Source organism: Meles meles, chromosome 18 (genome assembly GCF_922984935.1).
Source record: "Meles meles chromosome 18, mMelMel3.1 paternal haplotype, whole genome shotgun sequence".
NCBI classification, from domain to species: Eukaryota; Metazoa; Chordata; class Mammalia; order Carnivora; family Mustelidae; genus Meles; species Meles meles.
The window spans coordinates 57,905,131-57,973,417 of record NC_060083.1 but is presented as its reverse complement, the minus strand read 5'-3'; the positions used below and the strand labels follow the sequence as shown (position 1 = coordinate 57,973,417).

The following is a 68,287-nucleotide window of genomic DNA, read 5'->3' as shown; positions in this document are numbered from 1 at the left end:
CTTAAAAATATCTCTCCAAAAACAGGACATTAAAACTCAGTACATAAAGAAACTCTGGAAGATAAAGCTGACATCTTAGAACTGTAAACCTTGACCGACTTTTAAATAATAATGCTTCAGTGTGACACCTGGATGGCTCATTCCGTTGAACATCTGCCTTCAGCTCATGACCTCAGGGCCCTGCGGCCAATCCCCACATCAGCCTCCCTGCTTAGTGGGAATTCTGCTTCTCCCTCTCATTCTCTCTCTGACCCTCCCTCTGCTCACTCTCTCTCTCGCTCTCTCTCAAAATAATAATAAAATAATGCTTTAAGGGGGTGATTAAATTTTTAAAAATTTTAAAAATAAAGCTCCTTTAAAACACCAAGTTTTGGGGCACCTGGGTGGCTCAGCAGGTTGAAGCCTCTGCCTTCGGCTCAGGTCATGATCCCAGGGTCCTGGGATCAAGCCCCGCATCGGGCTCTCTGCTCAGCGGGGAGCCTGCTTCTCTCTCTCTCTCTGCCTGCCTCTCTGCCTACTTGTGATCTCTGTCAAATAAATAAATTTAAAAAAAATAAATAAAACACCAAGTTTTGGTGATCGGAAAGGTAAAGTAATTTTCTTATAAATTTGAGGATCTAAAAAGTAATTCGTTACATTTACTAAGACAAATCTGAGATGGCCCACATCAAGCACATGTGTCCTTCAGAGTGACACTGGGCATCTCAGGCATGAAAAGACACAGCCCCACTGCCCTTCAGGGCTGGGATCATCTAGATGAAAAAAAAAAATTCTTTGGAGTAAGTGTGTAAATGGAATGCAACTAGGTCATACTGAATAGGATCCTTTTGGTTTATCGCTCTGGCATCGGGACTGTGAAGAGTTCAGGGAGGAATCTCATTCTTGAAGGCAGCCTCTCGCAACACAAGCTTCTCATCCTACTTTTTATCTCAGTGATATCGAGGAGACTTTTTGTAATTAAGGAGAGTTATGATTCAATTGGTCTGTAAGCCTGAGTCTGAAAATGCACAGGAGTTGGTTGCCCAGTAGGAAGACTGATGGGAAAACATAGGGAAAACACAGGAGCCTGGGTTCTAGACTGTGACCTTCCAGGAACAGAGATGCTATGGACAAGTCACCACAGCCCAGCAGGGGGCCAGAAGAGACCTCAAGCTAAGCCAGTCTCTTGCTTCTCAAGGAGATAAATCAGTCCAGCCAGTTACTTGCTCTTATCAGGGGACCGAGGTCCCTTTATAATTACTATTTTTTTAAGATTATTAAAGGCAGCATCTTCACAAGTCAGAGCTATAGGAAGCATCAGCAACTTGATGGTTATAGGGCAAGCATGGTCCCTTGGGATCAACAGGCCTCAGTGGGCACTTTGTGGGACACGGAGTCAACCTGAGGAAGACAACCTACAGCCCTCCTTGCCCATCAATATCCTGTCCAGACACACTGCCACTCAGACTAGAGGAGGAAGAACTTCTGGCCCCAGACCTGTCAATTCTCACCTTATTGCCAAAAACTGGTAAAAATATATACATACATACATAAATGGATGCAATGAACCATCACACACACACACACACACACACACACAATATGTGTGGTGGTTTTTTGGGGAGCATGGGGGAAGAACTCCATAGGACTCCCAACTTGCAGGTAGAGAGCACCTGCTCTCTGGTGCAGTCTGGTTGGCCAAGGGAGTCCAAGGTGTGAGTGTGTTTTTTTGGTGGCCTTGCCCTCATGAGAACCCCCAGTGTAGCCTTTCAATTCAACTACCTTTCCTTTCTCCATTCATTCACCAAATATTCACCAAGAGCCTCTGGAGCACCAGGCTTGTTTCTAGGTGCTGGGGATACAGCTGTCAGCAAAACATGGGCCATCTATTCTAATGGGTACTTTCAAAAAATAAATTAAAAATATTAGTTTATGAGAAATGTCATGAAGAAGGATGGATGAGAGTTCAGAGGATGGGGTGACAGAAGACAGGGACAGTCTCTTGGGTGAGAGCCTCAGGCAGGTGAAGGAGGGAAGGTGGAAGGTCTGGACAAAGGCAAAGCTCAGGGTAGAGAGGGTCCGGAGAAGTCAGTGGGGCAGGATTCTGGGGGGTCAGGTAGATGTGGATAGGCAGGGCAGGCAAAAGAATCCAGTAAAGAATTATGCACCCGATGGAGTGAGGTTTGTTCCAGGGAGGTAAGACTGGTTCAACTTTGAAAATGAATCACTGTAACCCATCACACCAAACTAAGGAAGAAAAATCATAGGATCATATCAAATGACACCAAAAAAGCATATTCCAAACTGTAGTATGCACTCATGATCAAAAAGAAACTCATAAAAATAAGAGTAGAAGGAATTTCCTCAACTTGATGAAGATCATCTAAAAGAAAAAATATAGCTAACATTATTGTTAGTGATCAAAAACTGAGTTTTCCCCGTAAGATCCTGAGCAAGGCAGAGATGCCCACTCTCACCATGTAGTCATCTTAGCCATGGCAATTATGGCCATTGCAGTAGGTCAGGTAAGGAAATAAGGGCATGGAGAATGGAGAAGAAGAATAAAGCTGACCCTGTTTGCAGATGACATAATTGTCTATGTAGAAAATCTCAAGCAATCTACCACACCTCATAGAACTAAGAGGTGAGTTCAGCAGGTCATGGGATACAAGATGAACACACATCAGTCAATCACATGTCCATATACTAACAAGTGAACATATGGACACCTGAATTAAAAATGCATTCCATTGGGTGCCTGGGTGGCTCAGTGGGTTAAAGCCTCCGCCTTCGACTCAGGTCATGATCTCAGGGTCCTGGGATCGAGCCCCGCATCAGGCTCTCTGCTCAGCAGGGAGCCTGCTTCCTTCCCTCTCTCTCTCTGCCTGCCCCTCTGTCTACTTGTGATCTCTGTCAAATAAATAAATATTTTTAAAAAATACATTCCATTTACACACTTGCTCCAAAGAAAATGAAATGCTCAGGTATAAGTGTAACAAAATATGTCCTGGATATGGATGCCCAAAGTGACAAAATGCTGATGTTGGGAATCAAAGAAAATTTATGTAAATAGAAGGCAATTATTGTATTAGTAGTTTCAGAGGTAGGAGTTAGTGAGTCGTCAGTCTTACATCACACCCAGGGCTCATTACATCACATGCCCTCCGTAATGTCCATCACCCAGTTACCCCATCCCTCGTGCCTCACCTCCAGCAATGCTGTTTGTTTCCTATGCTTAAAAGTCTCCTATGTTTTGCACAAAAGGCATTTCTAGTTCTCAACCTCCAGCATGAGGATGAAGGTAACACTCAGAGCACACTCGTGGCAGTTCTTCAAGCCACCAAAAGATGGCGATAGTGGTCATCTGCATATCTGGGCAACCCCTCTTCAAGGACTTAAAAATAAGAAGGGAGTTGGGAGAAATTGGAAGGGGAGACGAACCATGAGAGACTGTGGACTTTGAGGAACTAACTGAGGGTTTTGGAGGGGAGTGAAATGGGAGGTTGGGTGAGCCTGGTGGTGGGTATTATGGAGGGCATGTATTGCATGAAGCACTGGGTCTGGTGCATAAAGAATGAACTCTGGAAAATTCTGGAACACTGAAAAGAAATTTTAAAAAATTTTAAAAAATTCTCCTCTAAGAGGATTGCTTCTCAGCTGCTGAGTCTCCCGGGATGATTCAAATACTCTGATCCTGGCCACCCCAGGGGTTAGAACTAGACCCACTGTATCCTGATGACCTTTCCTCCTTCAGCTCAGTTCTACAGCTTGCTTCCCTCCCCAAGCCCCATCCTGCTCATCAGCCTGACCTGTGTCTCCCTTGGGCTCAACTAGAGGTGGACCCAGACATTCACAGTCCAGAGCTCAAGATGCAAGCAGGGGTCTGGAGCCGAAAGTGTGGTTCAGACTAGAATAAGTCAGGACCCTCACCACCTGTGCCCAGGGGAGGGGATAGAACCAGGCAGAAAGACAGGACACCTCTGACTCTAGCCCAGGGCTTCAGCTTTATTGAGAAGCAGTGCCCCATGGCTCTTCTGGAATTCGTACTTCCTGGAAGAGGTCAGTAGACCCAGCGCCCTCTTCTGACCATGGTCAGCTGACATGGAACTTGGTATGGTGACATCTGGCGATGCTTCCCCTTATTGCCCAGGAGTGAGAGAAGCAGCTCTTTCAATGACTCCCTGGGATCTGTGCCAGCAAGGTCTAAGGAAAGGTGACTGAGGGGATGGGAAACAAGGAGACATGGTACCAGGACCAAGAAGATGGGCAGAAAAGGGCAGGAGGTTGGGGTGGGAGGGTCCATCTTGCACAGCAAGGAGAAGTCTGCTCTTTGGCTCTGGCCTGGCCTCCGGTTAACAGCCTCGATTGTCGTCTTTAACATATTGTCTAAATTGAACTATCAATACAATCACAGGGCTGCCCTGACTTAAATGTTCATCCTGCTATTTCTACATGTGTCTTATTCCAACAACCACAAGTGAATTAACTTGTACTTCAGTAATCATTTTTCTAGACCAATTAATTATGCCTATGAGCACTTGCATGTCCAAAAGTTGATTCATGCACACGCACACGAGCCGTGGGCACACAGCATAGGGACTTCTCCCGGGGTCCTAGAGATAAGCCTGTGCCTGTGGGGACACTGTCAGAGACTGGGGACACCTGAGGCTCCAGGTGCAGGCAGGCTGTGGAACTCTTCATCCTCCAGGTTGACACTGGGGCCTCAGCAAAGCACTTAAATCTTCCCACTCTCAAATAGCCCAGAATGTTTGTAACCCTACTTGGACATCCCTATTTTTTCAGACGCTGAGAGCTTCACAAAACAAAAGTCTCCCAGGCGTCTCTGAGCCTCACAGAGACCCTAAAGCCAAAGAGGAATAAAGCAGATACTTCTGATTCCAGACCAAGGAAAGGCACTAACATTTGCCTGTAACTTGGTCTTTCCTTCATCACTATTTCCCTCGCAAAACGCAGACCCAGTTCACGTGGGGATGGTCCCCATGCTCTTCCATGCTCAGCCTGCTGACATCCTGGGTGTTTTCTCTGTGTCTCTCTGTAGCAGCCCCTTGAAACACCTGCATTCCACCAACTCTAGGAGATGTCCTGGGAGGCCACACTGCAGATGAGAAGAACCAGGTTTTGGATCTTCCTGTTGAGTCCTCACATGGATCTTCCTGAATGAGGTCCTCGTGTGCAGGCTTGGGGTTGAAGAAGTCAGTTGCCACAGGGTCAGATACACACGTGTGTCCGTGAGGGTTCTCTGGACAAACAGAACCAGTAGGAGAAGCATGCCTGTGAAGAGTTCATTAACGGAAGAGGCTCCCACGGTGATGGGAGCTGAGGAGCACCCAGGAGAGCGGGTGGTGAAATCCATTCTGAGTTCAAGGGCCTGCGAGCCCGGAGTACAGAGGGTGGGAAGAGATGGACGTCCCAGCTGAAGCCATCAGGCAGCAAAGGGCGAATTCCTCCTTCCTCTGCTGGTCATCCACTTCTACTCAGACCCTCAACAGATTGGACTGGATGAGGCCCACCCACCCCAGAGAGGGCACCTACCTCACTGAGTCCACGGATTCAAATGCTCCTCTCCTCCAGAAACGTGCTCCCAGACACACCCAAGATCATCTTCCATCTGAGCAGTCCGTGGACAGTTAACCCATACCGTGAATCATCACACCGCAGACTCAAACCTGAAGTCAAATTTCTGTTGTAATTGCTCTGTGCACCTGGTGGGTCTTCCAACTTCTCAACTCAGCCACGAGCTGCAGAAACTCAAGTTTTTACAAAAGGAAGATGCAATGGGAAGTGAAAGAGAGAAGGAAGAAGAAGGTGGTGGGTTGAGACGACTGAAGAAACCCTGAGTCCCTGTCAAGTTTCTCAATATGTGTTACAATGGCCACCAGCTGCCTGACAAACCCTCTCATTATGCTTCCTGCTTCTCCCTCTTGCTAGCTTGTGGCCACTGTGTCTCTCTGCCAGAGTCATGGTCTGAGTGAAAGACACTTGAGGAGTTGTGCCAGAGGAATCTGGGTTCAAATCCTGCCATCATCACTTATAATAAACTTCTGGTCATTTTGTTGACTGAGGTATTGGCAAGGTAACTGAGGTGTGGGAGATTATGTAAACTCTTCGTTATGTGAAAAAAGACCAATAAAGAGAAAATCTCCCCTCAGACATCAAGCAAAGTTTCAGAGGTCTACTTTCATGGTTTGGATTCTGCTTTTTAAATTTTTATTCAGTGTTACACGAGAACAGGAAATTGCACATATCCTATATACACAGCTTACTGATGTTTCAGGAAATGATATCCATTCACAGCCTCCACTCAGACCAGATCTCCACATCCCTTGGCAGGGGTCCTCTATATTGTGTCAGGGTGGGTGTGTGGTCCCCAGATATGGCAGAAGCAATGGTACACGACCTCCAAGGATAAATCATAAATATGTTGTGCCTTGCTCTTCTTGGATCACTCTCTCTGGGAGAAGCTGGATGTCACCTCATGAAGACACCGAAGCAGTTGTATTGGGTGAGGAGCTAAGGACTCCTGCTAACCCCAAGTGGACATGTCATCTCTGAAGCAGATCCTTCAGGCCAGTCCAGCCTTCCAATGAGTATAGCCTGGTCAACATCTTGACCACAATGTTGTGAAAGAGACACGCTAAGCCACAGCCACCCAGATAAGCCACTCTCAGATTTGTGGCTCTCAGCAAGTGTGAGATAATAAATACTGCTTTCAGCCACTAAGTTCTCGGGGAATTTGTTAGACCACCATAGATATTGCATCTCGTTGGACAGTTGTCTGGGGCCATGTCTGCAGCCAATTCTGTGTTCATTCATTCACTCAATCACTCTTTCACTCATTCTGTGAACAGTTATCAGAAGCCGACCATTGGTCACAAGGTGCAACTGGCCACTGAGCCATTGTGTGAAGAATGGAGCAGACCCCGAATGCTGCGATGATATGAGGTCTCTCCCAGTGGTGCAGATGCATGGAGACCACCAAAAGTAAATATATGACAAGATTCAGTGTACTATGCAGAAAACAGATAGGGGTTGGTGATTGAGACAATATGGTGACTGTAGGAAGAGTGACTGGGGAGACCTTTCTAAGGGAGTACATCCAAGGTAAAATCTAAAGACTAAGAAGGAAGAAGCAGTGAGAGGAGGTGGGCAGAGGATCCAAGGAGAGGGACAAAGAGATGCTAAGGGGAAGGATGGGCTCCATGGCTAGAGCATTAGGCACATTGGGGAAGGGGAGCAAGATAGAAATGCAGAAACCAGCAGTCACTGGGCCACTCAGACAATGTAAGCCAAGCAAGGAGAGGGGGTTTCATCTGAAGGACTTGGGACCAAGGGTGTACTGGCTACTTCTGTGTTTTGCTGCAGAGTTCTCTTGCTGATGAGTGGAACAGAGGGAGGACAAAGCATGAAGGGACTCAGAAGGACAAGCATGTCACCATTGTACTGAGAGGAGAGAGGATTGCTGTAATGTCAGGAGGAAGAGAGGATATGGGCAGATGGAGATGCTAGAAGAAATATTAATGGGGAGGGGCAGAGAGAGGAATCCCGGAATACAGGGTCTGGTTGCAATAACTCTGGGAATACTGTGTCCTTAGATCAGGAAGAGATTGTGTGGAGGAGGAGCAGATCTGGGCAGAGACTGTTTAGGGGGAAATTGATTGACCTGGTTGTTCATGACAAGTTTGAGGAGTTGGCATAACCCGGGCAAGTGTCAGACTCTGCACTGTGACCCACCTCCTTACCATTTCCAGCATAAACTCACCCCAAATCCATAATGTCATGAGAATAAGCCACTCTGAGTTAGGACAGACCCACCTCCCCACCTCCTGGTAAGGACCATCCCCCAACTCTGCACCTTGAAGAGGCCCATGGTCACCATGTGAACCCAAAAGGGACACCATCAGCCAGTGCTTTGTCAGACCACCCTCTTGTTACACAACGGCCCTTTGTGCCATTGGATGGAGAGGAGAAGCCCAGTCTCAGCTTCACATGTCCCCAACGCCCCATCAGCTCCTTCAATCTCTGGACCTTCTTGTCTGTTGTCAGTCCTCTGCCCTGCGAGTCACAGTAGAGTGAACTTTGCAAGGAAGAAAGAATCCAAACTGAGGTGTTCAGGGGATTGGTGACGGCTGTTCCACGTCCATTCTTAAGATCAGGCAAACACATAGGAGGGAAGCAAGCCTGGGGGATTAGTATCCTGGTTCAGAATGCAGAACTCAAATGGAACCTTTGAAAGCATCAGAGGTCACAGTTCCAATTTGTGTGGCCAGAGGAGAGCAGGCATCCCATGGGGACTGTGGGTGCTTGGAGCTGTAGGCTGTGGGATCCTAATACAGCTGAGGTCACGACTGATGCCTGAGATGATGGGAAGTTGAGGGCGCCACCCTGAACATGATCCATCCTGACCACAAGAAGTGTCATGTCACAGGGTGGGGACATTCCCTTGAGGAGGAAATGCTCTAGTGTTGCTCCATTGTGTGGGGCGAGCGTGGACAGTGAGAGGAGCAGATGTTGGCTGTGAAAGGGGTCGGCAATCCCAATCCAGTCCTGGACCAGGAGCTGTCTTGTCATCGGGATTGAGTGGATCCGGGGCACCAGGTCCAGGACTCTGCCTCAGCCCTTTCTGCTTCTGTCCCCAGGCTTCCTGCACCCCAACCAGCTGAGTCAATGTGGAAGAAGATTGTGAGAACAAGCACAAGCAGGACGAGGAAGCAAAGAGGCCCCAGAAAGCAGAAGTAGGCTCTGCAGAGAGGACCCCCCATGAGGAGGCTTGAAATTGTCCCCCACCAGGAGCCTGGCATTGCTGTGGGTGACGTCTGTGCTGCGGACATGACCCCAAGGGACAGGAGGCCGTGGCTGGCTGCAGCGCTGCTCCTTCTGCAGGTCCCAGGTGAGTGGGGCTGAGCTGGGCAGGGAAGTCTGCCCTGGGTGGGAGGGTGGGAGGCAGGGGGATGGGGGTGGGGGACAGGGGAGGGGAGGAGGATGTGGGAAGGAAGAGGGAGAGCAGAGAAGATTCTCAGATTGGCCAGCACTGCCTCAGCAACAATCAGGAGGATTCAGTGCATAAAGCAGGTGAGTCGTGTCCACTGTGCCAGAAAGAACAGAACTGACAAGAGGGGGGCCAGTGACCAGCATTACTGTAGTGTCCCAGTCAGAAATGACGTCTCCATGCATCACACACACAGAGACACATCAGGGACACACTCTCCTTGTGCCACTCCATGAAAAGGAGCTACATTCCCTCTTTCTGATCTCAGGAAGACCTGTCTCCTGCCAAGGTCTCCTCCAGACCCTGAGGGCCCTTCAGGGACTCAACAGTCAACTTGACCTTAGATCCCCATGACCCAGGCCCCTCTGGTAAAGGGTCACCTTCGGCTGTGTTTTCCAGGTTGTTGGTCTCTGCATGGTCCCCCCTCCGTGACGGGCCCCGTGGGGGGATCCCTGAGCGTGCAATGTCAGTATGAGGAGGAATTCAGAGAGACTCCCAAATACTGGTGCAAGAGCCCATGTAGGTGGAGGACGCTAAAGACCGAAGGGGCAGACAGAGAAGTGAGGAAGGACCATGTGTCCAACAGGGACCATCCTGCAAACCTCACCTTCACAGTGACCTTGGAGAACCTCACAGAGGATGATGCCGGGACGTACTGGTGCGGGATCGATACATCAGGGAAACCAGGATATTTGTTCGACCGCACCTTCCAAGTTGTGTTGTCTGTGACCCCAGGTGAGCTATGCACACCCTTCTGCCCACAAAAGCACCAGGGTTGCCTGAGACTTGGGCTGATCACCCCAACCCTGGCAAGAAAGTGGTGGGACGTGGGAAGAGAGTGGGGTGAGAATGGGGTAGGTGACACAAGGCACCGGGGATGAGCCTGTGTGTGTGTGTGCATGTGTGTGTGTGTCCATTTGTGTATATGTCCGTGTGTGTCTAGGTGGGTGGGCATTTGTGTGTGCAGGGTTTGTGTTGTCTGCACACTCACATAAGAACACGCACACCTCTGGCTGACCTAGGTGTCTCTGTGTGCCCTGACACACTCTCATGCCTAAAACTCTCCCAGGATGGAAAGCGGGAATGGCCCAGGTCTGGTGATGGCTGGCTGCCCTGCTGGAGGGGACACAAGTCTCTTCCTGGACCTCTCTCTGTCCTCCCAAATGGGGAACAGGACCCTAGGGCATTCACTCCTCTCCTTTACTGGCTTCCCAGGACCCCGGGGCTCTAACAGGACAACACTGTGTCCTGGATGGTTCCTGAGCACCAGCCTCACAGCTGTGATCCTGGGGGTCTGCAGCAGCCTCTACAGGGGCCCAAGAAGGAGCCCCAGACCCTGATTTGGAGCTTCTGTGAGCATTTGGGGAACACCCTTCCCTCTGGCTTGACCTCCCCATTCCTTCTGTCATTTGTCCCCATAGGAGGGAACCCAGAGAACCTGCTGGAAAGCTCCCCTCAGACAAAGGAGGGGAAAAATGAGAAAAATGAGTTCTCAAGTCCTATGACCCCACATATACTTCCATGTGCTGCAAAGAATTCTTTACTAGAACCCTGTTTTTGTTTCCTGAGAACCACATGGAGTTCATCCTTCTAAGTGTTCAGGTTTTTGTCTTGTGTTCTTCTTCCGATGTTGGCCCTGGCTCCTCTGACGTCCTTCCTGAAGGTCATCTCTCTCACACGGGACATTTCCCTCCCAGGCCCCTTGTGGGTCCTATTTAACAGTGAGGAGCTGAGTGTCCTCGGACACCACTGCCTGGAAGAGAAAGACCTTTGTCCAGTTGGCTTCAGGACAGGGAACTTTCTATGTGGTGCCCTGGGTGTGTGTCTGTCTCACTAGATCTTTCTTTCTGTCTATCCTTCCATCCCGCGGCCACCCAGGTTCACAGTTCTGGCTGAGAGTTCAGAGGCTGAGTGCACTGAGTGCAGGACCCATCATTCAGTGTGGACTCTGCTGAGCGCCCTGTTTCATGGTCCTCACTCCAGACTCAGTTCTGCCTGAGGACCCGGCCTCCGGCCCCAGCTCTGGATCAATCTCTACAGAGGAAAGCTCTACCCATCCTCTGCCAGGGGAAACCAGGGGCGGGGTGTCTGAACCCAGAGCCCTGAGCTCCTTCCACACACTGTCCCATGCCCTGCTGGGAGGATGCTCTGCCTCTGAAATCGCCCACCTGGCCCGGGTGCACCTGTAGAGGGGGCCAGGGAGGCTGGAGTTCCAGGCAGGCCTGGGTGTGGCTGTGGGCAGAGGTGAGCCTGGACCTGTCCAGATGTCCTGAGCGACCAGGATGATGTGAGTCGGAGCCACACATCTGCCAGAGAGTGGGAGAGCCCGGGGTGGGGGGGCAGCAGGACTGACTTGTGCTCCCCCCCCCCCCCCAGCCAGCACTGCAACCCCCAGCTCTGTGAGGCCTCCCAGCACTCCAGGTCTTCACGGGACACTGCCAGCCCCCACATGGGACACTGCGACCCAGCAGGAGTCCTCCACTTCCAGCCAACATCCTGGGTAAGGGGCTAGCAGCTGGAGACCTTTGACCCCTGGGTGATTTCTGGGGAACAAGGAGGACAGAGCTGTGTGGGTGTGATTGTCGTGGCCTCCGTCCTGCTTTATTTACCAATTCCACACCTAACGGTGGAAGTCCTACCGTGTGCTGGGTGCCCTTCTAGGGACACAGCCCTGGGCCACCGAGACACAGTCCTGCTCTGAAAAAGCTGGGAAATTCACACAGAGGACAACTCAACCTGAGAACAGATGGGTCAGGGAGAGCATGTGTGGGGAGAGATGGGGGAGGGAATGCTCTTCAATACACAATGATCAGGGAGTCCTGGCCAGTGAGAGGCCTGGAGACCTGTCAGTTTGGGGGAGCCGGCACTCAGGTATCTGCAGAAATCGGGCTCTGGGGACAGGGAAGACAAGTGCCAGTGTTGTGCAAAGGGGGCCTTTAGGACATAGGCCAGGCCAGCTGCTCTGGGGGTCCCTGAGCTCTCTTCCCTGCTCCCTTCCAGGACATCACTAGAGAGTCATCCTATTGAAGACCAGGCCTCAGAGGGAGAGAAGAGGTGAGTGCGTTCATTCATTCCCTCCATCATTAACCTCTGAATCTCAAGGCTAAGGTTTGGAGGGACCACACAGGTGCCAGATGGACCCTGGGACTAAAGCAAACACTCCATTCCCTCATGGGAAATACTGCTTATGGGAGAGCAGACATTAGACAAGCAACCCAGCACTGATTTCTAGTCCATAGACAGGGTCACTGACCATGGGGAGGGATTCGATAGAACTCTTTTCTGGGGCCAGGTCCTGCCTGCTTTCTGGGTTCTCCTAATGTCCCTCCAATAGCCAGGCCTTCTCCATGTCCACATCCTGTCTCAAGGGCAATTGTTAGCCTGAGGGTCAAAGAAGTGGTCTGATGATGGGACAGTCCCAGGACATGGACCAACGTGGACCTGATTTCCTTCTGGACTGCTGGGGCCTCAGGACATGGGCACAGGGACAGAAGGAAAGTGGAGGGTACCAGGGCATTTCCCTGAAGATGGGGCTCACTGCCTGTCACCGTGTCCCCCACAGGTCCCTACTGAGCAGCATCTACTTTCCTCTCCTTCCTGGTCTTCCTGGAGGTGCCCCTGGTCCTGAGCATGCTCAGTGTTGTTCCCTGAGGGAAAAGGCTTCAGAGGGGATCTGGGGGGAGGGTGCATTAGTTCGATAAAACCAGTAACACCAACTGCCCATTAATTCATAGGAAGATGGGTGCACGGGAAGACGGTGGGCATGATGAAGGGAATCCAGATTCACTGAAAACAGATGACAAAGAGCCTGTTTGGGTTTGGATTTCCTCAAATCAGATGGGGAGACAAGGACTTAGGTGCAATTAGTTTATGGAATGGTGATCCCAGGAAGCAGAGGGAGGGATCAAGGAGGTGGGTAAAGCCAATGAAGTGTGCTTTGATGGAGGAGCTATCACAGGGCAGCTGGGCTCCGTCACTGGGCATCCTCGGAGATGCTGTGCAGAACGCACCCCAGAGCTGTCCCGCCAAGCCCTGAGGAGGCTGAGGCAGTGATCAACATCCATTTGTCCTCATGGTGGGGAAGATGGTGGGGCTTCCTGTTTCTCACAGAAAATGAGGGACATCCCGTTATCTAGAGAGAGTACTGCAGGCAGAGGGGCTTCTTACATTCTCACAGAGAGATGAGGGAAGGCCCCTCATCTGGAGAAAGAGTATGGCAGGCAGAAGGTCCCTCCTGGGGACATGGATTCTGTGCCATTTCTGGCCTGTTCTGATCAGCAAGCCGAGCTCTCCTATAGCTAAAGAGAGTCCTCAGCCAAAGAGGTGAGGAGCTGGAGGGGGAAACCACTGGCCCGTCCAAGACTGTCCACTGCCGGCCCGGAGTGCAAGTGGGCAAAGAGGATATGAGCCAGGGTGCCAAGGGGGTGTGCAAGAGAGTCCCAGTGTGACCTTGGAGAGGATATCAGCCAAACCACAGGCTGAGAGCCCGACAAGAGGCTGGTGAGGTGGAGAGCTCTTAGAAAGGTCCCGTGTGGGAAGGCACACCCTATTTATGAGGAGCTGACGGGGGACACTTACGGGGACCCCCAAGTGAGGGGACTGGCCATGAGATGAACTTGTGGTGGTCACTCCTGGACCCTGATGGATATTGTTGGGCAGTTTCAGCAGAAGAGCTTCTCCAATGATCATGTTGAAGATGAGTCCAGATTAGGTTGAGAGAGGAGAGCTTTTATAAGGGAGCATTTCACCCTCAAAATCTGCCCCCGCAGGAGCAAGTGAGTGTTGAGAGTTGTGGGTTCAGAGAGCTGTTTCTGGAAGCCAGAGCCTCATGAGTCTCCTCTTCTCCCTTTTTCTCCATTCCTCACCACCACATCCTCATGTGTCTGCTGTGTTATGATGCTCAAGGTCAAGTCTTGACTGTACGACAGGAGACTGGGGCCCTCGGTGCTGGGCCGTTCATCCCTGGTACCGTTCAGCTTTGAGGCTAATATTGATTTCTGAGGCCACAGGACTTGAGCACAAAGGCAGGTGGGGAAAGAGCCTGGGCCTTGTGTTCAGGAGGAAACTCCTGCCAGTCACCGTGTCCCTCCTACAGGTCCCTGCTCGGCAGCGTCCACTTCCTGCTCCTCATTCTGCTGAAGGTGCCCCTGTTTCTGATGATGCTCAGTGCCGTGCTCTGGGTCAACAGGCCTCAGTGGGCAATTTGTGGGCACCAGAGTCAGCCTGATGAAGACAACCTTCAGCCCTCCTTGCCCATCCATATCCTGTCCAGAGACAACACCACTTAGACTAGAAGAGGAAGAACTTCTGGCCCCAGACCTGTCTCCTCTCCTCTTATTGCCAAAAACTGGTAACAAACAAATCATTCAATACTTGAAGAAGCAATGAGATCCATCACACACACAAGTCGATGTGCGTGGCGTTTTGCTGGGGAGAATGGGGGAGGGACGCCCTAGGACTCCTAACTCTCGAGCAGAGAGCACCAAGCACAGCCCAGGTGACCAGAGAGCCCGAGGTGAGGGAAGGCCTGCTTTTCAATGACCTTGTCCTCTTGAGAACCCCCAGTGCAGGCTCTCAACGCAACATTCCTTCCTTTCTACAACCACTCACCAAATATTCACCAAGAACCCCTGTGGCACCACACTTATTTCTAGGTGCTGGGAAGAAAGCAATCAACAAAACAAGGCCTTTCTATGCTAATGGGTGCTTTTGAAAACTCAATAAAGAATATTGTTTTATAAGAAGAAGTGTCATAAGGAGGAATGGATGAGAGTTCAATGAATGGGGTGACAGAGGACAGGAGTAGACTCTTTCATTATGATGATGATGAGGATGATGAGGATGATGAGGATGATGATGATGGTTCAGTTAACCACTGTACAGCAAGCACATCATTAGTTTTCGATGTAATGCTCAGTGACTCCTTAGTTGCATAGAGCACCCAGTGCTCATCACAACGCGTGCCCTCGTTAATACCCACCACACAGTTACTCCATTCCCCCACCCACATTCCCTCGAAAACCCTAGGTTTGTTTCCCAGAATCCATATTCTCTCATGATTTGTCTCCTGTTGGGTGAGAGCCTCAGGCAGTTGAGGGAGGGAAAGTAGAATGTCTGAACAAAGGCAAAGCTCAAGCCAGGGGAGGGTCCTGAGAGGCCAGTGGGCAGGACTCTGGGGGTAAGGTAGATGGATAGGCAAGGCAAGCAGATGGAATCCAGCAAAGAATTATGCACCGTGATGGAGTGAGGTTTGTTCCAGGTAGAGAAGGCTGGTTCAACGTTGAAAACTGAATCACTGTAATCCACCATACCAAAGTAAGGAGGAGAAAAATCACAGGATCATATCAAATGATGCTGGAAAAGTGTATGACCAACTCTAATACCCACTCATGATCAAAAAGAAACTTATAAAAATATGAGTATTTTCAAGAAGGAATCTCTTAACTTTAAGAAGGAATAAGAAGGAATTTCCTCGACTTGATGAAGATCACCTAAAGGAAAAATACAGCTGACATTATTGTTAGTGATCAAAAACTGAGTTTTCCCTGTAAGATCCTGAGCAAGGCAGAGATGCCCACTCTCACCATATAGTCATCTTAGCCATGGCAATTCTGGCCATTGCAGTAGGTCAGATAAAGAAATAAGGGCATGGAGAATGGAGAAGAAGAATAAAGCTGACCCTGTTTGCAGATGACATAATTGTCTATGTAGAAAATCTCAAGCAATCTACCACACCTCATAGAACTAAGAGGTGAGTTCAGCAGGTCATGGGATACAAGATGAACACACATCAGTCAATCACATGTCCATATACTAACAAGTGAACTTATGGAAACCTGAAATAACATGCATTCCATTTACACTTACTCCAAAGAAAATGAAATGATTAGGTACAAGCATAACCAAATATGTCCTGGATATGGATGCCCCAAATGACAAAAGGCTGATGTCGGAAATCAAAGAAAATGTATATAATTTAAAGGCCTTTCTCCGTAAACCTGAGCTCTCATCTATCTGTCTGAAAACCAAATATCCTTTCTTCCATGGGGCTCCAGAATTTCCATGAGCTCTGGCCCTCTGTCTGGAAAGATCTGGAGGAATCATGACAGGCCTTGATACTCGACTACAAAAGACAGTTCTGTTTTTTAGCTTTTGAACTTAAGTTCAGTTCTTTAACATATACTGTATTTGAGATTCAGAGGTAGGAGTTAGTGAGTCGTCAGTCTTACATCACACCCAGGTCTCATTACATCACGTGCCCTCCGTAATGTCCATCACCCAGTTACCCCATCCCCCCAACCCACCTCGTTCAGCAAACCTCAGTTTGTTTCCTATGCTCAAGAGTCTCTTATGTTTTGCACAAAAGGCATTTCTAGTCCCCAACCTCCAGGATGAGGATGAAGGTAATACCCAGAGCACACTTGTGGCAGTTCTTCAAGCCACCAATAGAAGGCGATCGTGACCATTTCGCAAACTTGTGGGCAGCCCCTTCTTCAAGTACTTAAAAAGAATTCTCTAACAGGATTGCTTCTCTGCTGTTAGGTCCGCTGGGATGATTCAAATACTCTGATCCTGGCCACCCCAGGCGTTAGAACTAGACCCACTGTATCCTGGGTATGGTTGACCTAGATGACCTTTCCTCCTCCGGCTCAGCCCTACGGTTGGCTTCCCTCCCCAAGCACCATGCTGCTCACCAGCTTGAGCTGTCTCCCTTGGGCTCAACTAGAGGTGGACCCAGACATTCACAGGTCCAGAGCTCGAGATGCAACCAGGGGTCCGGAGCCCAAAGGGTAGTTCAGACTAGAATAAGTCAGGACCCTCACCACCTGTCCCCAGGGGAGGGTATAGAACCAGGCAGAAGACAGGACATCTCTGACTCTAGCCCAGGGCTTCAGCTTTATTGAGAAGCAGTGCCCACATGGCTCTTCTGGAATTCATACTCCCTGGAAGAGGTCGATAGATCCAGTGCCCCCTCCCGACCACGGTCAGCTGACATGGAACTTGGTATGGTGACACCTGGCGATGCTTCCCCTTATTGCCCAGGAGTGAGGGAAGCAGCTCTTTCAAGGACTCCCTGGGATCCGTGCCAGCAAGGCCTAAGGGAAGGTGGCTGAGGGGATGGGAAACAAGGAGGCAGAGGGGCGAGGACCAAGAAGATGGGCAGAAATGGGCAGGAGGTTGTGGTGGGAGGGTCTATCTTGTAGCGCAAGGAGAGAAGTCTGCCCTTGGCTCTTGCCTGGCCTCCCGTTAGCAGCATCAATTGTCATCTTTAACATATTGTCTAAATTGAACTATCAATACAATCATAGGGCTGCCCTGACTTAAATGTTCATCCTGCTATTTCTGCGAACTTATTCGAACTAAACACGAGGGAATTAACTTTGTGATTCAGGAATCATTTTCCTAGACCAATTAATTGTACCCTATGACCACTTGCATATCCAAAAGTTGATTCCTGAGCACGTCCACGAGCTGTGGGCACAGAGCGCAGGGGTCTGTCCCAGTGTCCTAGATAAGCTGGTGCCCATGGGGACACTGTCAGAGAGTAGGGACACCTGAGGCTCCAGGTGCAGGCAGGCCGGGGAACTCTTCATCCTCCAGGCTAACACTGGGACCCAAGTCAAGAACTTACCTCTTCCCACTCTCAAATAGCCCAGAATGTTTGTAACCCTACTTGGACATCCCTCTTTTCTTCAGACTCTTGAGAGTTTCACAAAACAAAAGTCTCCCAGGTGTTTTTAAGCCTCACAGAGACCCTAAAGCCAAAGAGGAATAAAGCAGATACTTCTGATTCCAGACCAAGGAAAGGCACTAACATTTGCCTGTAACTTGGTCTTTCCTTCATCACTATTTCCCTCGCAAAACGCAGACCCAGTTCACGTGGGGATGGTCCCCATGCTCTTCCATGCTCAGCCTGCTGACATCCTGGCTGTTTTCTCTGTGTCTCTCTGTAGCAGCCCCTTGAAACACCTGCATTCCACCAACTCTAGGAGATGTCCTGGGAGGCCACACTGCAGATGAGAAGAACCAGGTTTTGGATCTTCCTGTTGAGTCCTCACATGGATCTTCCTGAATGAGGTCCTCGTGTGCAGGCTTGGGGTTGAAGAAGTCAGTTGCCACAGGGTCAGATACACACGTGTGTCCGTGAGGGTTCTCTGGACAAACAGAACCAGTAGGAGAAGCATGCCTGTGAAGAGTTCATTAACGGAAGAGGCTCCCACGGTGATGGGAGCTGAGGAGCACCCAGGAGAGCTGGTGGTGAAATCCATTCTGAGTTCAAGGGCCTGCGAGCCCGGAGTACAGAGGGTGGGAAGAGATGGACGTCCCAGCTGAAGCCATCAGGCAGCAAAGGGCGAATTCCTCCTTCCTCTGCTGGTCATCCACTTCTACTCAGACCCTCAACAGATTGGACTGGATGAGGCCCACCCACCCCAGAGAGGGCACCTACCTCACTGAGTCCACGGATTCAAATGCTCCTCTCCTCCAGAAACGTGCTCCCAGACACACCCAAGATCATCTTCCATCTGAGCAGTCCGTGGACAGTTAACCCATACCGTGAATCATCACACCGCAGACTCAAACCTGAAGTCAAATTTCTGTTGTAATTGCTCTGTGCACCTGGTGGGTCTTCCAACTTCTCCGCTCAGCCACGAGTTGCAGAAACTCAAGCTTTTACAAAAGGAAGATGCAATGGGAAGTGAAGGAGAGCTGGAAGAGAAGGTGGTGGGCTGAGAAGACTGAAGAAACCCTGAGTCCCTGTCAAGTTTCTCAAATTGTGTTACAATGGCCACCAGCTGCCTGACAAACCCTCTCATTCTGCAGACCCTCTCCTGGGTCTGGAGATGGTGCTTCTCCCTCTTGCTGGTTGCTGGACACTCTCTGCCTGCCAGCATCATGGTCTTTGGGAAAGGCACTTGAGCCGTCAAACCAGAGGAATCTGCATTCCATCCTGATATCATCACTCAAGATACGCTTCTGCTTAGGTTATTGGTGCCTGAGATTTAGGCAGGGTAAGTAGTTGCGGGGAAGATTATGGAAACTCTTTTCTGTGTGACAGAAAACCAATGAACATCTATACCCCCCACCCAAATCAAGCAAAGTTTCAGAGGTATACTTTCGTGTTTTGATGTTTGGTTTTTAAAAATCTTTTATTGGCGTGTCACAGGGAAACTGGAAATTGCACAAATATAAATACATAGATATCTGATATTTTTAGGAATCAAATCCTTTCACAGCCTCCACTTGGACCAGATACCCACATCCCTGGACAGGGGTCCTCTATATTGTGTCAGGGTGGGTGTGTGATCCCCAGATATGGCAGAAACAATGGCACACGACCTCCAAGGATAAATCATAAATATGATGTGCCTTGCTCTTCTTGGATTACTCTCTGTGGGAGAAACTGGATGCCCCACCATGCAGACACTCGAGCAGTTGTATTGGGTGAGGAGCTAAGGACTCCTGCTTACCCAAAGTGGACACGTCATCTCTGAAGCAGATCCTTCTGGCCAGTCCAGCCTTCCAATGAGTATAGCCTGGTCAACATCTTGACCACAATGTTGTGAAAGAGACACGCTGAGCCACAACCACCCAGATAAGACACTCTTATTAGATTTGTGACTTTCAGGAAGTGTGAGATAATGAATATTTATTGTTCCAGCCACCAAGTTTTGGGGAATTTGTTATACCACCATAGATATTGCATCTCATTGGACCACAGTTGTCTAGGGCCATGTCTGCAGCCAATTTTGTGTTTATTCATTCACTCAATCACTCATTCACTCCTTCTGTGAACAGTTATCAGAAGCCGACCATTGGTCACAAAGTGCAGTTGGGCACTGGCTTCTTGTGTGATGAATGAAGCAGACCCAGAATGCTGCTATGATATGAGCTCTATCCCAGTGGGGGAGATTCACAGAACCACCCGAGGAAACTTACGTACAAGGTTTGGTGAACTATGGAGGAATCAAACACGGGTTTGTGATTGAGACAACAGCGTGACCCTAGGAAGAGTGATCGGGGAAGCCTTTCTAAGGGAGTAGGTCCAAGGTGAAATCTATAACGTAAGATGGAAGAAGCAGTGAGAAAAGGTGGAAAGAGGATCCAAGGAGAGGGACAAACAGATGCTAAGTCCCTGGGGATGGGTGGGCTCTGTGGCTAGAGCATTGAGCACATTGGCAAAGGGGAGCAAGATAGAAATGCAGAACCCAGCAGTGGCTGGGCCACAGACCATGTAAACCAAGCAAGGGCAGAGACTGGGTGGGGAATTGTAGTGTTGGGACAAAGAGTGTACTGGCTACTCCTGAGTATTATTGAAGAGCTCTCTTGGTAATGAGTGGAAGGACGGAGGACAAGGCACGAGGGGACTGGGAGGAATAGGGATGTCACCATTGTCCTGAGAGGAGAGAGGATTGCTGTAATGCCAGGAGGAAGAGAGGCTATGGGAGATGGAGATGCTAGAAGAAATATTAATGGGGAGGGGCAGAGAGACGAATATTTGGTAACGGATCTGACTGCAATAACTCTGGGAATATTGTGGCCTTAGATTGGGATAAGATAGTGTGGGGGAGGAGCAGATCTGGGCAGAGAGTGTTTAGGGGGAAATCGATAGATGTGATTGAGCATGACAAGCTTGAGGAGTTGGCATAACCCAGGCAAGATGTTGGGTCCTGCACCATGACCTGCCTCCCTACCATTTCCAGTGTAAACTCACACCAAACCCATCATGTCATGAGAATTAGCCACCCTGAGTTAGGACAGACCCACCTCCCCACCTCCCGGCAAGGACCATCCCCCAACTCTACACCTTGTAGAGGCCCCTGGTCATCATGTGAACCCAAAATGGACACCGGCAGTCAGTGCTTTGTCAGACCACCCTCTTGATACACAACGGCCCTTTGTACCACTGGATGGAGAGGAGAAGCCCAGTCTCAGCATCACATGTCCCCAACGTACCACCAGCTCCTTAAATCTCCGGACTTTCTTGTCTGTTGTCAGTCCTCTGCCCCGAGAGTCACAGTAGAGTGGACTTTGCAAAGAAGAAAGAGTCAAAGTGAGGTGCGCACGGGGTTGGTGATGGCCGTTCCATGTCCATTTTTCAGAACAGGAAAACACACAGGAAGGAAGAAAGTCTGGGGATTTGTACCCTGGTTAGAAACCCAGCACCCAGTTGGAATCTTTGAAGGCATCAGAGGTCACAGTTCCAACTTGTGTGGCCAAGGTGAGCAGGGGTCGCATGGGGACTGTGGCTGCTCAGAGCTGCAGGCTGGGGGGTCCTAACACCACTGTGGTCACCACTGATGCCTGAGAAGATGGGCAGTTGGGAGCTCCACCCCAGACATGATCTCTCCTGACCAAAAGGAAATGACATGTCATAGGGGTGGGGACATTCCCCAGAGGAAATGCTCACAGTGTTGCTCCACTGTAAGGGGCACGTGTGGATGGTGAGAGGAGCAGATATTGGCTGCGGAAGGGGTCGGCAATCCCAGTCCAGTCCTGGACCAGGAGCTGTCTTGTCATCGGGATTGAGTGGGTCTGGGGCACCAGGTCCAGGATTCTGCCTCAGCCCTTTCTGCTTCTGTCCCGCAGTTCCCTGCACCCCAACCAGCTTGAGTCGGCGTGGAAGAAGATTGTGAGAACAAGCACAGGCAGGACGAGGAAGCAAAGCGGCCCCAGAAAGCAGAAGTGGGCCCTGCAGAGAGGACCCTCTGTGAGGAGGCTTGAAATTGTCCCCCTGCCAGGAGCCGGCATTGCTGTGGGTGACGTCTGTGCTGCAGACATGACCCCAGAGGACGGGAGGCTGTGGCTGGCTGCAGCGCTGCTCCTTCTGCAGTTCCCAGGTGAGCGGGGCTGAGCTGGGCAGGGAAGTCTGCCCTGAGTGGGAAGGAGGGAGACAGGGGGACGAGGGTGTGAGGCAGCCCAAGGGGAGGAGGAGGATGTGGGTGGGAGGATGGAGAGCAGAGAAGATTCTCAGATCGACCAGCACTTCCTCAGCAGTGACCAGGAGGATTCAGTGCATCAGCGGGTGAGTCGTGTCCTCTGTGCCAGAAAGAGCGGCCCTGACAAGAGGGGAGGCCAGTGACCAGCATTACTGTAGAGTCACAGTCAGAAATGATGTCTCCGTGCATCACACACACACACACACATGCACACACACCAAGGACACACTCTCCTTGTGCCACGCTGTGCTGTGAGTAGGGAGCTACAGCCATTCCCTCTGGTCTCAGGAAAGGCCTGTCTCCTGCCAAGGCCTCCTCCAGACCCTGAGGGCCCTTCAGGGACTCAACAGTCAACTTGACCTCAGATCCCCTTGACCCAGGCCCATGTGGTAAGGGGTCACACTTGGCTGTGTTTTCCAGGTTGTTGGTCTCTGCGTGTCCCCATCTCCGTGATGGGCACCGTGGGGGGATCCGTGAGCGTGCAATGTCAGTACGAGGAGGAATTCAGAGAGAATGCCAAGTACTGGTGCAGGAGCCCATGTGTGTGGACTATGGTAAAGACCAAAAGGGCAGACAGAGAAGTGAGGAAGGGCCGTGTGTCCATCAGGGACCATCCTGCAAACCTCACCTTCACAGTGACCTTGGAGAGCCTCACAGAGGATGATGCCGGGACATACCAGTGCGGGATCGATACATCAGTCCACCAAGGATATTTGCTTGACCTCACCTTCCCAGTTGTGTTGTCTGTGACCCCAGGTGAGCTGTGCACATCCCTGCCCCCACACCAGCACCAGGGCTGCCTGAGACTGGGACTGATCACCCCGACCCCAGCAGGAACGCGGGGGGACGTGGGGTAGAACAGCGGGGTGAGGATGCAGTGGGTGACGCAGGACACCAGGGGTGTGTCCATGGTTGTGCGTATGCGTATGCGTGTTGTGTCTGTGTGTATGTCCATGTGTGTCTAGGTCTGTGTGCAGGTGTTGTGTTGTTTGTACACTCACACAAGCACATGCACACCTCTGGCTGACCTCCACGTGCCCTGCCCTGACACACTCTCACACCTAAAGCTCTCCCAGCGTGGGCCGTGCGAATGGCCCTAGTCTGGGGACAACTGTCTGCCTTCCTGTCCTGCCAAGGGTCCTGTCCTCGCTGAAGGTGTCCTGAGCCTCTTCCTGGACGTCTCTCTGTCCTCCCAATAGGGAACGGGACCTTAGGGCACTGGTTCCTCTCCCTTACTGGCTGCCCAGGACCCCGGGGCTCTAACAGGACATCACTGTGTCCTGGATGGCTCCTGAGCACCAGCCTCACAGCTGTGATCCTGGGAGTCTGCAACAACCTCGACAGGGGCCCAAGAAGGAGCCCCAGACCATGATGTGGGGCTTCTGTGAGCATTTGGGGAACAGCCTGCCCCTCCCCCCTGACCCTCCCCAGCCTCCTCTGGCAACTTGTCCCAGGAAACCCAGAAAAAAACCTGAAAGCTCCCCCCAGACAAAGGAGAAAAATGGGTTCTCAGGTCCTATGGCCCCAAACATATTTCCATGTGCTGCAAAGAATTCTTCCTTTCTAGAGCCCTGATTTTGTTTCCTGAGAACCTCCTGGAGTTCATCCTTCTAAGTGTTTAGGTTTCTACCTTGTGTTCTTATTTCTCATGTCCCTGATTCCCCTGTGATGTTGTCCTTCTTGTAACTCTTCATCTCTCTCACACGGGGCATTTCCCTTCCAGGCCCCTTGTGGGTTCCTATTTAACAGTGAGGAGCTGAGTGTCCTCGGACACCACCGCCTGGAAGAGAAAGACCATTGTTCAGCTGGTCTCAGAACAGGGAGCTTTCTGTGTGGTGCCCTGGGTCTGTGTCTGTCTCACTAGATCTTTCTTTCTGTCTATCCTTCTGTCTGTGTGGTGCCCTGGGTCTGTGTCTGTCTCACTAGATCTTTCTTTCTGTCTATCCTTCTGTCCTGTGGCCACCCATGTTCACAGTTCTGGCTGAGAGTTCGGGGCCTGAGTGCACTGAGCGCAGGACCCATCATTCAGTGTGCACTCTGCTGAGCGCCCTGTTTCATGGTCCTCACTCCAGACATCAGCCCTGCCTGAGGACCCGGCCTCCGGCCCCAGCTCTGGATCAGTCTCTACAGAGGAAAGCTCAACCCATCCTCTGCCAGGGGAAACAAGGGGCGGGGTGTCTGAACCCAGAGCCCGAGCTCCTTCCACACACTGTCCCATGACCTTCTGGGAGGATGCTCTGCCTCTGAAATCGCACACCTGGCCCGGGTGCACCTGTAGAGGGGGCCAGGGAGGCTGGAGTTCCAGGCAGGCCTGGGTGTGGCTGTGGGCAGAGGTGGAGCCTGGACCTGTCCAGATGTCCTGAGCGACCAGGATGATGTGAGTCGGAGCCACACATCTGCCAGAGAGTGGGAGAGCCCGGGGTGGGGGGGCAGCAGGACTGACTTGTGCTCTCCCCCCCACAGCCAGCACTGCAACCCCCAGCTCTGTGAGGCCCCCCAGCACTCCAGGTCTTCACGGGACACTGCCAGCCCCCCACATGGGACACTGCGACCCAGCAGGAGTCCTCCACTTCCAGCCAACATCCTGGGTAATGGGCTAGCAGCTGGAGACCTTTGACACCTGGGTGATTTCTGGGGAACACGGAGGACAGAGCTGTGTGGGTGTGACAGTTGTGGCCTCCGTCCTGCTTTATTTACCAATTCCACACCTAACGGTGGAAGTCCAACCGTGTGCTGGGTGCCCTTCTAGAGACACAGCCCTGGGCCACCGAGACACAGTCCTGCTCTGAAAAAGCTGGGAAATTCACACAGTGGACAACTCAACCTGAGAACAGATGGGTCAGGGAGAGCATGTGTGGGGAGAGATGGGGGAGGGAATGCTCTTCAATACACAATGATCAGGGAGTCCTGGCCAGTGAGAGGACATTTCCCTGGAGACCTGTCGGTTTGGGGGAGCCGGCACTCAGGTATCTGCAGAAATCGGGCTCTGGGGACAGGGAAGACAAGTGCCAGTGTTGTGCAAAGGGGGCCTTTAGGACATAGGCCAGGCCAGCTGCTCTGGGGGTCCCTGAGCTCTCTTCCCTGCTCCCTTCCAGGACATCACTAGAGAGTCATCCTATTGAAGACCAGGCCTCAGAGGGAGAGGAGAGGTGAGTGGGGTCATTCATTCCCTCCATCATTAACCTCTGAATCTCAAGGCTAAGGTTTGGAGGGACCACACAGGTGCCAGATGGACCCTGGGACTAAAGCAAACACTCCATTCCCTCCTGGGAACTACTGGTTATGGGAGAGCAGACATTAGACAAGCAACCCAGCACTGATTTCTAGTCCATAGACAGGGTCACTGCCCATGGGGAGGGATTTGATAGAACTTTTTTCCTGGGCCAGGTCCTGCCTGCTTCCTGGGGTCTCCTAATGTCACTCCAATAGCCAGGCCTTCTCCATGTCCACATCATGTCTCAAGGGCAATTGTTAGCCTGAAGGTCACAGAAGTGGTCTGATGATGGGACTGTCCCAGGCATGGACCAACCTGGACGTGATTTCCTTCTGGACTGCTGGGGCCTCAGGACATGGGCACAGGGACAGAAGGAAAGTGGAGGGTACCAGGGCATTTCCCTGAAGATGGGGCTCACTGCCTTTCACCGTGTCCCCCACAGGTCCCTACTGAGCAGCATCTACTTTCCTTCCTGGAGGTGCCCCTGGTCCTGAGCATGCTCAGTGCTATCCTCTGAGGGAACAGGCCTCAGAGGAGATCTGATGGGAGGGGGCATCAGCCTGATAAAGCCAGTAACACCAACTGCCCATTAATTCATAGGAAGATGGTGTGCGTGGGAAGACAGTGGGCATGATGAAGGGAATCCAGATTCACTGAAAACAGATGACAAAGAGCCTGTTTGGGTTTGGATTTCCTCAAATCAGATGGAGAGACAAGGACTTAGGTGCAATTAGTTTATGGAATGGTGATCCCAGGAAGCAGAGGGAGGGATCAAGGAGGTGGGTGAAGCCAATGAAGTGTGCTTTGATGGAGGAGCTATCACAGGGCAGCTGGGCTCCGTCACTGGGCATCCTCGGATGTGCTGTGTAGGATGCCCCCCAGTCTGTCCCAGGATGCCGAGCCATGAGGAAGCTGAGGCAGTGATCAACATCCATCTGTCCTCATGGTGGAGAAAATGGTGGGGCTTCCTGTTTCTCAGAGAAAATGAGGGAAGTCCCCTGATCTAGAGAGAGTACTGTAGGCAAAGAGCCTTCTTATATTCTCACAGAGAGATGAGGGAAGGCCCCTCATCTGGAGAAAGAGTATGGCAGGCAGACGGGCCCTCCTGGGGACATGGATTCTGTGCCATATGTGGCGCGTTGTGCTCAGCAAGCTGAGCTCTCCTATAGCTAAAGAGAGTCCTCAGGCAAAGAGGTGAGGAGCTGGAGGGGGAAACCACTGGCCGGTCCAAGACTGTCCACAGCTGGCCCGGAGTTCAAATGGGGAAAGAGGATATGAGCCAGGGTGCCAAGTGGGTGTGCAAGAGGGTCCCAGTGTGACCTTGGAGAGGACCTCAGCCAAACCACAGGCTGAGAGCCAGGCAAGGGTCTGGCGAGGTGGAGAGCTTCTAGAAAGGTCCCGTGTGGGGAGGGGACACAGCACTTGTGAGGAGCTGGCATAGGGACAGTTACTAGGATGGGCAGGTGAGGGGATTGGCCATGAGCTGAGCTTGGGGTGCTCACTCCTGGACGCTGATGGACGTTATTGAGCAGTTTCAGCAGAAGAGCTTCTCCAACGATCATATTGAAGCTGAGTCCAGACTAGTTGAGAGAGGAGAGCTTTTATAAGGGAGCATTTCGCCCTCAAAATCTGCCCCCGCAGGAGCAAGTGAGTATTGAGGGTTGTGGGTTCAGAGAGCTGTTTCTGGGAGCCAGAGCCTCCTGGGTGTCCTCTTCTCCCTTTTTCTCCATTCCTCACCACCACATCCTCATGTGTCTGCTGTGTCCTGATGCTCAAGGTCAAGTCTTGACGGGACGACAGGAGACTGGGGCCCTCGGTGCTGGTCCATGCAGCCTTGAGGCTGATATTGATTTCTGAGGCCACAGGACTTGATCACAAAGGCAGGTGGGGGCAGAGCCTGGGCCTCGTGTCCAGGAGGAAACTCCTGCCAGTCACCGTGTCCCTCCTACAGGTCCCTGCTCAGCAGCGTCCACTTCCTGCTCCTCATTCTGCTGAAGGTGCCCCTGTTTCTGATGATGCTCAGTGCCGTGCTCTGGGTCAACAGGCCTCAGTGGGCAATTTGTGGGCACCAGAGTCAGCCTGATGAAGACAAGTTTCAGCCCTCCTTGCCCATCCATATCCTGTCCAGAGACAACACCACTTAGACTAGAAGAGGAAGAACTTCTGGCTCCAGACCTGTCTCCTCTCCCCTTATTGCCAAAACCTGGTAACAAACAAATCATTCAATACTTGAAGAAGCAATGAGATCCATCACACACACAAGTCGATGTGCGTGGCGTTTTGCTGGGGAGAATGGGGGAGGGACGCCCTAGGACTCCTAACTCTCGAGCAGAGAGCACCAAGCACAGCCCAGGTGACCACAGAGCCCGAGGTGAGGGAAGGCCTGCTTTTCAATGACCTTGTCCTCTTGAGAACCCCCAGTGCAGGCTCTCAACGCAACGTTCCTTCCTTTCTACAACCACTCACCAAATATTCACCAAGAACCCCTGTGGCACCACACTTATTTCTAGGTGCTGGGAAGAAAGCAATCAACAAAATAAGTCCTTTCTATGCTAATGGGTGCTTTTGAAAACTCAAAAAAGAATATTGTTTTATAAGAAGAAGTGTCATAAGGAGGAATGGATGAGAGTTCAATGAATGGGGTGATAGAGGACGGAGTAGACTCTATCATTATGATGATGATGAGGATGATGAGGATGATGATGATGGTTCAGTTAACCACTGTAGAGCAAGCACATCATTAGTTTTCGATGTAATGCTCAGTGACTCCTTAGTTGCATAGAGCACCCAGTGCTCATCACAACGCGTGCCCTCGTTAATACCCACCACACAGCTACTCCATTCCCCTACCCACATCCCCTCGAAGACCCTAGGTTTGTTTCCCAGAATCCATATTCTCTCATGATTTGTCTCCTGTTGGGTGAGAGCCTCAGGCAGTTGAGGGAGGGAAGGTAGAAGGTCTGAACAAAGGCAAAGCTCAGGCCAGGGGAGGGTCCTGAGAGGCCAGTGGGCAGGACTCTGGGGGTAAGGTAGATGGATAGGCAAGGCAATCTATATTCCATATAGATGGAATCCAGCAAAGAATTATGCACCGTGACGGAGTGAGGTTTGTTCCAGGTAGAGAAGGCTGGTTCAACGTTGAAAACTGAATCATTGTAATCCACCATACCAAAGTAAGGAGGAGAAAAATCATAGGATCATATCAAATGATGCTGGAAAAGTGTATGACCAACTCTAATACCCACTCATGATCAAAAAGAAACTTATAAAAATATGAGTATTTTCAAGAAGGAATCTCTTAACTTTAAGAAGGAATAAGAAGGAATTTCCTCGACTTGATGAAGATCATCTAAAGGAAAAATACAGCTGACATTATTGTTAGTGATCAAAAACTGAGTTTTCCCTGTAAGATCCTGAGCAAGGCAGAGATGCCCACTCTCACCATATAGTCATCTTAGCCATGGCAATTATGGCCATTGCAGTAGGTCAGATAAAGAAATAAGGGCATGGAGAATGGAGAAGAAGAATAAAGCTGACCCTGTTTGCAGATGACATAATTGTCTATGTAGAAAATCTCAAGCAATCTACCACACCTCATAGAACTAAGAGGTGAGTTCAGCAGGTCATGGGATACAAGATGAACACACATCAGTCAATCACATGTCCATTTACTAACAAGTGAACTTATGGAAACCTGAAATAACATGCATTCCATTTACACTTACTCCAAAGAAAATGAAATGATTAGGTACAAGCATAACCAAATATGTCCTGGATATGGATGCCCCAAATGACAAAAGGCTGATGTCGGAAATCAAAGAAAATTTATATAATTTAAAGGCCTTTCTCCGTAAACCTGAGCTCTCATCTATCTGTCTGAAAACCAAATATCCTTCTTCCATGGGGCTCCAGAATTTCCATGAGCTCTGGCCCTCTGTCTGGAAGGATCTGGAGGGATCATGACAGGCCTTGATACTCGACTACAAAAGACAGTTCTGTTTTTTAGCTTTTGAACTTAAGTTCAGTTCATTAACATATACTGTATTTGAGATTCAGAGGTAGGAGTTAGTAAGTCATCAGTCTTACATCACACCCAGGTCTCATTACATCACGTGCCCTCCGTAATGTCCATCACCCAGTTACCCCATCCCCCCAACCCACCTCGTTCAGCAAACCTCAGTTTGTTTCCTATGCTCAAGAGTCTCTTATGTTTTGCACAAAAGGCATTTCTAGTCCCCAACCTCCAGGATGAGGATGAAGGTAATACCCAGAGCACACTTGTGGCAGTTCTTCAAGCCACCAATAGATGGCGATCGTGACCATTTCGCAAACTTGTGGGCAGCCCCTTCTTCAAGTACTTAAAAAGAATTCTCTAACAGGATTGCTTCTCTGCTGTTAGGTCCGCTGGGATGATTCAAATACTCTGATCCTGGCCACCCCAGGCGTTAGAACTAGACCCACTGTATCCTGGGTCTGGTTGACCTAGATGACCTTTCCTCCTCCGGCTCAGCCCTACAGTCGGCTTCCCTCCCCAAGCACCATGCTGCTCACCAGCTTGAGCTGTCTCCCTTGGGCTCAACTAGAGGTGGACCCAGACATTTACAGGTCCAGAGCTTGAGATGCAACCAGGGGTCCGGAGCCCAAAGGGTAGTTCAGACTAGAATAAGTCAGGACCCTCATCACCTGTGCCCCGGGGAGGGGATAGAACCAGGTAGAAAGACAGGACATCTCTGACTCTAGCCCAGGGCTTCCGCTTTATTGAGAAGCAGTGCCCACATGGCTCTTCTGGAATTCATACTCCCTGGAAGAGGTCGATAGATCCAGTGCCCCCTCCCGACCACGGTCAGCTGACATGGACCTTGGTATGGTGACACCTGGCGATGCTTCCCCTTATTGCCCAGGAGTGAGGGAAGCAGCTCTTTCAAGGACTCCCTGGGATCCGTGCCAGCAAGGTCTAAGGGAAGGTGGCTGAGGGGATGGGAAACAAGGAAGCAGAGGTGCGAGGACCAAGAAGATGGGCAGAAATGGGCAGGAGGTTGGGGTGGGAGGGTCTATCTTGCAGCGCAAGGAGAGAAGTCGGCCCTTGGCTCTTGCCTGGCCTCCCGTTAGCAGCATCAATTGTCGTCTTTAACATATTGTCTAAATTGAACTATCAATACAATCATAGGGCTGCCCTGACTTAAATGTTCATCCTGCTATTTCTGCATGTGTCTTATTCGAACTAAACACGAGGGAATTAACTTTGTGATTCAGGAATCATTTTCCTAGACCAATTAATTGTGCCCTATGACCACTTGCATATCCAAAAGTTGATTCCTGAGCACGTCCACGAGCTGTGAGCACACAGCGCAGGGGTCTGTCCCAGTGTCCTAGATAAGCTGGTGCCCATGGGGACACTGTCAGAGAGTAGGGACACCTGAGGCTCCAGGTGCAGGCAGGCCGGGGAACTCTTCATCCTCCAGGCTAACACTGGGACCCAAGTCAAGAACTTACCTCTTCCCACTCTCAAATAGCCCAGAATGTTTGTAACCCTACTTGGACATCCCTCTTTTCTTCAGACTCTTGAGAGTTTCACAAAACAAAAGTCTCCCAGGTGTTTTTAAGCCTCACAGAGACCCTAAAGCCAAAGAGGAATAAAGCAGATACTTCTGATTCCAGACCAAGGAAAGGCACTAACATTTGCCTGTAACTTGGTCTTTCCTTCATCACTATTTCCCTCGCAAAACGCAGACCCAGTTCACGTGGGGATGGTCCCCATGCTCTTCCATGCTCAGCCTGCTGACATCCTGGGTGTTTTCTCTGTGTCTCTCTGTAGCAGCCCCTTGAAACACCTGCATTCCACCAACTCTAGGAGATGTCCTGGGAGGCCACACTGCAGATGAGAAGAACCAGGTTTTGGATCTTCCTGTTGAGTCCTCACATGGATCTTCCTGAATGAGGTCCTCGTGTGCAGGCTTGGGGTTGAAGAAGTCAGTTGCCACAGGGTCAGATACACACGTGTGTCCGTGAGGGTTCTCTGGACAAACAGAACCAGTAGGAGAAGCATGCCTGTGAAGAGTTCATTAACGGAAGAGGCTCCCACGGTGATGGGAGCTGAGGAGCACCCAGGAGAGCGGGTGGTGAAATCCATTCTGAGTTCAAGGGCCTGCGAGCCCGGAGTACAGAGGGTGGGAAGAGATGGACGTCCCAGCTGAAGCCATCAGGCAGCAAAGGGCGAATTCCTCCTTCCTCTGCTGGTCATCCACTTCTACTCAGACCCTCAACAGATTGGACTGGATGAGGCCCACCCACCCCAGAGAGGGCACCTACCTCACTGAGTCCACGGATTCAAATGCTCATGTCATCCAGAAACGTGCTCCCAGACACACCCAAGATCATCTTCCATCTGAGCAGTCCGTGGACAGTTAACCCATACCGTGAATCATCACACCGCAGACTCAAACCTGAAGTCAAATTTCTGTTGTAATTGCTCTGTGCACCTGGTGGGTCTTCCAACTTCTCAACTCAGCCACGAGTTGCAGAAACTCAAGTTTTTACAAAAGGAAGATGCAATGGGAAGTGAAGGAGAGCTGGAAGAGAAGGTGGTGGGCTGAGAAGATTGAAGAAACCCTGAGTCCCTGTCAAGTTTCTCAAATTGTGTTACAATGGCCACCAGCTGCCTGACAAACCCTCTCATTCTGCAGGCCCTCTCCTGGGTCTGGAGATGGTGCTTCTCCCTCTTGCTGGTTGCTGGCCACTCTCTGCCTGCCAGCATCATGGTCTTTGGGAAAGGCACTTGAGCCGTCAAACCAGAGGAATCTGCATTCCATCCTGATATCATCACTCAAGATATGCTTCTGCTTAGGTTATTGGTGCCTGAGATTTAGGCAGGGTAAGTAGTTGCGGGGAAGATTATGGAAACTCTTTTCTGTGTGACAGAAAACCAATGAACATCTATACCCCCCACCCAAATCAAGCAAAGTTTCAGAGGTATACTTTCGTGTTTTGATGTTTGGTTTTTAAAAATCTTTTATTGGCGTGTCACAGGGAAACTGGAAATTGCACAAATATAAATACATAGATATCTGATATTTTTAGGAATCAAATCCTTTCACAGCCTCCACTTGGACCAGATACCCACATCCCTGGACAGGGGTCCTCTATATTGTGTCAGGGTGGGTGTGTGATCCCCAGATATGGCAGAAACAATGGCACACGACCTCCAAGGATAAATCATAAATATGATGTGCCTTGCTCTTCTTGGATTACTCTCTGTGGGAGAAACTGGATGCCCCACCATGCAGACACTCGAGCAGTTGTATTGGGTGAGGAGCTAAGGACTCCTGCTTACCCAAAGTGGACACGTCATCTCTGAAGCAGATCCTTCTGGCCAGTCCAGCCTTCCAATGAGTATAGCCTGGTCAACATCTTGACCACAATGTTGTGAAAGAGACACGCTGAGCCACAACCACCCAGATAAGACACTCTTATTAGATTTGTGACTTTCAGGAAGTGTGAGATAATGAATATTTATTGTTCCAGCCACCAAGTTTTGGGGAATTTGTTATACCACCATAGATATTGCATCTCATTGGACCACAGTTGTCTAGGGCCATGTCTGCAGCCAATTTTGTGTTTATTCATTCACTCAATCACTCATTCACTCCTTCTGTGAACAGTTATCAGAAGCCGACCATTGGTCACAAAGTGCAGTTGGGCACTGGCTTCTTGTGTGATGAATGAAGCAGACCCAGAATGCTGCTATGATATGAGCTCTATCCCAGTGGGGGAGATTCACAGAACCACCCGAGGAAACTTACGTACAAGGTTTGGTGAACTATGGAGGAATCAAACACGGGTTTGTGATTGAGACAACAGCGTGACCCTAGGAAGAGTGATCGGGGAAGCCTTTCTAAGGGAGTAGGTCCAAGGTGAAATCTATAACGTAAGATGGAAGAAGCAGTGAGAAAAGGTGGAAAGAGGATCCAAGGAGAGGGACAAACAGATGCTAAGTCCCTGGGGATGGGTGGGCTCTGTGGCTAGAGCATTGAGCACATTGGCAAAGGGGAGCAAGATAGAAATGCAGAACCCAGCAGTGGCTGGGCCACAGACCATGTAAACCAAGCAAGGGCAGAGACTGGGTGGGGAATTGTAGTGTTGGGACAAAGAGTGTACTGGCTACTCCTGAGTATTATTGAAGAGCTCTCTTGGTAATGAGTGGAAGGACGGAGGACAAGGCACGAGGGGACTGGGAGGAATAGGGATGTCACCATTGTCCTGAGAGGAGAGAGGATTGCTGTAATGCCAGGAGGAAGAGAGGCTATGGGAGATGGAGATGCTAGAAGAAATATTAATGGGGAGGGGCAGAGAGACGAATATTTGGTAACGGATCTGACTGCAATAACTCTGGGAATATTGTGGCCTTAGATTGGGATAAGATAGTGTGGGGGAGGAACAGATCTGGGCAGAGAGTGTTTAGGGGGAAATCGATAGATGTGATTGAGCATGACAAGCTTGAGGAGTTGGCATAACCCAGGCAAGATGTTGGGTCCTGCACCATGACCTGCCTCCCTACCATTTCCAGTGTAAACTCACACCAAACCCATCATGTCATGAGAATTAGCCACCCTGAGTTAGGACAGACCCACCTCCCCACCTCCCGGCAAGGACCATCCCCCAACTCTACACCTTGTAGAGGCCCCTGGTCATCATGTGAACCCAAAATGGACACCGGCAGTCAGTGCTTTGTCAGACCACCCTCTTGATACACAACGGCCCTTTGTACCACTGGATGGAGAGGAGAAGCCCAGTCTCAGCATCACATGTCCCCAACGTACCACCAGCTCCTTAAATCTCCGGACTTTCTTGTCTGTTGTCAGTCCTCTGCCCCGAGAGTCACAGTAGAGTGGACTTTGCAAAGAAGAAAGAGTCAAAGTGAGGTGCGCACGGGGTTGGTGATGGCCGTTCCATGTCCATTTTTCAGAACAGGAAAACACACAGGAAGGAAGAAAGTCTGGGGATTTGTACCCTGGTTAGAAACCCAGCACCCAGTTGGAATCTTTGAAGGCATCAGAGGTCACAGTTCCAACTTGTGTGGCCAAGGTGAGCAGGGGTCGCATGGGGACTGTGGCTGCTCAGAGCTGCAGGCTGGGGGGTCCTAACACCACTGTGGTCACCACTGATGCCTGAGAAGATGGGCAGTTGGGAGCTCCACCCCAGACATGATCTCTCCTGACCAAAAGGAAATGACATGTCATAGGGGTGGGGACATTCCCCAGAGGAAATGCTCACAGTGTTGCTCCACTGTAAGGGGCACGTGTGGATGGTGAGAGGAGCAGATATTGGCTGCGGAAGGGGTCGGCAATCCCAGTCCAGTCCTGGACCAGGAGCTGTCTTGTCATCGGGATTGAGTGGGTCTGGGGCACCAGGTCCAGGATTCTGCCTCAGCCCTTTCTGCTTCTGTCCCGCAGTTTCCTGCACCCCAACCAGCTTGAGTCGGCGTGGAAGAAGATTGTGAGAACAAGCACAGGCAGGACGAGGAAGCAAAGCGGCCCCAGAAAGCAGAAGTGGGCCCTGCAGAGAGGACCCTCTGTGAGGAGGCTTGAAATTGTCCCCCTGCCAGGAGCCGGCATTGCTGTGGGTGACGTCTGTGCTGCGGACATGACCCCAGAGGACGGGAGGCCGTGGCTGCCTGCAGCGCTGCTCCTTCTGCAGTTCCCAGGTGAGCGGGGCTGAGCTGGGCAGGGAAGTCTGCCCTGAGTGGGAAGGAGGGAGACAGGGGGACGAGGGTGTGAGGCAGCCCAAGGGGAGGAGGAGGATGTGGGTGGGAGGATGGAGAGCAGAGAAGATTCTCAGATCGACCAGCACTTCCTCAGCAGTGACCAGGAGGATTCAGTGCATCAGCGGGTGAGTCGTGTCCTCTGTGCCAGAAAGAGCGGCCCTGACAAGAGGGGAGGCCAGTGACCAGCATTACTGTAGAGTCACAGTCAGAAATGATGTCTCCGTGCATCACACACACACACACACATGCACACACACCAAGGACACACTCTCCTTGTGCCACGCTGTGCTGTGAGTAGGGAGCTACAGCCATTCCCTCTGGTCTCAGGAAAGGCCTGTCTCCTGCCAAGGCCTCCTCCAGACCCTGAGGGCCCTTCAGGGACTCAACAGTCAACTTGACCTCAGATCCCCTTGACCCAGGCCCATGTGGTAAGGGGTCACACTTGGCTGTGTTTTCCAGGTTGTTGGTCTCTGCGTGTCCCCATCTCCGTGATGGGCACCGTGGGGGGATCCGTGAGCGTGCAATGTCAGTACGAGGAGGAATTCAGAGAGAATGCCAAGTACTGGTGCAGGAGCCCATGTGTGTGGACTATGGTAAAGACCAAAAGGGCAGACAGAGAAGTGAGGAAGGGCCGTGTGTCCATCAGGGACCATCCTGCAAACCTCACCTTCACAGTGACCTTGGAGAGCCTCACAGAGGATGATGCCGGGACATACCAGTGCGGGATCGATACATCAGTCCACCAAGGATATTTGCTTGACCTCACCTTCCCAGTTGTGTTGTCTGTGACCCCAGGTGAGCTGTGCACATCCCTGCCCCCACACCAGCACCAGGGCTGCCTGAGACTGGGACTGATCACCCCGACCCCAGCAGGAACGCGGGGGGACGTGGGGTAGAACAGCGGGGTGAGGATGCAGTGGGTGACGCAGGACACCAGGGGTGTGTCCATGGTTGTGCGTATGCGTATGCGTGTTGTGTCTGTGTGTATGTCCATGTGTGTCTAGGTCTGTGTGCAGGTGTTGTGTTGTTTGTACACTCACACAAGCACATGCACACCTCTGGCTGACCTCCACGTGCCCTGCCCTGACACACTCTCACACCTAAAGCTCTCCCAGCGTGGGCCGTGCGAATGGCCCTAGTCTGGGGACAACTGTCTGCCTTCCTGTCCTGCCAAGGGTCCTGTCCTCGCTGAAGGTGTCCTGAGCCTCTTCCTGGACGTCTCTCTGTCCTCCCAATAGGGAACGGGACCTTAGGGCACTGGTTCCTCTCCCTTACTGGCTGCCCAGGACCCCGGGGCTCTAACAGGACATCACTGTGTCCTGGATGGCTCCTGAGCACCAGCCTCACAGCTGTGATCCTGGGAGTCTGCAACAACCTCGACAGGGGCCCAAGAAGGAGCCCCAGACCATGATGTGGGGCTTCTGTGAGCATTTGGGGAACAGCCTGCCCCTCCCCCCTGACCCTCCCCAGCCTCCTCTGGCAACTTGTCCCAGGAAACCCAGAAAAAAACCTGAAAGCTCCCCCCAGACAAAGGAGAAAAATGGGTTCTCAGGTCCTATGGCCCCAAACATATTTCCATGTGCTGCAAAGAATTCTTCCTTTCTAGAGCCCTGATTTTGTTTCCTGAGAACCTCCTGGAGTTCATCCTTCTAAGTGTTTAGGTTTCTACCTTGTGTTCTTATTTCTCATGTCCCTGATTCCCCTGTGATGTTGTCCTTCTTGTAACTCTTCATCTCTCTCACACGGGGCATTTCCCTTCCAGGCCCCTTGTGGGTTCCTATTTAACAGTGAGGAGCTGAGTGTCCTCGGACACCACCGCCTGGAAGAGAAAGACCATTGTTCAGCTGGTCTCAGAACAGGGAGCTTTCTGTGTGGTGCCCTGGGTCTGTGTCTGTCTCACTAGATCTTTCTTTCTGTCTATCCTTCTGTCTGTGTGGTGCCCTGGGTCTGTGTCTGTCTCACTAGATCTTTCTTTCTGTCTATCCTTCTGTCCTGTGGCCACCCATGTTCACAGTTCTGGCTGAGAGTTCGGGGCCTGAGTGCACTGAGCGCAGGACCCATCATTCAGTGTGCACTCTGCTGAGCGCCCTGTTTCATGGTCCTCACTCCAGACATCAGCCCTGCCTGAGGACCCGGCCTCCGGCCCCAGCTCTGGATCAGTCTCTACAGAGGAAAGCTCAACCCATCCTCTGCCAGGGGAAACAAGGGGCGGGGTGTCTGAACCCAGAGCCCGAGCTCCTTCCACACACTGTCCCATGACCTGCTGGGAGGATGCTCTGCCTCTGAAATCGCACACCTGGCCCGGGTGCACCTGTAGAGGGGGCCAGGGAGGCTGGAGTTCCAGGCAGGCCTGGGTGTGGCTGTGGGCAGAGGTGGAGCCTGGACCTGTCCAGATGTCCTGAGCGACCAGGATGATGTGAGTCGGAGCCACACATCTGCCAGAGAGTGGGAGAGCCCGGGGTGGGGGGGCAGCAGGACTGACTTGTGCTCTCCCCCCCACAGCCAGCACTGCAACCCCCAGCTCTGTGAGGCCCCCCAGCACTCCAGGTCTTCACGGGACACTGCCAGCCCCCACATGGGACACTGCGACCCAGCAGGAGTCCTCCACTTCCAGCCAACATCCTGGGTAATGGGCTAGCAGCTGGAGACCTTTGACACCTGGGTGATTTCTGGGGAACACGGAGGACAGAGCTGTGTGGGTGTGACAGTTGTGGCCTCCGTCCTGCTTTATTTACCAATTCCACACCTAACGGTGGAAGTCCAACCGTGTGCTGGGTGCCCTTCTAGAGACACAGCCCTGGGCCACCGAGACACAGTCCTGCTCTGAAAAAGCTGGGAAATTCACACAGTGGACAACTCAATCTGAGAACAGATGGGTCAGGGAGAGCATGTGTGGGGAGAGATGGGGGAGGGAATGCTCTTCAATACACAATGATCAGGGAGTCCTGGCCAGTGAGAGGACATTTCCCTGGAGACCTGTCGGTTTGGGGGAGCCGGCACTCAGGTATCTGCAGAAATCGGGCTCTGGGGACAGGGAAGACAAGTGCCAGTGTTGTGCAAAGGGGGCCTTTAGGACATAGGCCAGGCCAGCTGCTCTGGGGGTCCCTGAGCTCTCTTCCCTGCTCCCTTCCAGGACATCACTAGAGAGTCATCCTATTGAAGACCAGGCCTCAGAGGGAGAGGAGAGGTGAGTGGGGTCATTCATTCCCTCCATCATTAACCTCTGAATCTCAAGGCTAAGGTTTGGAGGGACCACACAGGTGCCAGATGGACCCTGGGACTAAAGCAAACACTCCATTCCCTCCTGGGAACTACTGGTTATGGGAGAGCAGACATTAGACAAGCAACCCAGCACTGATTTCTAGTCCATAGACAGGGTCACTGCCCATGGGGAGGGATTTGATAGAACTTTTTTCCTGGGCCAGGTCCTGCCTGCTTCCTGGGGTCTCCTAATGTCACTCCAATAGCCAGGCCTTCTCCATGTCCACATCATGTCTCAAGGGCAATTGTTAGCCTGAAGGTCACAGAAGTGGTCTGATGATGGGACTGTCCCAGGCATGGACCAACCTGGACGTGATTTCCTTCTGGACTGCTGGGGCCTCAGGACATGGGCACAGGGACAGAAGGAAAGTGGAGGGTACCAGGGCATTTCCCTGAAGATGGGGCTCACTGCCTTTCACCGTGTCCCCCACAGGTCCCTACTGAGCAGCATCTACTTTCCTTCCTGGAGGTGCCCCTGGTCCTGAGCATGCTCAGTGCTATCCTCTGAGGGAACAGGCCTCAGAGGAGATCTGATGGGAGGGGGCATCAGCCTGATAAAGCCAGTAACACCAACTGCCCATTAATTCATAGGAAGATGGTGTGCGTGGGAAGACAGTGGGCATGATGAAGGGAATCCAGATTCACTGAAAACAGATGACAAAGAGCCTGTTTGGGTTTGGATTTCCTCAAATCAGATGGAGAGACAAGGACTTAGGTGCAATTAGTTTATGGAATGGTGATCCCAGGAAGCAGAGGGAGGGATCAAGGAGGTGGGTGAAGCCAATGAAGTGTGCTTTGATGGAGGAGCTATCACAGGGCAGCTGGGCTCCGTCACTGGGCATCCTCGGATGTGCTGTGTAGGATGCCCCCCAGTCTGTCCCAGGATGCCGAGCCATGAGGAAGCTGAGGCAGTGATCAACATCCATCTGTCCTCATGGTGGAGAAAATGGTGGGGCTTCCTGTTTCTCAGAGAAAATGAGGGAAGTCCCCTGATCTAGAGAGAGTACTGTAGGCAAAGAGCCTTCTTATATTCTCACAGAGAGATGAGGGAAGGCCCCTCATCTGGAGAAAGAGTATGGCAGGCAGACGGGCCCTCCTGGGGACATGGATTCTGTGCCATATGTGGCGCGTTGTGCTCAGCAAGCTGAGCTCTCCTATAGCTAAAGAGAGTCCTCAGGCAAAGAGGTGAGGAGCTGGAGGGGGAAACCACTGGCCGGTCCAAGACTGTCCACAGCTGGCCCGGAGTTCAAATGGGGAAAGAGGATATGAGCCAGGGTGCCAAGTGGGTGTGCAAGAGGGTCCCAGTGTGACCTTGGAGAGGACCTCAGCCAAACCACAGGCTGAGAGCCAGGCAAGGGTCTGGCGAGGTGGAGAGCTTCTAGAAAGGTCCCGTGTGGGGAGGGGACACAGCACTTGTGAGGAGCTGGCATAGGGACAGTTACTAGGATGGGCAGGTGAGGGGATTGGCCATGAGCTGAGCTTGGGGTGCTCACTCCTGGACGCTGATGGACGTTATTGAGCAGTTTCAGCAGAAGAGCTTCTCCAACGATCATATTGAAGCTGAGTCCAGACTAGTTGAGAGAGGAGAGCTTTTATAAGGGAGCATTTCGCCCTCAAAATCTGCCCCCGCAGGAGCAAGTGAGTATTGAGGGTTGTGGGTTCAGAGAGCTGTTTCTGGGAGCCAGAGCCTCCTGGGTGTCCTCTTCTCCCTTTTTCTCCATTCCTCACCACCACATCCTCATGTGTCTGCTGTGTCCTGATGCTCAAGGTCAAGTCTTGACGGGACGACAGGAGACTGGGGCCCTCGGTGCTGGTCCATGCAGCCTTGAGGCTGATATTGATTTCTGAGGCCACAGGACTTGATCACAAAGGCAGGTGGGGGCAGAGCCTGGGCCTCGTGTCCAGGAGGAAACTCCTGCCAGTCACCGTGTCCCTCCTACAGGTCCCTGCTCAGCAGCGTCCACTTCCTGCTCCTCATTCTGCTGAAGGTGCCCCTGTTTCTGATGATGCTCAGTGCCGTGCTCTGGGTCAACAGGCCTCAGTGGGCAATTTGTGGGCACCAGAGTCAGCCTGATGAAGACAAGTTTCAGCCCTCCTTGCCCATCCATATCCTGTCCAGAGACAACACCACTTAGACTAGAAGAGGAAGAACTTCTGGCTCCAGACCTGTCTCCTCTCCCCTTATTGCCAAAACCTGGTAACAAACAAATCATTCAATACTTGAAGAAGCAATGAGATCCATCACACACACAAGTCGATGTGCGTGGCGTTTTGCTGGGGAGAATGGGGGAGGGACGCCCTAGGACTCCTAACTCTCGAGCAGAGAGCACCAAGCACAGCCCAGGTGACCACAGAGCCCGAGGTGAGGGAAGACCTGCTTTTCAATGACCTTGTCCTCTTGAGAACCCCCAGTGCAGGCTCTCAACGCAACGTTCCTTCCTTTCTACAACCACTCACCAAATATTCACCAAGAACCCCTGTGGCACCACACTTATTTCTAGGTGCTGGGAAGAAAGCAATCAACAAAATAAGTCCTTTCTATGCTAATGGGTGCTTTTGAAAACTCAAAAAAGAATATTGTTTTATAAGAAGAAGTGTCATAAGGAGGAATGGATGAGAGTTCAATGAATGGGGTGATAGAGGACGGAGTAGACTCTATCATTATGATGATGATGAGGATGATGAGGATGATGATGATGGTTCAGTTAACCACTGTAGAGCAAGCACATCATTAGTTTTCGATGTAATGCTCAGTGACTCCTTAGTTGCATAGAGCACCCAGTGCTCATCACAACGCGTGCCCTCGTTAATACCCACCACACAGCTACTCCATTCCCCTACCCACATCCCCTCGAAGACCCTAGGTTTGTTTCCCAGAATCCATATTCTCTCATGATTTGTCTCCTGTTGGGTGAGAGCCTCAGGCAGTTGAGGGAGGGAAGGTAGAAGGTCTGAACAAAGGCAAAGCTCAGGCCAGGGGAGGGTCCTGAGAGGCCAGTGGGCAGGACTCTGGGGGTAAGGTAGATGGATAGGCAAGGCAATCTATATTCCATATAGATGGAATCCAGCAAAGAATTATGCACCGTGACGGAATGAGGTTTGTTCCAGGTAGAGAAGGCTGGTTCAACGTTGAAAACTGAATCATTGTAATCCACCATACCAAAGTAAGGAGGAGAAAAATCATAGGATCATATCAAATGATGCTGGAAAAGTGTATGACCAACTCTAATACCCACTCATGATCAAAAAGAAACTTATAAAAATATGAGTATTTTCAAGAAGGAATCTCTTAACTTTAAGAAGGAATAAGAAGGAATTTCCTCGACTTGATGAAGATCATCTAAAGGAAAAATACAGCTGACATTATTGTTAGTGATCAAAAACTGAGTTTTCCCTGTAAGATCCTGAGCAAGGCAGAGATGCCCACTCTCACCATATGGTCATCTTAGCCATGGCAATTATGGCCATTGCAGTAGGTCAGATAAAGAAATAAGGGCATGGAGAATGGAGAAGAAGAATAAAGCTGACCCTGTTTGCAGATGACATAATTGTCTATGTAGAAAATCTCAAGCAATCTACCACACCTCATAGAACTAAGAGGTGAGTTCAGCAGGTCATGGGATACAAGATGAACACACATCAGTCAATCACATGTCCATTTACTAACAAGTGAACTTATGGAAACCTGAAATAACATGCATTCCATTTACACTTACTCCAAAGAAAATGAAATGATTAGGTACAAGCATAACCAAATATGTCCTGGATATGGATGCCCCAAATGACAAAAGGCTGATGTCGGAAATCAAAGAAAATTTATATAATTTAAAGGCCTTTCTCCATAAACCTGAGCTCTCATCTATCTGTCTGAAAACCAAATATCCTTCTTCCATGGGGCTCCAGAATTTCCATGAGCTCTGGCCCTCTGTCTGGAAGGATCTGGAGGGATCATGACAGGCCTTGATACTCGACTACAAAAGACAGTTCTGTTTTTTAGCTTTTGAACTTAAGTTCAGTTCATTAACATATACTGTATTTGAGATTCAGAGGTAGGAGTTAGTAAGTCATCAGTCTTACATCACACCCAGGTCTCATTACATCACGTGCCCTCCGTAATGTCCATCACCCAGTTACCCCATCCCCCCAACCCACCTCGTTCAGCAAACCTCAGTTTGTTTCCTATGCTCAAGAGTCTCTTATGTTTTGCACAAAAGGCATTTCTAGTCCCCAACCTCCAGGATGAGGATGAAGGTAATACCCAGAGCACACTTGTGGCAGTTCTTCAAGCCACCAATAGATGGCGATCGTGACCATTTCGCAAACTTGTGGGCAGCCCCTTCTTCAAGTACTTAAAAAGAATTCTCTAACAGGATTGCTTCTCTGCTGTTAGGTCCGCTGGGATGATTCAAATACTCTGATCCTGGCCACCCCAGGCGTTAGAACTAGACCCACTGTATCCTGGGTCTGGTTGACCTAGATGACCTTTCCTCCTCCGGCTCAGCCCTACAGTCGGCTTCCCTCCCCAAGCACCATGCTGCTCACCAGCTTGAGCTGTCTCCCTTGGGCTCAACTAGAGGTGGACCCAGACATTTACAGGTCCAGAGCTTGAGATGCAACCAGGGGTCCGGAGCCCAAAGGGTAGTTCAGACTAGAATAAGTCAGGACCCTCATCACCTGTGCCCCGGGGAGGGGATAGAACCAGGTAGAAAGACAGGACATCTCTGACTCTAGCCCAGGGCTTCCGCTTTATTGAGAAGCAGTGCCCACATGGCTCTTCTGGAATTCATACTCCCTGGAAGAGGTCGATAGATCCAGTGCCCCCTCCCGACCACGGTCAGCTGACATGGACCTTGGTATGGTGACACCTGGCGATGCTTCCCCTTATTGCCCAGGAGTGAGGGAAGCAGCTCTTTCAAGGACTCCCTGGGATCCGTGCCAGCAAGGTCTAAGGGAAGGTGGCTGAGGGGATGGGAAACAAGGAAGCAGAGGTGCGAGGACCAAGAAGATGGGCAGAAATGGGCAGGAGGTTGGGGTGGGAGGGTCTATCTTGCAGCGCAAGGAGAGAAGTCTGCCCTTGGCTCTTGCCTGGCCTCCCGTTAGCAGCATCAATTGTCGTCTTTAACATATTGTCTAAATTGAACTATCAATACAATCATAGGGCTGCCCTGACTTAAATGTTCATCCTGCTATTTCTGCATGTGTCTTATTCGAACTAAACACGAGGGAATTAACTTTGTGATTCAGGAATCATTTTCCTAGACCAATTAATTGTGCCCTATGACCACTTGCATATCCAAAAGTTGATTCCTGAGCACGTCCACGAGCTGTGAGCACACAGCGCAGGGGTCTGTCCCAGTGTCCTAGATAAGCTGGTGCCCATGGGGACACTGTCAGAGAGTAGGGACACCTGAGGCTCCAGGTGCAGGCAGGCCGGGGAACTCTTCATCCTCCAGGCTAACACTGGGACCCAAGTCAAGAACTTACCTCTTCCCACTCTCAAATAGCCCAGAATGTTTGTAACCCTACTTGGACATCCCTCTTTTCTTCAGACTCTTGAGAGTTTCACAAAACAAAAGTCTCCCAGGTGTTTTTAAGCCTCACAGAGACCCTAAAGCCAAAGAGGAATAAAGCAGATACTTCTGATTCCAGACCAAGGAAAGGCACTAACATTTGCCTGTAACTTGGTCTTTCCTTCATCACTATTTCCCTCGCAAAACGCAGACCCAGTTCACGTGGGGATGGTCCCCATGCTCTTCCATGCTCAGCCTGCTGACATCCTGGGTGTTTTCTCTGTGTCTCTCTGTAGCAGCCCCTTGAAACACCTGCATTCCACCAACTCTAGGAGATGTCCTGGGAGGCCACACTGCAGATGAGAAGAACCAGGTTTTGGATCTTCCTGTTGAGTCCTCACATGGATCTTCCTGAATGAGGTCCTCGTGTGCAGGCTTGGGGTTGAAGAAGTCAGTTGCCACAGGGTCAGATACACACGTGTGTCCGTGAGGGTTCTCTGGACAAACAGAACCAGTAGGAGAAGCATGCCTGTGAAGAGTTCATTAACGGAAGAGGCTCCCACGGTGATGGGAGCTGAGGAGCACCCAGGAGAGCGGGTGGTGAAATCCATTCTGAGTTCAAGGGCCTGCGAGCCCGGAGTACAGAGGGTGGGAAGAGATGGACGTCCCAGCTGAAGCCATCAGGCAGCAAAGGGCGAATTCCTCCTTCCTCTGCTGGTCATCCACTTCTACTCAGACCCTCAACAGATTGGACTGGATGAGGCCCACCCACCCCAGAGAGGGCACCTACCTCACTGAGTCCACGGATTCAAATGCTCATGTCATCCAGAAACGTGCTCCCAGACACACCCAAGATCATCTTCCATCTGAGCAGTCCGTGGACAGTTAACCCATACCGTGAATCATCACACCGCAGACTCAAACCTGAAGTCAAATTTCTGTTGTAATTGCTCTGTGCACCTGGTGGGTCTTCCAACTTCTCAACTCAGCCACGAGTTGCAGAAACTCAAGTTTTTACAAAAGGAAGATGCAATGGGAAGTGAAGGAGAGCTGGAAGAGAAGGTGGTGGGCTGAGAAGATTGAAGAAACCCTGAGTCCCTGTCAAGTTTCTCAAATTGTGTTACAATGGCCACCAGCTGCCTGACAAACCCTCTCATTCTGCAGGCCCTCTCCTGGGTCTGGAGATGGTGCTTCTCCCTCTTGCTGGTTGCTGGCCACTCTCTGCCTGCCAGCATCATGGTCTTTGGGAAAGGCACTTGAGCCGTCAAACCAGAGGAATCTGCATTCCATCCTGATATCATCACTCAAGATATGCTTCTGCTTAGGTTATTGGTGCCTGAGATTTAGGCAGGGTAAGTAGTTGCGGGGAAGATTATGGAAACTCTTTTCTGTGTGACAGAAAACCAATGAACATCTATACCCCCCACCCAAATCAAGCAAAGTTTCAGAGGTATACTTTCGTGTTTTGATGTTTGGTTTTTAAAAATCTTTTATTGGCGTGTCACAGGGAAACTGGAAATTGCACAAATATAAATACATAGATATCTGATATTTTTAGGAATCAAATCCTTTCACAGCCTCCACTTGGACCAGATACCCACATCCCTGGACAGGGGTCCTCTATATTGTGTCAGGGTGGGTGTGTGATCCCCAGATATGGCAGAAACAATGGCACACGACCTCCAAGGATAAATCATAAATATGATGTGCCTTGCTCTTCTTGGATTACTCTCTGTGGGAGAAACTGGATGCCCCACCATGCAGACACTCGAGCAGTTGTATTGGGTGAGGAGCTAAGGACTCCTGCTTACCCAAAGTGGACACGTCATCTCTGAAGCAGATCCTTCTGGCCAGTCCAGCCTTCCAATGAGTATAGCCTGGTCAACATCTTGACCACAATGTTGTGAAAGAGACACGCTGAGCCACAACCACCCAGATAAGACACTCTTATTAGATTTGTGACTTTCAGGAAGTGTGAGATAATGAATATTTATTGTTCCAGCCACCAAGTTTTGGGGAATTTGTTATACCACCATAGATATTGCATCTCATTGGACCACAGTTGTCTAGGGCCATGTCTGCAGCCAATTTTGTGTTTATTCATTCACTCAATCACTCATTCACTCCTTCTGTGAACAGTTATCAGAAGCCGACCATTGGTCACAAAGTGCAGTTGGGCACTGGCTTCTTGTGTGATGAATGAAGCAGACCCAGAATGCTGCTATGATATGAGCTCTATCCCAGTGGGGGAGATTCACAGAACCACCCGAGGAAACTTACGTACAAGGTTTGGTGAACTATGGAGGAATCAAACACGGGTTTGTGATTGAGACAACAGCGTGACCCTAGGAAGAGTGATCGGGGAAGCCTTTCTAAGGGAGTAGGTCCAAGGTGAAATCTATAACGTAAGATGGAAGAAGCAGTGAGAAAAGGTGGAAAGAGGATCCAAGGAGAGGGACAAACAGATGCTAAGTCCCTGGGGATGGGTGGGCTCTGTGGCTAGAGCATTGAGCACATTGGCAAAGGGGAGCAAGATAGAAATGCAGAACCCAGCAGTGGCTGGGCCACAGACCATGTAAACCAAGCAAGGGCAGAGACTGGGTGGGGAATTGTAGTGTTGGGACAAAGAGTGTACTGGCTACTCCTGAGTATTATTGAAGAGCTCTCTTGGTAATGAGTGGAAGGACGGAGGACAAGGCACGAGGGGACTGGGAGGAATAGGGATGTCACCATTGTCCTGAGAGGAGAGAGGATTGCTGTAATGCCAGGAGGAAGAGAGGCTATGGGAGATGGAGATGCTAGAAGAAATATTAATGGGGAGGGGCAGAGAGACGAATATTTGGTAACGGATCTGACTGCAATAACTCTGGGAATATTGTGGCCTTAGATTGGGATAAGATAGTGTGGGGGAGGAACAGATCTGGGCAGAGAGTGTTTAGGGGGAAATCGATAGATGTGATTGAGCATGACAAGCTTGAGGAGTTGGCATAACCCAGGCAAGATGTTGGGTCCTGCACCATGACCTGCCTCCCTACCATTTCCAGTGTAAACTCACACCAAACCCATCATGTCATGAGAATTAGCCACCCTGAGTTAGGACAGACCCACCTCCCCACCTCCCGGCAAGGACCATCCCCCAACTCTACACCTTGTAGAGGCCCCTGGTCATCATGTGAACCCAAAATGGACACCGGCAGTCAGTGCTTTGTCAGACCACCCTCTTGATACACAACGGCCCTTTGTACCACTGGATGGAGAGGAGAAGCCCAGTCTCAGCATCACATGTCCCCAACGTACCACCAGCTCCTTAAATCTCCGGACTTTCTTGTCTGTTGTCAGTCCTCTGCCCCGAGAGTCACAGTAGAGTGGACTTTGCAAAGAAGAAAGAGTCAAAGTGAGGTGCGCACGGGGTTGGTGATGGCCGTTCCATGTCCATTTTTCAGAACAGGAAAACACACAGGAAGGAAGAAAGTCTGGGGATTTGTACCCTGGTTAGAAACCCAGCACCCAGTTGGAATCTTTGAAGGCATCAGAGGTCACAGTTCCAACTTGTGTGGCCAAGGTGAGCAGGGGTCGCATGGGGACTGTGGCTGCTCAGAGCTGCAGGCTGGGGGGTCCTAACACCACTGTGGTCACCACTGATGCCTGAGAAGATGGGCAGTTGGGAGCTCCACCCCAGACATGATCTCTCCTGACCAAAAGGAAATGACATGTCATAGGGGTGGGGACATTCCCCAGAGGAAATGCTCACAGTGTTGCTCCACTGTAAGGGGCACGTGTGGATGGTGAGAGGAGCAGATATTGGCTGCGGAAGGGGTCGGCAATCCCAGTCCAGTCCTGGACCAGGAGCTGTCTTGTCATCGGGATTGAGTGGGTCTGGGGCACCAGGTCCAGGATTCTGCCTCAGCCCTTTCTGCTTCTGTCCCGCAGTTTCCTGCACCCCAACCAGCTTGAGTCGGCGTGGAAGAAGATTGTGAGAACAAGCACAGGCAGGACGAGGAAGCAAAGCGGCCCCAGAAAGCAGAAGTGGGCCCTGCAGAGAGGACCCTCTGTGAGGAGGCTTGAAATTGTCCCCCTGCCAGGAGCCGGCATTGCTGTGGGTGACGTCTGTGCTGCGGACATGACCCCAGAGGACGGGAGGCCGTGGCTGCCTGCAGCGCTGCTCCTTCTGCAGTTCCCAGGTGAGCGGGGCTGAGCTGGGCAGGGAAGTCTGCCCTGAGTGGGAAGGAGGGAGACAGGGGGACGAGGGTGTGAGGCAGCCCAAGGGGAGGAGGAGGATGTGGGTGGGAGGATGGAGAGCAGAGAAGATTCTCAGATCGACCAGCACTTCCTCAGCAGTGACCAGGAGGATTCAGTGCATCAGCGGGTGAGTCGTGTCCTCTGTGCCAGAAAGAGCGGCCCTGACAAGAGGGGAGGCCAGTGACCAGCATTACTGTAGAGTCACAGTCAGAAATGATGTCTCCGTGCATCACACACACACACACACATGCACACACACCAAGGACACACTCTCCTTGTGCCACGCTGTGCTGTGAGTAGGGAGCTACAGCCATTCCCTCTGGTCTCAGGAAAGGCCTGTCTCCTGCCAAGGCCTCCTCCAGACCCTGAGGGCCCTTCAGGGACTCAACAGTCAACTTGACCTCAGATCCCCTTGACCCAGGCCCATGTGGTAAGGGGTCACACTTGGCTGTGTTTTCCAGGTTGTTGGTCTCTGCGTGTCCCCATCTCCGTGATGGGCACCGTGGGGGGATCCGTGAGCGTGCAATGTCAGTACGAGGAGGAATTCAGAGAGAATGCCAAGTACTGGTGCAGGAGCCCATGTGTGTGGACTATGGTAAAGACCAAAAGGGCAGACAGAGAAGTGAGGAAGGGCCGTGTGTCCATCAGGGACCATCCTGCAAACCTCACCTTCACAGTGACCTTGGAGAGCCTCACAGAGGATGATGCCGGGACATACCAGTGCGGGATCGATACATCAGTCCACCAAGGATATTTGCTTGACCTCACCTTCCCAGTTGTGTTGTCTGTGACCCCAGGTGAGCTGTGCACATCCCTGCCCCCACACCAGCACCAGGGCTGCCTGAGACTGGGACTGATCACCCCGACCCCAGCAGGAACGCGGGGGGACGTGGGGTAGAACAGCGGGGTGAGGATGCAGTGGGTGACGCAGGACACCAGGGGTGTGTCCATGGTTGTGCGTATGCGTATGCGTGTTGTGTCTGTGTGTATGTCCATGTGTGTCTAGGTCTGTGTGCAGGTGTTGTGTTGTTTGTACACTCACACAAGCACATGCACACCTCTGGCTGACCTCCACGTGCCCTGCCCTGACACACTCTCACACCTAAAGCTCTCCCAGCGTGGGCCGTGCGAATGGCCCTAGTCTGGGGACAACTGTCTGCCTTCCTGTCCTGCCAAGGGTCCTGTCCTCGCTGAAGGTGTCCTGAGCCTCTTCCTGGACGTCTCTCTGTCCTCCCAATAGGGAACGGGACCTTAGGGCACTGGTTCCTCTCCCTTACTGGCTGCCCAGGACCCCGGGGCTCTAACAGGACATCACTGTGTCCTGGATGGCTCCTGAGCACCAGCCTCACAGCTGTGATCCTGGGAGTCTGCAACAACCTCGACAGGGGCCCAAGAAGGAGCCCCAGACCATGATGTGGGGCTTCTGTGAGCATTTGGGGAACAGCCTGCCCCTCCCCCCTGACCCTCCCCAGCCTCCTCTGGCAACTTGTCCCAGGAAACCCAGAAAAAAACCTGAAAGCTCCCCCCAGACAAAGGAGAAAAATGGGTTCTCAGGTCCTATGGCCCCAAACATATTTCCATGTGCTGCAAAGAATTCTTCCTTTCTAGAGCCCTGATTTTGTTTCCTGAGAACCTCCTGGAGTTCATCCTTCTAAGTGTTTAGGTTTCTACCTTGTGTTCTTATTTCTCATGTCCCTGATTCCCCTGTGATGTTGTCCTTCTTGTAACTCTTCATCTCTCTCACACGGGGCATTTCCCTTCCAGGCCCCTTGTGGGTTCCTATTTAACAGTGAGGAGCTGAGTGTCCTCGGACACCACCGCCTGGAAGAGAAAGACCATTGTTCAGCTGGTCTCAGAACAGGGAGCTTTCTGTGTGGTGCCCTGGGTCTGTGTCTGTCTCACTAGATCTTTCTTTCTGTCTATCCTTCTGTCTGTGTGGTGCCCTGGGTCTGTGTCTGTCTCACTAGATCTTTCTTTCTGTCTATCCTTCTGTCCTGTGGCCACCCATGTTCACAGTTCTGGCTGAGAGTTCGGGGCCTGAGTGCACTGAGCGCAGGACCCATCATTCAGTGTGCACTCTGCTGAGCGCCCTGTTTCATGGTCCTCACTCCAGACATCAGCCCTGCCTGAGGACCCGGCCTCCGGCCCCAGCTCTGGATCAGTCTCTACAGAGGAAAGCTCAACCCATCCTCTGCCAGGGGAAACAAGGGGCGGGGTGTCTGAACCCAGAGCCCGAGCTCCTTCCACACACTGTCCCATGACCTGCTGGGAGGATGCTCTGCCTCTGAAATCGCACACCTGGCCCGGGTGCACCTGTAGAGGGGGCCAGGGAGGCTGGAGTTCCAGGCAGGCCTGGGTGTGGCTGTGGGCAGAGGTGGAGCCTGGACCTGTCCAGATGTCCTGAGCGACCAGGATGATGTGAGTCGGAGCCACACATCTGCCAGAGAGTGGGAGAGCCCGGGGTGGGGGGGCAGCAGGACTGACTTGTGCTCTCCCCCCCACAGCCAGCACTGCAACCCCCAGCTCTGTGAGGCCCCCCAGCACTCCAGGTCTTCACGGGACACTGCCAGCCCCCACATGGGACACTGCGACCCAGCAGGAGTCCTCCACTTCCAGCCAACATCCTGGGTAATGGGCTAGCAGCTGGAGACCTTTGACACCTGGGTGATTTCTGGGGAACACGGAGGACAGAGCTGTGTGGGTGTGACAGTTGTGGCCTCCGTCCTGCTTTATTTACCAATTCCACACCTAACGGTGGAAGTCCAACCGTGTGCTGGGTGCCCTTCTAGAGACACAGCCCTGGGCCACCGAGACACAGTCCTGCTCTGAAAAAGCTGGGAAATTCACACAGTGGACAACTCAACCTGAGAACAGATGGGTCAGGGAGAGCATGTGTGGGGAGAGATGGGGGAGGGAATGCTCTTCAATACACAATGATCAGGGAGTCCTGGCCAGTGAGAGGACATTTCCCTGGAGACCTGTCGGTTTGGGGGAGCCGGCACTCAGGTATCTGCAGAAATCGGGCTCTGGGGACAGGGAAGACAAGTGCCAGTGTTGTGCAAAGGGGGCCTTTAGGACATAGGCCAGGCCAGCTGCTCTGGGGGTCCCTGAGCTCTCTTCCCTGCTCCCTTCCAGGACATCACTAGAGAGTCATCCTATTGAAGACCAGGCCTCAGAGGGAGAGGAGAGGTGAGTGGGGTCATTCATTCCCTCCATCATTAACCTCTGAATCTCAAGGCTAAGGTTTGGAGGGACCACACAGGTGCCAGATGGACCCTGGGACTAAAGCAAACACTCCATTCCCTCCTGGGAACTACTGGTTATGGGAGAGCAGACATTAGACAAGCAACCCAGCACTGATTTCTAGTCCATAGACAGGGTCACTGCCCATGGGGAGGGATTTGATAGAACTTTTTTCCTGGGCCAGGTCCTGCCTGCTTCCTGGGGTCTCCTAATGTCACTCCAATAGCCAGGCCTTCTCCATGTCCACATCATGTCTCAAGGGCAATTGTTAGCCTGAAGGTCACAGAAGTGGTCTGATGATGGGACTGTCCCAGGCATGGACCAACCTGGACGTGATTTCCTTCTGGACTGCTGGGGCCTCAGGACATGGGCACAGGGACAGAAGGAAAGTGGAGGGTACCAGGGCATTTCCCTGAAGATGGGGCTCACTGCCTTTCACCGTGTCCCCCACAGGTCCCTACTGAGCAGCATCTACTTTCCTTCCTGGAGGTGCCCCTGGTCCTGAGCATGCTCAGTGCTATCCTCTGAGGGAACAGGCCTCAGAGGAGATCTGATGGGAGGGGGCATCAGCCTGATAAAGCCAGTAACACCAACTGCCCATTAATTCATAGGAAGATGGTGTGCGTGGGAAGACAGTGGGCATGATGAAGGGAATCCAGATTCACTGAAAACAGATGACAAAGAGCCTGTTTGGGTTTGGATTTCCTCAAATCAGATGGAGAGACAAGGACTTAGGTGCAATTAGTTTATGGAATGGTGATCCCAGGAAGCAGAGGGAGGGATCAAGGAGGTGGGTGAAGCCAATGAAGTGTGCTTTGATGGAGGAGCTATCACAGGGCAGCTGGGCTCCGTCACTGGGCATCCTCGGATGTGCTGTGTAGGATGCCCCCCAGTCTGTCCCAGGATGCCGAGCCATGAGGAAGCTGAGGCAGTGATCAACATCCATCTGTCCTCATGGTGGAGAAAATGGTGGGGCTTCCTGTTTCTCAGAGAAAATGAGGGAAGTCCCCTGATCTAGAGAGAGTACTGTAGGCAAAGAGCCTTCTTATATTCTCACAGAGAGATGAGGGAAGGCCCCTCATCTGGAGAAAGAGTATGGCAGGCAGACGGGCCCTCCTGGGGACATGGATTCTGTGCCATATGTGGCGCGTTGTGCTCAGCAAGCTGAGCTCTCCTATAGCTAAAGAGAGTCCTCAGGCAAAGAGGTGAGGAGCTGGAGGGGGAAACCACTGGCCGGTCCAAGACTGTCCACAGCTGGCCCGGAGTTCAAATGGGGAAAGAGGATATGAGCCAGGGTGCCAAGTGGGTGTGCAAGAGGGTCCCAGTGTGACCTTGGAGAGGACCTCAGCCAAACCACAGGCTGAGAGCCAGGCAAGGGTCTGGCGAGGTGGAGAGCTTCTAGAAAGGTCCCGTGTGGGGAGGGGACACAGCACTTGTGAGGAGCTGGCATAGGGACAGTTACTAGGATGGGCAGGTGAGGGGATTGGCCATGAGCTGAGCTTGGGGTGCTCACTCCTGGACGCTGATGGACGTTATTGAGCAGTTTCAGCAGAAGAGCTTCTCCAACGATCATATTGAAGCTGAGTCCAGACTAGTTGAGAGAGGAGAGCTTTTATAAGGGAGCATTTCGCCCTCAAAATCTGCCCCCGCAGGAGCAAGTGAGTATTGAGGGTTGTGGGTTCAGAGAGCTGTTTCTGGGAGCCAGAGCCTCCTGGGTGTCCTCTTCTCCCTTTTTCTCCATTCCTCACCACCACATCCTCATGTGTCTGCTGTGTCCTGATGCTCAAGGTCAAGTCTTGACGGGACGACAGGAGACTGGGGCCCTCGGTGCTGGTCCATGCAGCCTTGAGGCTGATATTGATTTCTGAGGCCACAGGACTTGATCACAAAGGCAGGTGGGGGCAGAGCCTGGGCCTCGTGTCCAGGAGGAAACTCCTGCCAGTCACCGTGTCCCTCCTACAGGTCCCTGCTCAGCAGCGTCCACTTCCTGCTCCTCATTCTGCTGAAGGTGCCCCTGTTTCTGATGATGCTCAGTGCCGTGCTCTGGGTCAACAGGCCTCAGTGGGCAATTTGTGGGCACCAGAGTCAGCCTGATGAAGACAAGTTTCAGCCCTCCTTGCCCATCCATATCCTGTCCAGAGACAACACCACTTAGACTAGAAGAGGAAGAACTTCTGGCTCCAGACCTGTCTCCTCTCCCCTTATTGCCAAAACCTGGTAACAAACAAATCATTCAATACTTGAAGAAGCAATGAGATCCATCACACACACAAGTCGATGTGCGTGGCGTTTTGCTGGGGAGAATGGGGGAGGGACGCCCTAGGACTCCTAACTCTCGAGCAGAGAGCACCAAGCACAGCCCAGGTGACCACAGAGCCCGAGGTGAGGGAAGACCTGCTTTTCAATGACCTTGTCCTCTTGAGAACCCCCAGTGCAGGCTCTCAACGCAACGTTCCTTCCTTTCTACAACCACTCACCAAATATTCACCAAGAACCCCTGTGGCACCACACTTATTTCTAGGTGCTGGGAAGAAAGCAATCAACAAAATAAGTCCTTTCTATGCTAATGGGTGCTTTTGAAAACTCAAAAAAGAATATTGTTTTATAAGAAGAAGTGTCATAAGGAGGAATGGATGAGAGTTCAATGAATGGGGTGATAGAGGACGGAGTAGACTCTATCATTATGATGATGATGAGGATGATGAGGATGATGATGATGGTTCAGTTAACCACTGTAGAGCAAGCACATCATTAGTTTTCGATGTAATGCTCAGTGACTCCTTAGTTGCATAGAGCACCCAGTGCTCATCACAACGCGTGCCCTCGTTAATACCCACCACACAGCTACTCCATTCCCCTACCCACATCCCCTCGAAGACCCTAGGTTTGTTTCCCAGAATCCATATTCTCTCATGATTTGTCTCCTGTTGGGTGAGAGCCTCAGGCAGTTGAGGGAGGGAAGGTAGAAGGTCTGAACAAAGGCAAAGCTCAGGCCAGGGGAGGGTCCTGAGAGGCCAGTGGGCAGGACTCTGGGGGTAAGGTAGATGGATAGGCAAGGCAATCTATATTCCATATAGATGGAATCCAGCAAAGAATTATGCACCGTGACGGAGTGAGGTTTGTTCCAGGTAGAGAAGGCTGGTTCAACGTTGAAAACTGAATCATTGTAATCCACCATACCAAAGTAAGGAGGAGAAAAATCATAGGATCATATCAAATGATGCTGGAAAAGTGTATGACCAACTCTAATACCCACTCATGATCAAAAAGAAACTTATAAAAATATGAGTATTTTCAAGAAGGAATCTCTTAACTTTAAGAAGGAATAAGAAGGAATTTCCTCGACTTGATGAAGATCACCTAAAGGAAAAATACAGCTGACATTATTGTTAGTGATCAAAAACTGAGTTTTCCCTGTAAGATCCTGAGCAAGGCAGAGATGCCCACTCTCACCATATAGTCATCTTAGCCATGGCAATTATGGCCATTGCAGTAGGTCAGATAAAGAAATAAGGGCATGGAGAATGGAGAAGAAGAATAAAGCTGACCCTGTTTGCAGATGACATAATTGTCTATGTAGAAAATCTCAAGCAATCTACCACACCTCATAGAACTAAGAGGTGAGTTCAGCAGGTCATGGGATACAAGATGAACACACATCAGTCAATCACATGTCCATTTACTAACAAGTGAACTTATGGAAACCTGAAATAACATGCATTCCATTTACACTTACTCCAAAGAAAATGAAATGATTAGGTACAAGCATAACCAAATATGTCCTGGATATGGATGCCCCAAATGACAAAAGGCTGATGTCGGAAATCAAAGAAAATTTATATAATTTAAAGGCCTTTCTCCGTAAACCTGAGCTCTCATCTATCTGTCTGAAAACCAAATATCCTTCTTCCATGGGGCTCCAGAATTTCCATGAGCTCTGGCCCTCTGTCTGGAAGGATCTGGAGGGATCATGACAGGCCTTGATACTCGACTACAAAAGACAGTTCTGTTTTTTAGCTTTTGAACTTAAGTTCAGTTCATTAACATATACTGTATTTGAGATTCAGAGGTAGGAGTTAGTAAGTCATCAGTCTTACATCACACCCAGGTCTCATTACATCACGTGCCCTCCGTAATGTCCATCACCCAGTTACCCCATCCCCCCAACCCACCTCGTTCAGCAAACCTCAGTTTGTTTCCTATGCTCAAGAGTCTCTTATGTTTTGCACAAAAGGCATTTCTAGTCCCCAACCTCCAGGATGAGGATGAAGGTAATACCCAGAGCACACTTGTGGCAGTTCTTCAAGCCACCAATAGATGGCGATCGTGACCATTTCGCAAACTTGTGGGCAGCCCCTTCTTCAAGTACTTAAAAAGAATTCTCTAACAGGATTGCTTCTCTGCTGTTAGGTCCGCTGGGATGATTCAAATACTCTGATCCTGGCCACCCCAGGCGTTAGAACTAGACCCACTGTATCCTGGGTCTGGTTGACCTAGATGACCTTTCCTCCTCCGGCTCAGCCCTACAGTCGTCTTCCCTCCCCAAGCACCATGCTGCTCACCAGCTTGAGCTGTCTCCCTTGGGCTCAACTAGAGGTGGACCCAGACATTCACAGGTCCAGAGCTTGAGATGCAACCAGGGGTCCGGAGCCCAAAGGGTAGTTCAGACTAGAATAAGTCAGGACCCTCATCACCTGTGCCCCGGGGAGGGGATAGAACCAGGTAGAAAGACAGGACATCTCTGACTCTAGCCCAGGGCTTCCGCTTTATTGAGAAGCAGTGCCCACATGGCTCTTCTGGAATTCATACTCCCTGGAAGAGGTCGATAGATCCAGTGCCCCCTCCCGACCACGGTCAGCTGACATGGAACTTGGTATGGTGACACCTGGCGATGCTTCCCCTTATTGCCCAGGAGTGAGGGAAGCAGCTCTTTCAAGGACTCCCTGGGATCCGTGCCAGCAAGGTCTAAGGGAAGGTGGCTGAGGGGATGGGAAACAAGGAGGCAGAGGGGCGAGGACCAAGAAGATGGGCAGAAATGGGCAGGAGGTTGGGGTGGGAGGGTCTATCTTGCAGCGCAAGGAGAGAAGTCTGCCCTTGGCTCTTGCCTGGCCTCCCGTTAGCAGCATCAATTGTCGTCTTTAACATATTGTCTAAATTGAACTATCAATACAATCATAGGGCTGCCCTGACTTAAATGTTCATCCTGCTATTTCTGCATGTGTCTTATTCGAACTAAACACGAGGGAATTAACTTTGTGATTCAGGAATCATTTTCCTAGACCAATTAATTGTGCCCTATGACCACTTGCATATCCAAAAGTTGATTCCTGAGCACGTCCACGAGCTGTGAGCACACAGCGCAGGGGTCTGTCCCAGTGTCCTAGATAAGCTGGTGCCCATGGGGACACTGTCAGAGAGTAGGGACACCTGAGGCTCCAGGTGCAGGCAGGCCGGGGAACTCTTCATCCTCCAGGCTAACACTGGGACCCAAGTCAAGAACTTACCTCTTCCCACTCTCAAATAGCCCAGAATGTTTGTAACCCTACTTGGACATCCCTCTTTTCTTCAGACTCTTGAGAGTTTCACAAAACAAAAGTCTCCCAGGTGTTTTTAAGCCTCACAGAGACCCTAAAGCCAAAGAGGAATAAAGCAGATACTTCTGATTCCAGACCAAGGAAAGGCACTAACATTTGCCTGTAACTTGGTCTTTCCTTCATCACTATTTCCCTCGCAAAACGCAGACCCAGTTCACGTGGGGATGGTCCCCATGCTCTTCCATGCTCAGCCTGCTGACATCCTGGGTGTTTTCTCTGTGTCTCTCTGTAGCAGCCCCTTGAAACACCTGCATTCCACCAACTCTAGGAGATGTCCTGGGAGGCCACACTGCAGATGAGAAGAACCAGGTTTTGGATCTTCCTGTTGAGTCCTCACATGGATCTTCCTGAATGAGGTCCTCGTGTGCAGGCTTGGGGTTGAAGAAGTCAGTTGCCACAGGGTCAGATACACACGTGTGTCCGTGAGGGTTCTCTGGACAAACAGAACCAGTAGGAGAAGCATGCCTGTGAAGAGTTCATTAACGGAAGAGGCTCCCACGGTGATGGGAGCTGAGGAGCACCCAGGAGAGCGGGTGGTGAAATCCATTCTGAGTTCAAGGGCCTGCGAGCCCGGAGTACAGAGGGTGGGAAGAGATGGACGTCCCAGCTGAAGCCATCAGGCAGCAAAGGGCGAATTCCTCCTTCCTCTGCTGGTCATCCACTTCTACTCAGACCCTCAACAGATTGGACTGGATGAGGCCCACCCACCCCAGAGAGGGCACCTACCTCACTGAGTCCACGGATTCAAATGCTCATGTCATCCAGAAACGTGCTCCCAGACACACCCAAGATCATCTTCCATCTGAGCAGTCCGTGGACAGTTAACCCATACCGTGAATCATCACACCGCAGACTCAAACCTGAAGTCAAATTTCTGTTGTAATTGCTCTGTGCACCTGGTGGGTCTTCCAACTTCTCAACTCAGCCACGAGTTGCAGAAACTCAAGTTTTTACAAAAGGAAGATGCAATGGGAAGTGAAGGAGAGCTGGAAGAGAAGGTGGTGGGCTGAGAAGACTGAAGAAACCCTGAGTCCCTGTCAAGTTTCTCAAATTGTGTTACAATGGCCACCAGCTGCCTGACAAACCCTCTCATTCTGCAGACCCTCTCCTGGGTCTGGAGATGGTGCTTCTCCCTCTTGCTGGTTGCTGGCCACTCTCTGCCTGCCAGCATCATGGTCTTTGGGAAAGGCACTTGAGCCGTCAAACCAGAGGAATCTGCATTCCATCCTGATATCATCACTCAAGATATGCTTCTGCTTAGGTTATTGGTGCCTGAGATTTAGGCAGGGTAAGTAGTTGCGGGGAAGATTATGGAAACTCTTTTCTGTGTGACAGAATGAACATCTATACCCCCCACCCAAATCAAGCAAAGTTTCAGAGGTATACTTTCGTGTTTTGATGTTTGGTTTTTAAAAATCTTTTATTGGCGTGTCACAGGGGAACTGGAAATTGCACAAATATAAATACATAGATATCTGATATTTTAGGAATCAAATCCTTTCACAGCCTCCACTTGGACCAGATACCCTCATCCCTTGACAGGGGTCCTCTATATTGTGTCAGGGTGGGTGTGGGATCCCCAGATATGGCAGAAACAATGGCACATGACCTCCAAGGATAAATCATAAATATGATGTGCCTTGCTCTTCTTGGATTACTCTCTGTGGGAGAAGCTGGATGCCCCATCATGCAGACACTCGAGCAGTTGTATTGGGTGAGGAGCTAAGGACTCCTGCTTACCCAAAGTGGACACGTCATCTCTGAAGCAGATCCTTCTGGCCAGTCCAGCCTTCCAATGAGTATAGCCTGGTCAACATCTTGACCACAATGTTGTGAAAGAGACACGCTGAGCCACAACCACCCAGATAAGACACTCTTTTTAGATTTGTGACTTTCAGGAAGTGTGAGATAATGAATATTTATTGTTTCAGCCACCAAGTTTTGGGGAATTTGTTAGACCATCATAGATATTGCATCTCGTTGGACCACAGTTGTCTAGGGCCATGTCTGCAGCCAATTTTGTGTTTATTCATTCACTCAATCACTCATTCACTCCTTCTGTGAACAGTTATCAGAAGCCGACCATTGGTCACAAAGTGCAGTTGGGCACTGGCTTCTTGTGTGATGAATGAAGCAGACCCAGAATGCTGCTATGATATGAGCTCTATCCCAGTGGGGGAGATTCACAGAACCACCCAAGGAAACTTACGTACAAGCTTTGGTGAACGATGGAGGAATCAAACACGGGTTTGTGATTGAGACAACAGCGTGACCCTAGGAAGAGTGATCGGGGAAGCCTTTCTAAGGGAGTAGGTCCAAGGTGAAATCTATAACGTAAGATGGAAGAAGCAGTGAGAAAAGGTGGAAAGAGGATCCAAGGAGAGGGACAAACAGATGCTAAGTCCCTGGGGATGGGTGGGCTCTGTGGCTAGAGCATTGAGCACATTGGCAAAGGGGAGCAAGATAGAAATGCAGAACCCAGCAGTGGCTGGGCCACAGACCATGTAAACCAAGCAAGGGCAGAGACTGGGTGGGGAATTGTAGTGTTGGGACAAAGAGTGTACTGGCTACTCCTGAGTATTATTGAAGAGCTCTCTTGGTAATGAGTGGAAGGACGGAGGACAAGGCACGAGGGGACTGGGAGGAATAGGGATGTCACCATTGTCCTGAGAGGAGAGAGGATTGCTGTAATGCCAGGAGGAAGAGAGGCTATGGGAGATGGAGATGCTAGAAGAAATATTAATGGGGAGGGGCAGAGAGACGAATATTTGGTAACGGATCTGACTGCAATAACTCTGGGAATATTGTGGCCTTAGATTGGGATAAGATAGTGTGGGGGAGGAGCAGATCTGGGCAGAGAGTGTTTAGGGGGAAATCGATAGATGTGATTGAGCATGACAAGCTTGAGGAGTTGGCATAACCCAGGCAAGATGTTGGGTCCTGCACCATGACCTGCCTCCCTACCATTTCCAGTGTAAACTCACACCAAACCCATCATGTCATGAGAATTAGCCACCCTGAGTTAGGACAGACCCACCTCCCCACCTCCCGGCAAGGACCATCCCCCAACTCTACACCTTGTAGAGGCCCCTGGTCATCATGTGAACCCAAAATGGACACCGGCAGTCAGTGCTTTGTCAGACCACCCTCTTGATACACAACGGCCCTTTGTACCACTGGATGGAGAGGAGAAGCCCAGTCTCAGCATCACATGTCCCCAACGTACCACCAGCTCCTTAAATCTCCGGACTTTCTTGTCTGTTGTCAGTCCTCTGCCCCGAGAGTCACAGTAGAGTGGACTTTGCAAAGAAGAAAGAGTCAAAGTGAGGTGCGCACGGGGTTGGTGATGGCCGTTCCATGTCCATTTTTCAGAACAGGAAAACACACAGGAAGGAAGAAAGTCTGGGGATTTGTACCCTGGTTAGAAACCCAGCACCCAGTTGGAATCTTTGAAGGCATCAGAGGTCACAGTTCCAACTTGTGTGGCCAAGGTGAGCAGGGGTCGCATGGGGACTGTGGCTGCTCAGAGCTGCAGGCTGGGGGCTCCTAACACCACTGTGGTCACCACTGATGCCTGAGAGGATGGGCAGTTGGGAGCTCCACCCCAGACATGATCTCTCCTGACCAAAAGGAAATGACATGTCATAGGGGTGGGGACATTCCCCAGAGGAAATGCTCACAGTGTTGCTCCACTGTAAGGGGCACGTGTGGATGGTGAGAGGAGCAGATATTGGCTGCGGAAGGGGTCGGCAATCCCAGTCCAGTCCTGGACCAGGAGCTGTCTTGTCATCGGGATTGAGTGGGTCTGGGGCACCAGGTCCAGGATTCTGCCTCAGCCCTTTCTGCTTCTGTCCCGCAGTTTCCTGCACCCCAACCAGCTTGAGTCGGCGTGGAAGAAGATTGTGAGAACAAGCACAGGCAGGACGAGGAAGCAAAGCGGCCCCAGAAAGCAGAAGTGGGCCCTGCAGAGAGGACCCTCTGTGAGGAGGCTTGAAATTGTCCCCCGCCAGGAGCCTGGCATTGCTGTGGGTGACGTCTGTGCTGCAGACATGACCCCAGAGGACGGGAGGCCGTGGCTGCCTGCAGCGCTGCTCCTTCTGCAGTTCCCAGGTGAGCGGGGCTGAGCTGGGCAGGGAAGTCTGCCCTGAGTGGGAAGGAGGGAGACAGGGGGACGAGGGTGTGAGGCAGCCCAAGGGGAGGAGGAGGATGTGGGTGGGAGGACGGAGAGCAGAGAAGATTCTCAGATCGACCAGCACTTCCTCAGCAGTGACCAGGAGGATTCAGTGCATCAGCGGGTGAGTCGTGTCCTCTGTGCCAGAAAGAGCGGCCCTGACAAGAGGGGAGGCCAGTGACCAGCATTACTGTAGAGTCACAGTCAGAAATGATGTCTCCGTGCATCACACACACACACACATGCACACACACCAAGGACACACTCTCCTTGTGCCACGCTGTGCTGTGAGTAGGGAGCTACAGCCATTCCCTCTGGTCTCAGGAAAGGCCTGTCTCCTGCCAAGGCCTCCTCCAGACCCTGAGGGCCCTTCAGGGACTCAACAGTCAACTTGACCTCAGATCCCCTTGACCCAGGCCCATGTGGTAAGGGGTCACACTCGGCTGTGTTTTCCAGGTTGTTGGTCTCTGCGTGGCCCCATCTCCGTGATGGGCACCGTGGGGGGATCCGTGAGCGTGCAATGTCAGTACGAGGAGGAATTCAGAGAGAATGCCAAGTACTGGTGTAGGAGCCCATGTGTGTGGACTATGGTAAAGACCAAAAGGGCAGACAGAGAAGTGAGGAAGGGCCGTGTGTCCATCAGGGACCATCCTGCAAACCTCACCTTCACAGTGACCTTGGAGAGCCTCACAGAGGATGATGCCGGGACATACCAGTGTGGGATCGATACATCAGTCCTCCAAGAATATTTGCTCGACCTCACCTTCCCAGTTGTGTTGTCTGTGGATCCAGGTGAGCTGTGCACACCCCTGCCCCCACACCAGCACCAGGGCTGCCTGAGACTGGGACTGATCATCCCGACCCCAGCAGGAACGCGGGGGGACGTGGGGTAGAACAGCGGGGTGAGGATGCAGTGGGTGACGCAGGACACCAGGGGTGTGTCCATGGTTGTGTGTATGCGTATGCGTATGTGTGTTGTGTCTGTGTGTATGTCCATGTGTGTCTAGGTCTGTGTGCAGGTGTTGTGTTGTTTGTACACTCACACAAGCACATGCACACCTCTGGCTGACCTCCGCGTGCCCCGCCCTGACACACTCTCACACCTAAAGCTCTCCCAGCGTGGGCCGTGCGAATAGCCCTAGTCTGGGGACAACTGTCTGCCTTCCTGTCCTGCCAAGGGTCCTGTCCTCGCTGAAGGTGTCCTGAGCCTCTTCCTGGACGTCTCTCTGTCCTCCCAATAGGGAACGGGACCTTAGGGCACTGGTTTCTCTCCCTTACTGGCTGCCCAGGACCCCGGGGCTCTAACAGGACATCACTGTGTCCTGGATGGCTCCTGAGCCCAGCCTCACAGCTGTGATCCTGGGGGTCTGCAACAACCTCGACAGGGGCCCAAGAAGGAGCCCCAGACCATGATGTGGGGCTTCTGTGAGCATTTGGGGAACAGCCTGCCCCTCCCCCCTGCCCCTCCCCAGCCTCCTCTGGCAACTGGTCCCAGGAACCCAGAAAATACCTGAAAGCTCCCCCCAGACAAAGGAGAAAAATGGGTTCTCAGGTCCTATGGCCCCAAACATATTTCCATGTGCTGCAAAGAATTCTTCCTTTCTAGAGCCCTGATTTTGTTTCCTGAGAACCTCCTGGAGTTCATCCTTCTAAATGTTTAGGTTTCTACCTTGTGTTCTTATTTCTCATGTCCCTGATTCCCCTGTGATGTTGTCCTTCTTGTAACTCTTCATCTCTCTCACACGGGGCATTTCCCTTCCAGGCCCCTTGTGGGTTCCTATTTAACAGTGAGGAGCTGAGTGTCCTCGGACACCACCGCCTGGAAGAGAAAGACCATTGTTCAGCTGGTCTCAGAACAGGGAGCTTTCTGTGTGGTGCCCTGGGTCTGTGTCTGTCTCACTAGATCTTTCTTTCTGTCTATCCTTCTGTCCTGTGGCCACCCATGTTCACAGTTCTGGCTGAGAGTTCAGGGCCTGAGTGCACTGAGCGCAGGACCCATCATTCAGTGTGGACTCTGCTGAGCGCCCTGTTTCATGGTCCTCACTCCAGACATCAGCCCTGCCTGAGGACCCGGCCCCCGGCCCCAGCTTTGGATCAATCTCTACAGAGGAAACTCAGCCCATCCTCTGCCAGGGGAAACCAGGGGTAGGGTGCCTGAGCCCAGAGCCCTGAGCTCCTTCCACACACTGTCCCATGCCCTGTTGGGAGGATGTTCTGCCTCTGAAATTCCCCACCTGGCCAAGGTGCACCTGCAGAGGAGACCAGGGAGCCTGAAGTTCGAGGCAGGACTAGGTGTGGCGTGGACAGATGTGGCGCCCAGACACCTGTCGAAATGGCCTGAGGGACCAGGACTATGTGAGTCGGAGGCAACAGGTGACAGAGAATGGGAGACCCTGGGGGAGGACAGCAGGACTGACATGTGCTCTGCCCCCCACAGACAGCACTGCAACCCCCAGCTCTGTGAGGCCCCCCAGTGCTCCAGGTCTTCACAGGACACTGCCAGCTCCCACATGGGACACTGCGACCCAGCAGGAGTCCTCCACTTCCAGCCAACATCCTGGGTAAGGGACTAGCAGCTGGAGACCTTTGACCCCTGGGTGATTTCTGGGGAACACGGAGGACAGAGCTGTGTGGGTGTGACTGTCGTGGCCTCCGTCCTGCTTTATTTACCAATTCCACACCTAACGGTGGAAGTCCTACCGTGTGCCGGGGCGCACTTCTAGAGACACAACCCTGGGCCACCGAGACACAGTCCTGCTCTGAAAAAGCTGGGAAATTCACACAGTGGACAACTCAACCTGAGAACAGATGGGTCAGGGAGAGCATGTGCAGCAGAGTGATGGGGGTGGGAATGCCCTTCCATACACAATGATCAGGGAGTCCTGGCCAGTGAGAGGACATTTCCCTGGAGACCTGTAGGATTGGGGGAGCCGGCACTCAGGTATCTGCAGAAATCCGGCTCCAGGAAAAGGGAAGACAAGTGCCAGTGTTGTGCAAAGGGGGCCTTCAGGACGTCGCCCAGGCCAGGTGCTCTGGGGTCCCCTGGGCTCTCTTCCCTGCTCCCTCCCAGGCCCTCACTGGAGAGTCATCCTATTGCAGACCAGGCCACAGAGGGAGAGGAGAGGTGAGTGGGGTCATTCATTCCCTCCATCATTAACCTCTGAATCTCAAGGCTAAGGTTTGGAGGGACCACACAGGTGCCAGATGGACCCTGGGACTAAAGCAAACACTCCATTCCCTCCTGGGAACTACTGGTTATGGGAGAGCAGACATTAGACAAGCAACCCAGCACTGATTTCTAGTCCATAGACAGGGTCACTGACCATGGGGAGGGATTCGATAGAACTTTTTTCCTGGGCCAGGTCCTGCCTGCTTCCTGGGGTCTCCTAATGTCACTCCAATAGCCAGGCCTTCTCCATGTCCACATCCTGTCTCAAGGGCAATTGTTAGCCTGAAGGTCACAGAAGTGGTCTGATGATGGGGTGTCCCAGGACATGGACCAACGTGGACCTGATTTCCTTCTGGACTGCTGGGGCCACAGGACATGGGCACAGGGACAGAAGGAAAGTGGAGGGTACCAGGGCATTTCCCTGAAGATGGGGCTCACTGCCTGTCACCGTGTCCCCCACAGGTCCCTACTGAGCAGCATCTACTTTCCTCTCCTTCCTGGTCTTCCTGGAGGTGCCCCTGGTCCTGAACATGCTTAGTGCTATCCTCTGAGGAACAGGCCTCAGAGGGGATCTGATGGGAGGGGGCATCAGCCTGATAATGCCAGTAACACCAACTGCCCATTAACTCATAGGAAGATGGTGTGCGTGCGAAGACAGTGGGCATGATGAAGGGAATCCAGATTCACTGAAAACAAATGACAAAGAGTCTGTTTGGGTTTGGATTTCCTCAAATCAGATGGAGAGACAAGGACTTAGGTGCAATTAGTTTATGGAATGGTGATCCCAGGAAGCAGAGGAAGGGATCAAGGAGGTGGGTAAAGCCAATGAAGTGTGCTTTGATGGAGGAGCTATCACAGGGCAGCTGGGCTCCGTCACTGGGCATCCTCAGATGTGCTGTGTAGGATGCCCCCCAGTCTGTCCCGCCGAGCCATGAGGAAGCTGAGGCAGTGATCAACATCCGTCTGTCCTCATGGTGGAGAAGATGGTGGGGCTTCCTGTTTCTCACAGAAAATGAGGGAAGTCCCCTGATCTAGAGAGAGTACTGTAGGCAAAGAGCCTTCTTATATTCTCACAGAGAGATGAGGGAAGGCCCCTCATCTGGAGAAAGAGTATGGCAGGCAGACAGGCCCTCCTGGGGACATGGATTCTGTGCCATATGCGGCGCGTTGTGCTCAGCAAGCTGAGCTCTCCTATAGCTAAAGAGAGTCCTCAGGCAAAGAGGTGAGGAGCTGGAGGGGGAAACCACTGGCCGGTCCAAGACTGTCCACAGCTGGCCCGGAGTTCAAATGGGGAAAGAGGATATGAGCCAGGGTGCCAAGTGGGTGTGCAAGAGGGTCCCAGTGTGACCTTGGTGAGGACCTCAGCCAAACCACAGGCTGAGAGCCAGGCGAGGGTCTGGCGAGGTGGAGAGCTTCTAGAAAGGTCCCGTGTGGGGAGGGGACACAGCACTTGTGAGGAGCTGGCATGGGGACAGTTACTAGGATGGGCAGGTGAGGGGATTGGCCATGAGCTGAGCTTGGGGTGCTCACTCCTGGACGCTGATGGAGGTTATTGAGCAGTTTCAGCAGAAGAGCTTCTCCAACGATCATATTGAAGCTGAGTCCAGACTAGTTGAGAGAGGAGAGCTTTTATAAGGGAGCATTTCGCCCTCAAAATCTGTCCCCGCAGGAGGAAGTGAGTATTGAGGGTTGTGGGTTCAGAGAGCTGTTTCTGGGAGCCAGAGCCTCCTGGGTGTCCTCTTCTCCCTTTTTCTCCATTCCTCACCACCACATCCTCATGTGTCTGCTGTGTCCTGATGCTCAAGGTCAAGTCTTGACGGGACGACAGGAGACTGGGGCCCTTGGTGCTGGTCCATGCAGCCTTGAGGCTGATATTGATTTCTGAGGCCACAGGACTTGAGCACAAAGGCAGGTGGGGGCAGAGCCTGGGCCTCGTGTCCAGGAGGAAACTCCTGCCAGTCACCGTGTCCCTCCTACAGGTCCCTGCTCGGCAGCGTCCACTTCCTGCTCCTCATTCTGCTGAAGGTGCCCCTGTTTCTGATGATGCTCAGTGCCGTGCTCTGGGTCAACAGGCCTCAGTGGGCAATTTGTGGGCACCAGAGTCAGCCTGATGAAGACAACCTTCAGCCTTCTTTGCCCATCCATATCCTGTCCAGGGACAACACCACTTAGACTAGAAGAGGAAGAACTTCTGGCCCCAGACCTGTCTCCTCTCCCCTTATTGCCAAAAACTGGTAACAAACAAATCATTCAATACTTGAAGAAGCAATGAGATCCATTACACACACAAGTCGATGTGCGTGGCGTTTTGCTGGGGAGAATGGGGGAGGGACGCCCTAGGACTCCTAACTCGTGAGCAGAGAACACCAAGCACAGCCCAGGTGACCAGAGAGCCCGAGGTGAGGGAAGGCCTGCTTTCAATGACCTTGTCCTCTTGAGAACCCCCAGTGCAGGCTCTCAACGCAACGTTCCTTCCTTTCTACAACCACTCACCAAATATTCACCAAGAACCCCTGTGGCACCACACTTATTTCTAGGTGCTGGGAAGAAAGCAATCAACAAAACGAGGCCTTTGTATTCTAATGGGTGCTTTTGAAAACTCAATAAAGAATATTGTTTTATAAGAAGAAGTGTCATAAGGAGGAATGGATGAGAGTTCAATGAATGGGGTGACAGAGGACAGGAGTAGACTCTTTCATTATGATGATGATGATGAGGATGATGATGATGGTTCAGTTAACCACTGTAGAGCAAGCACATCATTAGTTTTCGATGTAATGCTCAGTGACTCCTTAGTTGCATAGAGCACCCAGTGCTCATCACAACGCGTGCCCTCGTTAATACCCACCACACAGCTACTCCATTCCCCCACCCACATTCCCTCGAAAACCCTAGGTTTGTTTCCCAGAATCCATATTCTCTCATGATTTGTCTCCTGTTGGGTGAGAGCCTCAGGCAGTTGAGGGAGGGAAGGTAGAAGGTCTGAACAAAGGCAAAGCTCAGGCCAGGGGAGGGTCCTGAGAGGCCAGTGGGCAGGACTCTGGGGGTAAGGTAGATGGATAGGCAAGGCAAGCAGATGGAATCCAGCAAAGAATTATGCACCGTGATGGAGTGAGGTTTGTTCCAGGTAGAGAAGGCTGGTTCAACGTTGAAAACTGAATCACTGTAATCCACCATACCAAAGTAAGGAGGAGAAAAATCATAGGATCATATCAAATGATGCTGGAAAAGTGTATGACCAACTCTAATACCCACTCATGATCAAAAAGAAACTTATAAAAATATGAGTATTTTCAAGAAGGAATCTCTTAACTTTAAGAAGGAATAAGAAGGAATTTCCTCGACTTGATGAAGATCACCTAAAGGAAAAATACAGCTGACATTATTGTTAGTGATCAAAAACTGAGTTTTCCCTGTAAGATCCTGAGCAAGGCAGAGATGCCCACTCTCACCATATAGTCATCTTAGCCATGGCAATTATGGCCATTGCCATAAGTCAGATAAAGAAATAAGGGCATGGAGAATGGAGAAGAAGAATAAAGCTGACCCTGTTTGCAGATGACATAATTGTCTATGTAGAAAATCTCAAGCAATCTACCACACCTCATAGAACTAAGAGGTGAGTTCAGCAGGTCATGGGATACAAGATGAACACACATCAGTCAATCACATGTCCATTTACTAACAAGTGAACTTATGGAAACCTGAAAAAACATGCATTCCATTTACACTTACTCCAAAGAAAATGAAATGATTAGGTACAAGCATAACCAAATATGTCCTGGATATGGATGCCCCAAATGACAAAAGGCTGATGTCGGAAATCAAAGAAAATTTATATAATTTAAAGGCCTTTCTCCGTAAACCTGAGCTCTCATCTATCTGTCTGAAAACCAAATATCCTTCTTCCATGGGGCTCCAGAATTTCCATGAGCTCTGGCCCTCTGTCTGGAAGGATCTGGAGGGATCATGACAGGCCTTGATACTCGACTGCAAAAGACAGTTCTGTTTTTTAGCTTTTGAACTTAAGTTCAGTTCATTAACATATACTGTATTTGAGATTCAGAGGTAGGAGTTAGTAAGTCGTCAGTCTTACATCACACCCAGGTCTCATTACATCAGGTGCCCTCCGTAATGTCCATCACCCAGTTACCCCATCCCCCCAACCCACCTCGTTCAGCAAACCTCAGTTTGTTTCCTAT

The 68,287-nt window shown here is 51.4% G+C and overlaps 5 protein-coding genes across 9 annotated transcripts; all 5 read left to right on the top strand.

Moving 5' to 3' along the window:
• Positions 1-8,498: 8,498 nt before the first annotated feature.
• On the top strand, positions 8,499-14,692 carry LOC123929332 (CMRF35-like molecule 6). 2 transcript variants are annotated; one of them, XM_045984874.1, is made up of 5 exons: positions 8,499-8,887; positions 9,386-9,721; positions 11,363-11,486; positions 11,987-12,040; positions 14,082-14,692. In XM_045984874.1, the coding sequence occupies exons 1-5, from the start codon at positions 8,758-8,760 to the stop codon at positions 14,272-14,274; spliced, it is 837 nt and encodes a 278-aa protein (XP_045840830.1). In that variant the 5' UTR covers positions 8,499-8,757; the 3' UTR covers positions 14,275-14,692. The 2 variants fall into 2 exon arrangements, with proteins under 2 accessions (XP_045840830.1, XP_045840831.1); XM_045984875.1 differs by lacking the exon at positions 11,987-12,040.
• A 7,072-nt stretch (positions 14,693-21,764) lies between these two features.
• Positions 21,765-27,491, top strand: LOC123929343 (protein CD300H-like). The gene is made up of 6 exons (XM_045984890.1): positions 21,765-21,825; positions 22,345-22,680; positions 24,258-24,280; positions 24,454-24,512; positions 25,020-25,073; positions 27,090-27,491. Exons 1-6 carry the CDS (start codon positions 21,765-21,767, stop codon positions 27,280-27,282), a joined length of 726 nt encoding a protein of 241 aa, XP_045840846.1. The 3' UTR covers positions 27,283-27,491.
• A 6,959-nt stretch (positions 27,492-34,450) lies between these two features.
• LOC123929335 (CMRF35-like molecule 6) lies at positions 34,451-40,566 on the top strand. 2 transcript variants are annotated; one of them, XM_045984880.1, is made up of 5 exons: positions 34,451-34,838; positions 35,358-35,693; positions 37,401-37,524; positions 38,032-38,085; positions 40,195-40,566. In XM_045984880.1, exons 1-5 carry the CDS (start codon positions 34,778-34,780, stop codon positions 40,292-40,294), a joined length of 675 nt encoding a protein of 224 aa, XP_045840836.1. In that variant the 5' UTR covers positions 34,451-34,777; the 3' UTR covers positions 40,295-40,566. The 2 variants fall into 2 exon arrangements, with proteins under 2 accessions (XP_045840836.1, XP_045840835.1); XM_045984879.1 differs by having other exon boundaries at positions 40,102-40,565.
• Positions 40,567-47,462: 6,896 nt separating this feature from the next.
• LOC123929336 (CMRF35-like molecule 6) lies at positions 47,463-53,578 on the top strand. Of its 2 annotated transcripts, none has more exons than XM_045984882.1 (5): positions 47,463-47,850; positions 48,370-48,705; positions 50,413-50,536; positions 51,044-51,097; positions 53,207-53,578. In XM_045984882.1, exons 1-5 carry the CDS (start codon positions 47,790-47,792, stop codon positions 53,304-53,306), a joined length of 675 nt encoding a protein of 224 aa, XP_045840838.1. In that variant the 5' UTR covers positions 47,463-47,789; the 3' UTR covers positions 53,307-53,578. The 2 variants fall into 2 exon arrangements, with proteins under 2 accessions (XP_045840838.1, XP_045840837.1); XM_045984881.1 differs by having other exon boundaries at positions 53,114-53,577.
• A 6,889-nt stretch (positions 53,579-60,467) lies between these two features.
• On the top strand, positions 60,468-66,644 carry LOC123929341 (CMRF35-like molecule 6). Of its 2 annotated transcripts, XM_045984887.1 has the most exons (5): positions 60,468-60,855; positions 61,373-61,708; positions 63,354-63,477; positions 63,987-64,040; positions 66,065-66,644. In XM_045984887.1, exons 1-5 carry the CDS (start codon positions 60,795-60,797, stop codon positions 66,255-66,257), a joined length of 768 nt encoding a protein of 255 aa, XP_045840843.1. In that variant the 5' UTR covers positions 60,468-60,794; the 3' UTR covers positions 66,258-66,644. The 2 variants fall into 2 exon arrangements, with proteins under 2 accessions (XP_045840843.1, XP_045840844.1); XM_045984888.1 differs by lacking the exon at positions 63,987-64,040.
• The last annotated feature ends 1,643 nt before the right edge of the window (positions 66,645-68,287 follow it).

Excerpts from the sequence above, each read along its gene's own strand:
- LOC123929332 (XM_045984874.1), top strand. The coding sequence starts at position 8,758 with ATGAGGAGGCTTGAAATTGTCCCCCACCAGGAGCCTGGCATTGCTGTG. Across the intron at positions 9,722-11,362 it reads TGTGTTGTCTGTGACCCCAG|CCAGCACTGCAACCCCCAGC; the intron begins GTGAGCTATGCA and ends CCCCCCCCCCAG. Across the intron at positions 12,041-14,081 it reads GCCTCAGAGGGAGAGAAGAG|GTCCCTGCTCGGCAGCGTCC; the intron begins GTGAGTGCGTTC and ends TCCCTCCTACAG.
- LOC123929335 (XM_045984879.1), top strand. The coding sequence starts at position 34,778 with ATGACCCCAGAGGACGGGAGGCCGTGGCTGCCTGCAGCGCTGCTCCTT. Across the intron at positions 35,694-37,400 it reads TGTGTTGTCTGTGACCCCAG|CCAGCACTGCAACCCCCAGC; the intron begins GTGAGCTGTGCA and ends TCCCCCCCACAG. Across the intron at positions 37,525-38,031 it reads ACTTCCAGCCAACATCCTGG|GACATCACTAGAGAGTCATC; the intron begins GTAATGGGCTAG and ends GCTCCCTTCCAG.
- LOC123929341 (XM_045984887.1), top strand. The coding sequence starts at position 60,795 with ATGACCCCAGAGGACGGGAGGCCGTGGCTGCCTGCAGCGCTGCTCCTT. Across the intron at positions 63,478-63,986 it reads ACTTCCAGCCAACATCCTGG|GCCCTCACTGGAGAGTCATC; the intron begins GTAAGGGACTAG and ends GCTCCCTCCCAG. Across the intron at positions 64,041-66,064 it reads GCCACAGAGGGAGAGGAGAG|GTCCCTGCTCGGCAGCGTCC; the intron begins GTGAGTGGGGTC and ends TCCCTCCTACAG.
- LOC123929336 (XM_045984881.1), top strand. The coding sequence starts at position 47,790 with ATGACCCCAGAGGACGGGAGGCCGTGGCTGCCTGCAGCGCTGCTCCTT. Across the intron at positions 50,537-51,043 it reads ACTTCCAGCCAACATCCTGG|GACATCACTAGAGAGTCATC; the intron begins GTAATGGGCTAG and ends GCTCCCTTCCAG. Across the intron at positions 51,098-53,113 it reads GCCTCAGAGGGAGAGGAGAG|GTCCCTGCTCAGCAGCGTCC; the intron begins GTGAGTGGGGTC and ends TCCCTCCTACAG.
- LOC123929343 (XM_045984890.1), top strand. The coding sequence starts at position 21,765 with ATGACCCCAGAGGACGGGAGGCTGTGGCTGGCTGCAGCGCTGCTCCTT. Across the intron at positions 24,513-25,019 it reads ACTTCCAGCCAACATCCTGG|GACATCACTAGAGAGTCATC; the intron begins GTAATGGGCTAG and ends GCTCCCTTCCAG. Across the intron at positions 25,074-27,089 it reads GCCTCAGAGGGAGAGGAGAG|GTCCCTGCTCAGCAGCGTCC; the intron begins GTGAGTGGGGTC and ends TCCCTCCTACAG.